Genomic DNA, 72,089 nt, shown 5'->3' with positions numbered 1-72,089 from the left:
AGTGTTATTACTTTCAAGTGCCGAAATCTCTTTCTGCATAGCATCTCTCCATTGGGGATACTTAACTGCCTGCGAAAAATGTTTAGGCTCGTTTTGGACAGATATGGCAGCCAAGAAGGTTTTATGAGCATTAGAAAATCTTTTATAAGAAACAAAATTAGATAAAGGGTGTACCGTCGAGGTTGCTGCATTGGTCTTGGGGAGAGAATGGTCAATGGAGGATGGCAAGTCAACTTCAAAATCATTATACCTTTTCGGTTGAGTTCGAGTTCTCTCAGAGTGTCGAGTTTGTTCAACATCAAAATTTTCATTTTCATTGGGTCTCGTATCACTACTGTTCTTGTAATTGGGCTGCTCATAATCTGAGTTTTGTGGCCTTGGCTGGTCTGCTGTGGGCACGACAGGCTCCTCGGAATTAGGCTGTTGCTGCTCGATGTATTGTGGCTCATCAAGAATATAATCAAGTTGGTTATTTGATGACTGTGAAGTCTGCTTTGTAATCTGATCAGATTCGTCCTTTTGGAAAGGAAAGTGACATTCAACAAACCTAACATCTCTAGAAACAACAATCTTTTTGTCCTTGTGGGTATCCAAGGAACACACAAGGTCTCCCCCTTTCTTCGAATTTATCCTTTCCCGCTTTATTTTCTTTGATATATACCAAACACCCAAAAACACGCATGTGTTCATAGTGTGGTTTATGCCCAAGAAGAATTTCATATGGGGTTTTATTTTCAATGGCTCTTGAGGGCAACCTGTTTACAATGTAAGTAGCAATCATTATGCATTCACCCCATAATTTTATTGGGAGATTGGCTTGAAATCTTAATGCTCTAGCTATTTCAAGTAAATGCATGTGTTTCCTTTCAACCACCCCATTTTGTTGTGGGGTGTGGACACATGAAGTTTCAAGCAAAATCCCATTTTCTTCATAAAATTTCAACATGTGATTTGAAACAAACTCACCACCATTGTCACTTCTGATTTTCTTAATCTTTTTCCCAAATTGTGTATTAACCATATTGTGAAAGGCTATTAAACTAGTGCTTGCATCAGATTTGTTTTTAATCATATATACCCACGTTGATCTACTAAAATCATCAACTATGGTGAGAAAGTAATAAGCTCTTGATAGAGAAGGGACTCGATATCCACCCCATATGTCACAATGGATTAAATCAAAACAAGAACTAGTTTTTATTGAACTATCAGGAAAAGGAAGCCGAGTTTGTTTTGCACGAATACAAGAATCACAATTCTCAATGCTAACAGTACTACCTATTGAGTGAATATGTTGAAGTTTAGTGCTAGATGCATGTCCTAATCTTCTGTGCCATATTTCTGAGTCAATCTTGACTGCCATGACTGCCACCCTTTTATCGTTTCCTTCCATGTTGTAAAGACCATTCTCACATTTCCCCATGCCAATCAGCTTCCTCGAGTGTAAGTCCTGAATGAAACAAAAATCCGAGAAAAAATTCATGAAGCAATTAAAATCTTTGGTAACTTTGCTAACGGATAACAAGTTGCATTTAAAATTAGGAATGTATAAAACATCATTCAACTTCATGTTGTTGGGCAATCAGGCATCTCCTATTCCTTTAACTGGAACTTTATCTCCATTAGGAATGCTAACGGGAACACCATCTTGTGGATGTATTAAGTTAGTGAGAGTGGATTTTTGACACGCCACATGTTCAGTTGCCCCTGAATCGATCACCCAAGGTAACTGAAATTCAATCTTACCTGCCATGTTGACCTCTGGTTTTTGTACATCATTTAATTGCTTCATCAACTTCTTGTATTGCTCCAGACTAAGACCAGGTATAGGGCTGGTCTCCATATCGACGTTGGCTACCTTTGGTTTTGGGCGACTGGTCCTTTTTTGATCAGTAGTAGTCTTGCGTCGAGTGTCCCACCATTCCGGATAACCAATCTTTTCGAAACATCCTTCAATATTGTGTCCATTCTTTCCGCAATGCTTGCACTTCATGCCTTCACGGTTAGTATTCTTTTTCTCAACCGGGTTCTTGTCGGTAGTGATTTGAGCACGCATCTGATAAACTAATGCATCTACATTAGGTTTTCTGGCAGCTGAGATATTTCGCTGTTGTTCATCTTCTGAAACCAAGTGGTAAGTAGCTCCGAGTGAGGGCATAGGTTTAGTGCTAAGGATCTGAGTTTTCACGGTTCCAAAAGTGTCCTCAAGACCCATTAAGAACTCATAGACACATTCCTTGTCTCTTGATTCAACGAGCCTTTTTCCAATGTCGCAGGTGCATTTGCCACAGGTGCAAGTTGGTGTCGGTGAAACAGAGAGAATTTCATCCCAGATTGTCCTCATCTTCGTGAAGTAGGTTGAAACAGAATCAGATCCTTGCCTGAGGGTTGTTAGGGCATGTTTCAGTTCATAAGCACGTGGTGCACTTTCCTTTCCAAATCTTTCTTCTAAATCATCCCAAATCTCCTTGGCGGTGGTAGCGTAGTTTACGTTGTTCCGGATATCTTTCTCCATGGCTGTAGTAAGCCATCCCTTTATCAAGGCGTCACTTCGTTGCCAGGTTCTGTACTCATTCGTTCCTTCAGTCAGCTTTTCAATGGTTCCATCAATGAAACCGGCCCTGTTCTTTGCTAGGAGAAAATCTTTCATCTCCCAGGACCAGTCAGCATAATTGTTGTCACCAAGGTTTTCATTGACGTGTACTTGTCGTGGATAATCAGTGGGATGGATGTAAAATGGCGAGTTTGGATCTGATGACGGGTTGGTGTTGGTACCGGAGGCACCCGCTGGAGTTTCTCCTGTCATTGCTTAACAGGATGCAATATCCTACTCTGATACCATAAAGAACTAAAAGAAAGAACAGCAATTCAAAGGGGAAAAATTGATTCATCGGTATTAGACTAAGATGGGATATATATATATATATATATATATATATATATATATATATATATATATATATATATATATATATATATATATAATCCCAATAGACAACTGGATTACAACTGGAATTCAAATAAAACAAACTAGTAATTATCTAATATCTATTATGATTATCCAATAATAAAACGATAATTCCTTTAATGAATAACTTTAAATGTTTACTAAAATTTTCATTTAAAAAGCTACTACCTACCATGTTTAAATATTGAGTTATAAAGTCATGAATAAACTAAGTCTTAATTTAAAAACTAGGCATTTCATGCACTAATTCCATTAAAGTGCACATATGGGGACTTCATGTGAACTATTCGGTTATAGTGCACAAAGAGGGTCTTCTTGTGCACTAACTCATTATAGTTCACATAAAGGGTTTTCAAATGGCACTAACCCATTACAAAGTACATATGGGGTCATTAACTATATATTTGTTTATCAAAAGATTGCATACTATAACAACTTACTTTGCCCTTTTCTTACCAAGTATAATAACTTACTTTGCTATTCGTTTGAACCTAATTTGAAGTACCAAACCTTTTGCTTCATTTTACTTCTAATAGTTATTGTAACTTATTGTAACATAGGTTTTTATAGTGTAATGTATAATACATGTATACCACCATTTCACATATTTTCTCCTACTTGAAGTCATTATTAGAACATAATTTTCCATTGTCATCATTTTGTGTATAAACATAGTTTTAAACACATAAATTTTAAATTATTTCATGCAATATACATGTTTCTTATTACTCCCCATGTTGGTATCTTAAATAATTGTTTTCTTTCATTCTTCTTATTTTTCAAATATCCAAAAAATTATGATGTTACAAATATATCCCTTTAAAAGTATTTCGTTCTTAGAATCACTTATGATAAAATGAGATCCAGAAATACTCACATACGATCAAATTTGTCCTACTTTAAACAAATTTCTTGATAATATTTTGCTTTAAACCTTTCTTTTCTTTACATGTTAATATTCTTTTAACTAATAAGATTTCTTAATCATTTCATTTATTTTAGTAGATTCTTGTATTCATGTACAATTCAACATTACTCTACAATTTTCTTAGGGTTTATTCATATGTATTCATGGTTGATTACATTTATTCTTCAAACAAGAGATAAGCATAACTTGATATACTTTATTAGTTGCATAATATCCTTTCAAACTTTCTACACTTTATTAGTTACACAATATCCATCTTTGAAATTATCTTATTTGAATTATATCCATTTTTATACTATTTGCAGTAACTCGATTTATGTTTCATTATCTTGAACTTCAACTAAGAAAAGTTCACTCACCATCTTTAACGAAACACGAGAACGACATCAATGTAGGTATCACCTTCAATTTCGTAGGCCTTAGGTCAATTTTGGTAAGTTACTTAATCAGTCCAACCATAGTAGGGAAGAGAATATATCAAAAGAGAAATTAAATTGCTTCCTACTTTTTATGCCTACAAATGTTCATACCCAATAAAATTATGACAAGTGTTATCATTCCATATTTTTTTAACTAAACCATTAAGGCTATATTAGGAATATATTAAATAAATTAAAGTTAAATTGATTGGCGATTTGTCATAATTTTAGTGGGTATGAATAATTGTATGCATAAACGGTAGAAGGTAATTTAATTTTCATATCAAAATACCCAGGTGCAAACTAGAAGATTTTTTATTGAAATTGAAACATCTAAGGAAAGAAAAAAGAATGCCCTCGATGGGGGGATTTCAAGTAAGAAAGAGAAAGTGAAAGTGTATCATTTCCTTCTTTGTAAATGATTTTTTGTAAATCCAAAACCATTGGTTTTTGAGGAGGCTTACCTCAAAAATAAGTTCTTCCTTCATGATCTCCTTCAATTCTTCTTACACATACAACCTATATGTGGACATAGATTCATATCATCAATAAATTGGAGTAACTCTCGATGATTAACCTTGAAAAAATAACTTGATATGTAGTTTCATCTTCACCAACATACATATCATATTATAATGGTTAATACACAATATTTTGAGTTACCATAACACGGCTATACAAAAAACCATTATTTTGATGTCGGGTACACAACAGTTGGAGTTACCATAACTAGGAAGAAGTTACCTACTTTATTGCTTATAAAACTAGTAGACTTCCAATCAGTCGATACTAGCATTCAATCGATTTTTATAAATATTCTATACGTCATCGAGAACAAACAATGCTACCATATTTGGTAATGATGCACAAACAACATCTACCAAGTGACCGGCATCACTATCGCCAATTATTGTCGATAACATATTACACTTCAAGATGTTTGAAATATGAAAAAACTTATTCTCAACAAATCATAAGTTTCTCGTAATCAAATCAACGAACAACAAAATGTTTATACACGAAGGCAAATCCCTATCATAATTCAACACTTCTGATGGCGTATCCCTCATAATATTAGATGGCATATCCCTCATAGTATCATTGACTCTTTAAGGACCCTCTAATATACTCATTTCACTACATAAACGAATTTCATAATGTTCATTGTAAATTATAACCCCTAATTACACACAAAAAGTAATGCAATTCAGTTTTCGTGAAAAAGTATTTCACAATTGACATGTAATTCGAAATATGAATTGTGAAACCTAGTTACACCACATGGAAAAATACATGTCAAGATTATTGAAAAAATATTTTGCAATGACTATCAACTTCACAACATGCTTCATTAGGAAAAAAAAAAGATGTCTACTAAAAGGTATTATGCAATAGTTTCCACAACACACTAAGTAATCATTTTAAATGAAGAAAATAAATTGGTCATTCATTAAATGGACCATTCAACTATAGTATTTCACTTATTTCCCTTGATATGATTCCTATTTAAACACAGTACAAACGCATTTGTAAATTGATAAATATGCCGTTTAAAGAAAAATAAGATCATATAATATCGTTCGCGTTTATTATATTTAATTGCAACATAACGAATAATTAAACACTATGAAATTGCTAATTACTTGTTCAAACTCACAATTAAATTATTATAAATTACAACTAATATAAGATAAGCATAACAATTGATACCAAAGGCTGCACTTTACCTACTGATTGCGAAATCCTAACCAAGCAATTTCCAACAATTCAAGTCTTCATATTTTACTTCCCAAAACTTTACTCATTCAACACTTTCCAAACATTGCGTAATAATTAAATAATAATAGAACTTTTATATATATATATATATATATATATATATATATATATATATATATATATATATATATATATATATATATATATATATATATATATATATATACTAGGTGTAAGACCCATGTATTGCATGAGTTCATTTTAAAGAAAAAAATTATGAAATTTTAAACATTTGAAAAGTTTAAATTTATAAAAAAAATAATTTAGATAAATAAACAAAGGAAACCAATGAAGCATTAATTTAGAAATTTTGATGCATATTATTATTACATTTATTTCAACTATTATATTTAAATATTATGTGGAAATTAATAAAATGAAAAAAAAATCCACAAAATGTCATGTGGAAAAAAATTAATTGAAAATAACCACAAAATGACATGTGGTCAAATCAATGAGTATGACATGTGGCAAAAAGTTCTTTATTTATTAGAGAGAATATATATATATATATATATATATATATATATATATATATATATATATATATATATATATATAGAGAGAGAGAGAGAGAGAGAGAGAGAGAACTCATTTTAAAGTGAGTACTTGTGACGACACCTTAAAAAAATTGAAAGAAAAATCTAAAAAAATACAAATTATAAAATCAAGCATAGATCTATGTCCGGGAGAAAAAAAAATAGAAAAAAAACATTGTATCATTAAATTTGAACCATGCATAATAATAATATAAAATAAAAAATTAAAACTGAATCATGGATCAATTTTAATGATGCAATTTTTTTCCAATTTTTTTTTTCTCCAGGACATACATATATGCTCGATTTTATCATATGTATTTTTTAAAAATTTTTTAAGACGTTCTCATGAATCCTCACTTTAAAATGAGTCATTAAAGGAACCAGACCCTATATATATATATATATATATATATATATATATATATATATATATATATATATATATATATATATATATATATATATATATATAGACTCATTTAAGACCATCATAATTTTGTCAAACATGGAACGTGATCCTAACCACTTATCTTGAAGATCGAAAAAAAATCAAAAATTATAAATTGGAAAATAAAAGGATAAATCCAAAATTTCTATTTTTAAATATTATTTTCGTTATTTAATTTATCCAAAAAAAATTGAAAAGAATTAAAAATAAAAGTAAAAGTAAAAAATCACTGTTTTTATCGAAATGTGACTGAAATATTCTAATAGAATGTTACAATGTAAATAATCAAATCGAATTTTTAGAATGTTAAAATATTTTAATATTCTACTAAAATTGGTAAATATACTAAAATATTCTAATATTCTACTTGAATTGTTAGATTTGTTAAAATATTCTAATATTCTACTAGAATATTTTGAATATTCATAGTTTAATATTTTAGTAGAATATTCAAAAATTCTAAAAATTCGATTTAATTATTTACAGTATAATATTCTATTAAAATATTTCAATTATACTTTTAAATAAATGATAATTATTTTATTTTATTTTATTTTGATAAAATAAATGACAAAAATAATATTTAAAATCGAGTTATTTTGCATATTAAAAATATTTTTTTTATTTCCAAATTGAATGGCTAAGATTACGTCCCAAAAAATTCGATTTATTTGGCATTTTAAATATTATTTTCGTCATTTATTTTATCCAAAAAAATAAAAAAAATTAACGTTTATTTCAAAATATACTTGAAATATTCATATATGTATATATATATATATATATATATATATATATATATATATATATATATATATATATATTATATATATATATGAATAAGTGTATTCATATATGAGTAAGTATAATGGAAGTGATTATTCACATATGAATACGGTGGCGGTGGCCGAGGTGGCGACTGTTTGCGGTGGTTGGTTGTCGTGGTGGCGGTGGTGATTGGTGACGGTGGTAGTGGTGTATTCATATATGAATATTACTCATCCTCCGTCGGCTCGGTATGTTGGAGCGTTTTACAGAAAAAATAAATGACTGACTGAGAATGATTCTTTCATTCTTAACCTTTTTCATTTTCTCAATTATATATATATATATATATATATATATATATATATATATATATATATATATATATATATAGAGAGAGAGAGAGAGAGAGAGAGTGAGAGAGAAATAAGGGTTCAATTGAAAAAATGAAAAGGTTGATAATGAGAGAATAAATGTCAGTCACACATCTATTTTGTCACAAAACACTTATGTGTACCGGTGAAAATTGACAAAAGATACACATATGCTTTCAAGCCAAACATGTATCCTTAAACTATGCTAATACTTTTTTCTTATATACAAAAAAATGTTTTTGTTTTAACTTTTAAAATATTTTTTAATCGAAAAATTATTTTAAATATATCAAAATTCATAAATTTTATTCGCTATAAATACACATCATTATTGATATAGTTTTAAAATGAAATAAAAAATTATAGTTTCAGGTTTTGTTATTCATAAGTGAATAAAAATGCATCAACTTTTTTATTACAATACATTCGTTATTCACTTATAAATAAAATGTATGTTTAATTTTTTTTTTTGACTTTCAGTAACATTTTTATATGAATGTACCAGGTAGTAATGTTTTTGTAGGGACCCAATTTTCTAACGAACGGTGAGTGCGGAAGAAGGATATCTTGAGATTAATCATGTTTTTGGAAGTATGAACACCAAGAACATATTATGAGTTCATAAGAAAAGAGACCAAGAATAAGAGAGAATATTCATAATATTGCATGAAGAACTTGGTGGGAGAGAAACTCTCCCTGGGTGGGAGAACCCACCACTTTCTCTCTCTAGGATTACATTGTAGAAAAGTAATCACTAACTTAGAAAAGAAATGAACTAGCTTAAGTAATAAGTGATCAGCTCTCTCTTTTTATAGGAGGGAGAGTATTTACACCATAAATACAATAAAGGGAAAATATAACCTAACTATCACTCATTATTTGTGGAGCATTTACATGCACCAACATTCTCTCCCTAAATGCTTACAAATGATGAGAGATCCAATAAGTGATATAAGGCTATAATACAGTAATCCGACTAGCAAGTATGGTAATAAAATGAAATCAAGTGCTGAAATGTCTCTAAAACTCTGAAGTGTTTGTGAAGTCTGAAACTGGCCATGAATCTCTAACAATGAAGGTCTTTGCCTTCAAAGCACAATCAATAATATAAGATCCAAATCTTCAAACCAATTATAATCACCCGAAGAAGGAGGTCACCATGAGCAAATAGAAGTTCCAAAAACATCTCGAGTTCTCGAATCATAATACACCGAAATTCTTCAAAGAATAACCTGCTAAAAATGTGAAGCATCCATAAAATGAAGTCCGGATAAAAATAATTTGAGTCCAAAAACATGGTCCAGCAATGCCGAAAATTTGATCCAAGGACCAAAAATAAGTGCCACGTCACATTGCCAAAATAATATTCGTCTTCAACATATCACAAATCCAAACTCGTGGAACCATAAGATCTGAACCGGATGCGAACACAAAATCATCATGTGGTAGAGTCCGAATAATAACTAATATGAATCGGAAAATATCGAGTAATGCCAAAAATTTGATCCATAAAGACCAAAATGAAGTGTCACATCGCATCACTAAATAAATAATCGTCTTCAGAAGTCTTCAAAATCCAAACTCAAACAATCATAATAACCAAATCCGGATGATATTCTCTCCCTATTTTTGATAACCAATGACCGGATATCAAAAATCAACAAATCATCGGATGCAGAGACTCGGATACCAAGAGCTAATAGAGAAGCTCTCTCTAGATGTATGAAGGGTCTCGATAAGAAACGAGAAAGAGTAAAAGAGATACTCTTGCGGTCATGAGGAGGCGGGTGACATGGTTGCTGAAGCTGTGCTGAGAATAATCTGTTGTGCCAAAAATATATCCAAATATCCAAATTGCGGTGTCGGAATACTTGAAGTTTCTTCAATAGAGAATAAAGTCCACATGCTCAAGATACATGATTCGTCAACCAAAAATCAAGAGCGACAAGTCATAAAATCTCATAATGTGAAGAATGCGAAACAACTTTGTTGATCAATCGCCGTTGCGGTGCAAGCATCACCAAAAATAATATGAAGTCCGACTGCGGTAGGAGTATTCTTCCAATAATAACTGGCATGAAATGAACCAATGTGACAATCCAAGGGTGCGTTTGTGGCAAAAATTGGTGTTAAATAAAATAATTGGTGTAATAAAAAAATTGGTTATAATAAAAATAAAAAAAAATTGGCTAAATAAAAAAAATTGGTGTAAAAAAATAAATGGCTTTAAAAAAATTTGACTGAAAAAAAAAATTTAATTAAAAAAAAATAATGCAGAAAAAAAATCTGAATAATAAAAAAAAATCTAAAAAAAAGGGGTAAAAAAAGGAGGAAAAAAATGGGGAAGGAGGAAGAAGGAAGGAGAAGGAAGAATGAGGGGGGAGGAGGAGGAAGAGCTGAAAGGGAGGGGGCTGAAGAAATGGAAATCCGAAGTCTAAGGAGGGTGGTTGCTTATGAGGTGTTTGCGGATCAGAGGGGAAGGTGGGGGTCTTGGGTGCAGACGAGGAAGGGTTGGGCGTGGATGTTGAGCTGGGTGCGGATGGTGTATAGTTGGTCGCGGGTCCAGGTTGGTTGCGGATCAAGCAGTCTGGCGCGACTGTGGTGCGAGGAGCAGAGCCATTGCAGTGCAAGCAGGGAAACCACTACGGTCCGAGACTTCGGTAGGGAATGCCTGCGGTCCGAGATGTTGATGGCTTCGGTCCGGAATAAGCAAATGACTGCAGTCTCTCGGCTGCGGATAGGGACCGAGAGGACCTCGGATCAAGGCAAAAATATGGTTGCGGGTAGGCTTCTAAGGTGACTCCGGTAGGCAGTTTTTGGCTACGGTTCTGGGGTCCGGAAAGGGCTGAACAGGTGACGAAAAATGCCTTTTTTCATGAAAAATGGTACTACAAAGACCATTTATTGGGAAGGAAAAAAGAGGAGTGTTCAGGAGGTTTTTAGGGGACAAAAGGTGATGAGATTTGTCATAGCCACATGGTTTTTGCTTGGGAAGGCAAATAATAGTGAATTACTCTTTACCCATAAGAGCAAAAAAGGACAAAGTGCTTTTCACAAACACAATTTACGTCCAAATGGTCTTCAACATTAGATTCACAATAGGAAAAGTTTGAAGAATAGAAACTTGATACCTCTTGTGAAGAAAAAGTTGCTTGGAAGAATAAAATCCACTTCTCTTGAAAAAATAAGCCCATTAACTATGTGTCTTCTCATCCAAGAATTAAAGAAGCTCCTGGAATAATTTCTTCAACAATATGGAGACCACAAAAATAATTCTTCACCAAATTTCTTTATTTCTTCAACAACAAAAATAATAAGAACATGAAGAACACCATTCTCCAGCAATAATAGAATGAGCAGCAGCAGCAACATTTATATTTTTTTGAGATAGAATCACCCAAAAGATAGAACTAAGAAAGAACATCATAAAAAAATTCCGGTTTGCAACCCGGAAATTTTTTTCTTGCAGAAACTCGGAAAAATCACAAGATAATCACCGAACGAGAGTCGTTCCCTTGAACTAATCGTGAGATCTTCAAGGTACGGCTCTGATACCAGTTGTAGAGACCCAATTTTCTAACAACGATGAGTGCGGAAGAAAGATATCTTGAGATTAATCGTGTTTTTGGAAGTATGAACACCAAGAACATATTATGAGTTCATAAGAAAAGAGACCAAGAACAAGAGAGGATATTCATAATATTGCATGAAGAACTTGGTGGGAGAGAAACTCTCCCAGGGTGGGAGAACCTACCACTTTCTCTCTCTAGGATTACATTGTAGAAAAGTAATCACTAACTAAAAAAAGAAATGAGCTAACTAAAAAGGAATAAATGACCAACTCTCCCTTTATATAGGAGGGAGAGTATTTACACCACAAAATACAATAAAGGGAAAATACAACCTAATAAACACTCATTATTTGTGGAGCATTTCCATGCACCAACAGTTTTCTTAGGTAAAATATTTTTGTTTACATCATCTTTTGTCACATTTATATTTATGTATGAATAAAACGTATATTTGTTTTCGTTATATGTTATATTCATATATGAATAAAACGTTTATCAAATTTTGTTACAGTTTCTTTGTTATTCATATATGAATAAACAATATGTTAATAAACGACGAAGTGTTTTTAAAATTCGAACTCCTTTTTCATATATAAAAAAACAAATTAATTGTAGCAAAATCCTGATAAATATGTTATTCATATATGAATATAACTTGTGAGAAGAGTTAATACACGTTTTATTAATATCTGAATCTAACATGTCACGAGAACGATGTAAACTGTAAAAAATTTATTTACATGTTATATTCATATATCAATGATTCTTAAACTGTAAAAAAAAATTAAGCATATTTTTTATTCACAAGTGATTAACGAATATATTATAATAAAGATCTGATATATTTTAATTCACTTATGTATACCAGAGCTAAAACTATATATATATATATATATATATATATATATATATATATATATATATATATATTAAAAGTATATCAATATGGATGTTTTTTTATAGATAATAAAAAATTATGAATTTTGATATATTAAAAATAGTTTTTCGATCAAAATAGATCCATAAAAACTATGGAAAGAAACTATGTTTTTGAATATATTAAGGTAAGGATTAACAAAGTTTAAGGAAATATGTCTGGGGAAAACACACATTTATTCATTTGTGTTGAGGGAAAAACTCTGAGACACACTTGAACAACACGGTTAGAACAAGTATATAGCGGAATAGTTAATCTCAAAGGATCTGTTAGCTAAACAATAATATTAATAGTTAGAAGTTAGAATGTTAGATACGGAAAGTAAAATAATGTATATGACAACAATTGTTATATCAAGTATACACATAACTTGATTCATAACTTGGAATGCATTCAAGCCAATGTTAGTAAGTGAGATGAAACTTAGTGATTAAGTCACAAAGACTTGCTCCGAAGAGTGATTGCAATCTGCTACGTAACAGTAGAAAGTATGGTTGAGTAAGAAAGACATAGAAAGGATAAATCCAGAGAAGATATATTAGAAAGTGAAGATGCGTACTAATACAAAGAGCATGCTCACTATTTATAGAGACGCAAGCGTTACAATATAGAAAGTTTTCTATGAGTAGCCATGCAAGGTCTACTAGACAATAGAAGTAAAATAGATAAGACAATATAGACTGAGTACAAGCTTAAGATTGCTAATCCTTGGACTTCGGTTTCGGATGACTGAAGTAGAAAATCTTGGCTGCAGCTGCGGTTGCGGTTGCGGTGCTGACTGCGGTATGGAGAAATTCAAGGTGTCACTTTATTGATTCAAAAATTTCCCCCTAAATGACCTCTTTAACTGATCATTTATCAAGAAAAAGATATTTGATCAAGATCCACCAGAACTTCCTTACATTCTCCAACCAGGTGATTCTCCTCAGGATCTCAACTTGACCTCTGTGGTAGTGAATTTGGATTTCTCTACTGCATTGCGGCAAATGTCAAGCTGCTTCTTGCTGAGCCGATGCATGGCACTTAAAGGAATAAAGTATTTGACATTGTCAATTTTCCTTTTGAAAATGATGCCAAGCTCTGGGAAGTTAGTTGCACCTAAGGATCTGTCAGCAAAGCCTTCGGTGGACATTAGTGCGGGGTCGAGAGGTAGTAGATCAACCTTCTTGGAAATGATGGGATAGATGTCCGCATCAATTTTGGCAAAGTCGCACACAGTTTCCATCAAGAAGTTGTTGACCCAATCAAGTGCAATCTTCATTTTTGGATGCTTCTCAGCCTTGTTCTGAAACACTTTGGCTATGAGAAACACTTCTTCTGGGTTCATGTTGGGAAAGTCTGCTTGGGTGCGAATGTATTCATGTCCCCTCCGGGTGAGAGTGTACTGAAAGAATTTTGCCTTCATAAATTTCCTAGGCTTGTAATTCACAACTGCAGATGGCCGGTCATTGGACCAAATGTGCTCTATGGTAGAGACATGCTTAGCAAAGAATTGTGCAAGTCTTTCAAACTCCATAGGCAATTTCTTAGCATCAGGAAGGCTTTGGTCAAACTTCTCAAATACCGTGAAGTATTTGGCATTGGGAGAGATAGGAACATCCCAGTAGCCATCCGAAAGAGGTTCTGCATATGTGAGGTGGGGAACATAATCTTCATCTTGCAACCTTCGGTGAGGATTGACCCAAGAGTTGATAAGGGTTTCATCAATGACCGTATCAAAGCCACTTAGCCTCCAGATTTCTTCAGCAAGTTTAGCTGACCTCTAGTCTGTCTTCTTTTGATCTGTGGTAGGAGAATCGGTTGGGCTTGGAGAGGACATGTGGTCAGCAAGGAGTTTGAAGTGTGGGGGAGTTTTAGGTTTTTCTGGAATAAAAGTTGGAGAGTGATGGGATGCTTACGGTGAAGGATGTTTCTCAGTGATGATGGGAGGACTCTGATGTGGAGTTGGGATTGAATGATGGGAGTGTTGAGAGTGATGTGAATGATGGGATTCTTCTTCATCACTTCCTCCTCTTGAGGAATGCATCCCCGGAGCTTCCTTAAGCCAAGAACGAAGGCCATCGACCTTAGAGAAAACCTATTGAAATTGAGATTTCATGGCATCATCCAGCTGCTGATTATTGGGAATAGAAGGATTGAAGAGAATTTTGTGGATGTCTTTGACCAGAAGAAGGATTTCAGGACCATGAAAGTTGGTAGTTATTGAGCATTGCAGCCGGTTGATTGTGGATTGAAGAATAGTGATTGCGGACTCATAATCTGAGTGAGTCTCAACAATCAAGCTTTTAGAGTCTGAGGCTTGATCCGAAATGGCTGCCTGGAGATCCTTTTTAACTACAGTGACATCAGAAATGAGTCTATCAGCAGTGGCCAGAAATTCCATGTAGTCAGCTTTGCAACTATTGTCTAGGGAGCGGATCCCTATTTCAACTTTCAGGGAGAGACGCTCCGCTGCCAATCTTTCACGTGTTTCAAGTCGCTCAATCCTTTCAACAAGCGACTGCGGTCCTGGAATATCATCTGGTTGTGGTTGACTTGGCTTGACCGCAACCAGGATTTGATCAACTTTTGCTTGAAGGGAGAAAAACTCTTTCCTGGTAACTGCATTCTTCTTCTTTTTCTTCTTGGGTTTAGAGGTGGAGTGGTGGGAGCCACTTTATTCTTCACCTTCATCAAACATCATTAAATCATCGTCTGAGGGAGAGGGTTTTTTTACTCCTGAATGTCGTCATCATCCAGACCGAAAGTGGGAGCAAAGCTAATTTGGATCTTGGGTTCTTCATCTTGAGAAGCTTCAAAAGTTGGGGTAGGAGGAACTTTGGATGCTTGTTGGGCAGCTGCATCTGCCTGTTGTTGTTGAAGAGATGCAGCCATTTGATCCATCCAACTTTGAGCTTTGAGGATGGTGGCTACGGTATTGGCATTGTTGATAGCATTTGCCCAATACTTAGCCACGGTTTGAAGTTCTTGTTCTTTTTGTTGTTGCTGCTTGACTTGCTGATCTTTACGGGCTTGGTAGGCCCTTTTGAAAGCTTCATACTTCTTCATTTCAGCTTCGGTAGTTGGTTGATAGCGGATCCATGAATCATTAGAGTTACTTTCGTTAATTCCTTGAGATCGCACCAAGGTGTCCCTTGGGTTCACGGATCCTTGCACATTAGTGCTCACCGTGCCTAAACCACCTGAAACAGATGTAAGTAGAGTAGGATTTCCTGAGTGTCCTTGGTCTCCTTGACCCGTGGTCAAGTTTGGCCTCAACTCAGTTCTGGCATGGGCAGAAAAAGCGCCCTGCGGTAGGGAGTGTGTTTGCAGTGTTTGGGTGACTGATAAAAGGATGGAGTTCAACTCCTCAGCAGAAAAGAAGTATAGTCGGGAAGCCCTGGAGACCTTAGGGCGAGAACCAGTATCATCCCTTTGGGGTGATATTGGTGGGGTGTCTCCACGATGTGATGAAACATGCTCACTTGATGAGCTTGAGTGGTATTCGACGGTGGTATTGAATGGATTTGCAGCAATCCCAAGGACTACCCAAGCCTGTGGAGAGGCTGAGGTATCAGTCCGGTCATGCATTTGGATAAAGGTAGTGGTTTTTCTCTTTTTGAGAATGGCAATAGGTAGCGCATCCTCACCGGAATCATTGTCAGATCCAACAAAAGTTTTTGACTTACACTTCTTTTTGGGTGCGGTGGCCTTGGGAGCATTCTTCTTGGGAGTTGGAAGGGTTTTCTTGGATGCTAACTGTTTTCTTCTCCTATAGATATTGGAAAGTGTGGTAGAGGAAGGTACTACGGTATCTTCAGGAGCAACAACTACGTTGGAAGAGGCGGGGTAGGTGGGTATGGGTCAATACCCTCCGTAGCCTCTATGTGGTCAGAGACATCAGCAGTCTCATGACCAAGGGTTGTAAGTACGTGGTTTGGGAGTTTGCGAATAGGTCCAAAGTGAGTTTGATCAGATGAGGGAGAGTACCTTTTGATATCCTTGGTGATGAAGAAGTTGATGTCGTTTCCCATACTGATGCCAGCTTCAGAGTGAAGATCCAGAATGCATAAGGACCAAAACATAGCAAAGGTGAGCTCGGTTGGTTTCTCCTTAGGGCTTTCCTTGGGAATGTACTAAAGGAAATCCTCCCAAAGGATTTGGCAGTAGTTGACATCGTGGCCAGTGAAAATACTCCATACCAGTTCTAGCAGTTTAAGGCCCATATTATCGAAACCTTCGGTTCTGCCGGAGAGACTGCGGATGACATAGTGGCATACGTATTGCCACACTGCGGGTAGTTGGTTCTTCTTGAATTCTCCTATGCCCTTAATCTTCTTTTGGTATCCCGTCTGATAGAGAGCAGATGTGATGTCAGCCATTGACGGGGTGAAAAACTTGATTGAAGGGTGAATCAAAAGATTGATGGCGTTGAGAAACTTTTCTTTTGACAGAATAACCAGGGAATCGTCAACTAGGTTGAGATGAACTTCTTGGAGATTGTTGAGTGATCGATATGTAGAAAACGCACATTTGAAGAGTGTAGAGACAGGAACAACGTCTATAAAAGCATCGAATGGACCATACAAAGGATGATTCTTTAAGAACTTGATCATTAACTTGAGTGGGGCATTGTATGAAGGATGATCATCGAAGATTGCTCTGAAATTGATAGAAGCAATCGTGGGTGAGTCTGTGGGGTTGGAGCTTCGTGATCCTGAGGGCTTAGAAGGTTTCTTTGACATATTTGATTTCACCATTCTTGATTTTGAAAAAGCTTAAAGAATTCAGAAAACGATTGAGGGTTTTGAGAGTGTAAAGGTTTCTTTGTGAAGAGGAAGAGGGGTTTTTATGGTGATTTGAAGTAGCGGGAAACGAAAGGGTTTTGACCTAGGTGAAATTGGGTAAAAGCAAAATGGTTTATCTGTGAAAAAAACATCTTTAATCTTAACCACATGTTAAGGATGATTAAAATTAGGATAAAAAAACGCTGCATTTAATGAAATGTCAGATCACGTCTTGAGAATGTGTGGAGGGGGTGAGAAAAATCTGTTGGATAAAGTGGGAGTTGTAACGGATGGGATGGTTTGGGTAATAGGAAGATACATTTTAGACGATTTGATTTGGAAAATCTTTTATTTTGTCATCATACCTAAAATAGGTCTGACATGAGGTTATGGGAGAGAGGAATGTGACAGTTACTCAAAGGAATGTTTTTTTGTTTTAATGTTTTATTTAATGAACAATCATTAAATAGCACACTATTTTTTTGTTTTAAAAAGAAATCGTCTGGAAGGTAATTAATGTGACTGCGGATGATCACATCAATTGCGGATGGTTTCTTTGATATTGCGGATGACTGCATTGAAGGAAACCGAGGAGAGCACTTGTACAAAAGTCAGTAATCACAAGTAAGAAGGACCCATGAAATATAGAAATAATATATGGTTGCGGTACATCGTCTGTAGAATAGTGAATGTTCTAAAACCATCTATTATCAATAACTTTCAGTAAGGACCGCAATGAAGACCAGGAAGGCCTGCAGTACTTGTTAATTTAAGAAGAATTTAGGATCCAGATTCATCATTCCCAACATTTGTAGGAACACATTGAGTTTTGAAGAGTCAAGTGCTTTTGTAAAAACATAAGCAATCTCTTCATGAGTAGGAACAAAGATAAGTTCCATATTACCTTTCAGAATGTGGTCTTTGATGAAATGATACCGTAGTTCAGCATGTTTCGTCTTGGAGTGCTGAATAGGATTATGATAGATCGCTATGGCACTTTCAGAATCACAATAAATTGGTATATGCAGCATCCTGTATCCATAGTCTAACAGTTGAGTCTTCATCCAAAGGACTTGGGAACAACAGATGGCCACGGCCACGTATTCTGCTTCTGCAGTAGATAAAGAAACACAGCTTTGTTTTCTTGAGGACCAGCTGACAAGTCTTCCTCCTAAAAATTGACATCCACCCGATGTACTTTTTCGATCAAGTTTGCATCCGGAATGATCCACATCAGTAAATGCGTGAAGACTGAAATCATTGCCTGCGGGGTACCATAGACCAAGAGATTTTCTTCCTTTTAGGTGCCGAAGAATTTGTTTGGCTGCGGTCATGTGAGACACTTTTAGGTCAGCCTGGTACCGTGCACATACACCAGTTGCAAAGATAATGTCAGGTCGGCTTGCGGTGAGATACATTAACGAGCCAATGATACCTCTATAAGTCTTGTGATCCACAGATTCGCCAGAGGGATCAGCAGAGATCTTATATCCGAAGGCCATAGGGACCTTAGCCGAAGAGTAATTGTCCATAGAGTATTTATTTAGAAGTTCAGTGCTGTATTTCTCTTGATGAATGAATATCCCATGCTGAATTTGTTTGACTTGAAGACCTAGAAAGAAGTTAATCTCTCTATTCATGCTCATTTGAAATTTGTTTTTCATGAGCTTAGCAAATTCATCCACCATTCCTTGATCTGATGATCCGAAGATGATATCATCCACATATATTTGTACAAGCATAAGGTGAGACTCGTTTGCATTTCTAAATAGTGTGGGATCAATCACTCCTATTTTGTAGTCTGGAGATAATAGGAATTCAAAGAGAGTTTCATACCAAGCTCTAGGGGCTTGCTTCAGACCGTAGACTGCTTTATGAAGCTTGTAGCAGTGATCAGGAAACTCGATACTTTCAAATCCAGGAGGTTGTTGAAGATAAACCTCTTCTTTTAATTCCCCATTGAGAAAAACACTCTTAACGTCCATTTGATGTACTTTGATGTTTTTGTGAGAAGCATATGCTAAGAAGATTCTGATTGCTTCCATTCTAGCTACCGGAGCGTATGTTTCATCGTAGTCAACACCTTCCAGTTGACTATAGCCTTTAGCAACTAGCCTTGCCTTATTTATGATAACCGCACCGGATTCATCTAGCCTGTTCTTGAAAACCCATCTTGTACCAACAATAGTATTGCCTTGTGGAATGGGAACAAGTCGCCACACTTTGTTTCTTTCAAATTCTTCCTGTTCTTCTTGCATTGCAGAAATCCAATCTGGTTCTAATAATGCTTCATTGATAGATCGAGGCTCGACTGCGGACATAAATGCTGCATAGTGACGATGATTAGATAAATCTTTGGCAGATCGAGTTTGAATACCTGTGGATGGGTTGCCAATAATTTGGCTTGGTGGGTGATCCTTCGTCCATACATGTAGACGAGGCATCAGATGATCAGCAGCTGCGGTTGAAGGAATGTTTTCAATATCAGAGGTTGCTTCGGATTGGGAAGGAAGTTCCCCCTGGATTTGTGAACAACCTACTGAATCATCTTGACTTGTTGGAGCGAGAGAGGCATTTTCTTTAGTTTGGAAAGGTTCCCCCTGGATTGCTGAAGGGAGTTCATCTGGATGCTGAGAAGGTTCCCCTTGTACTGCTGATGGATGTTCATCTGAATGCGAAGTTTCAGTTGATTTTATGAGAGTGAGAGCTTGAGCATCATCAAATACTGGAACCTCGATGGTTGTAGTACGAACCGGAGTAGCGCTTTCCCGCTTAACAGGAGAGGTGGAGGTATTGAGAGATGCTACCTCAGAGAGAGATGGTCCAGAAACATCAGCATGTTGTTGTTGAGCTGCGGGAGACGCAAGAACTTTGGATAGTTTTGCCGTTTCAACAGGGTTGAAGAGATCATCATAGTTTACTTCAACCAGATGGAGGGGTGTTGCGGATGTAAGAGTCATCAAACTTTACGTCAAAACTTTCAACGATTAACCTTGTACGTCTAATGAGAACCCGATACGCAACCTTATTTGTGGAATAACCAAGAAAGATACCTTCATCAGATTTTGGTGCAAACTTGTTAAGTTGATCTCGGTTGTTGATCACAAAACATCTACACCCAAAGATGTGAAAGAAACGAACATTTGGCTTTCGGTTGTTGAGGCCCTCATATGGTGTCTTGTTGAGGCGTTTGCATATAATGCTTCGGTTCTGAACAAAGCATGCAGTAGCTATAGCTTCAGCCTTGAAGTAAAGAGGAATATGGGAGAAGTTGAGCATGGATCTGGCTGCTTCAACAAGGGTGCGATTTCTTCATTCAACAACACCATTTTGTTGAGGTGTATAAGGAGCTGAAATGTTATGTGAAATCCCTTTTGACACCAAGAAGTTGTTGAGTGGATGATTGGTGAATTCAGTACCATTGTCACTGCGGATGCGTCTTACCGAAAGCTTGATCTGAAGTTCTATTTCTTTGATGAAGTTTATGAGAATCTGCGGTGTTTCGGATTTAAGTCTGAGAAAGAATACCCAAGTGAAGCGAGTGAAGTCATCAACTATAACCAGTATATATTTTTTAGGATGAAGACTGGCTACGGTTGATGGACCGCAGAGATCAATGTGGAGAAGTTCGAGTGGTTCGGATATGGATGAATCAATTACTATAGGATGACTTGCTTTTGACTGCTTACCACATTCACAAGCAGGACACAGAGTGTAATTGCTGAATTTGAGAGTGGGTAGACCTCTAACCAATTCTTTAGTGACTAAGGTGTTGATGTATTTGAAGTTGAGATGAGCGAGCTTGTGGTGCCATAACCAGCTAACTTCGGATACGGCTTTAGAGAGAAAACACACCTGCGGTTTACCAATGATGAGAGAGACGTCCAGAGGATACATTGTGCCTTCGGATCGTGACTTGATTAAGCAAGAGCTTCTATCACTTGTCATTATGTAACAGAATTGATCATCAAACTCCACTCGATGGCCTGCTTTACATAGTTGGCCAACACTGATGAGATTGTGTTTAAGACTTTCTATGTAAGCAACCTTCTGAATGGAAAAGTTCCCCGTAGTGAGAACACCATAGCCTCGTATGATGCCATTCGCATTGTTTCCAAAAGTAACATTTCCACCATTGCATATAGGTCTGAAATCCCGAAGGTACTCTAACCTTCCGGTCATGTGCAAGGAGCAGGCACTGTCGATCAACCATTCTTCTTCTTGATCCTCCTTGCACAAAGCCTACAGAAATTAAGTGGTTAATTTAGGCACGCACCCAAGCAAGTTTGGATCCCGGAGTTACATACGATGAGTTAATCGATGCATGATGCGAGGTGGCAGGGACAGGTTTTAAGTCAACTTTCAAGCCTAGTCCTGGGTGTTTGAAGTTCTTTGGAGTTTTGTGAGATTGTGGATAATTACGAGGTTTTTTGGAGAGATTAGATGAGTCATGAGAGAGAAATTCTTTACATTGACATTGACACGAGAACTTTTTGTCATTTTCCCTGACATTTGACTTGGTCTGAGGTTTTGAAGAAAAAGTATGTTTTTGTCTATTCCGAGGATTGTGAGATTTGACCCTTTTGTTTGTGTGTTTTGAAAAAGCGTTTTGTGCAGGTCTTGCAGGTGTAAGAACACGTGCAGACCTTTTGTGATGTGATTTTTTAAACACTTGAGGTGACCTTTTGAGTGCCGGAGTTGGCAAAATTCCTTTCTATATTTGATATTTTCAAACCGACACTAGAAGGATTGGAGTAGGTGGAATACCTTTCCATTTTGGATCATTGAGAGAATATATTTGAAAACCATTTGATCGAAAAGACTTATCCTTAGGTTTGGATGCTTTTTGAGTATTGTCAAAAACAGTGAACTCCTTCCTTTTTGTTTTTCTTGGGAACAGTTTTCTTGAAATGATAATTTGAGAAAACAAATTTTTTAGGACTTTTTGACTTTGTACATTTCACAGGTTTTTTAAGTTTTGAACAAATTTCTTGTTGCTTTCCACGAGAATGAAATTCTTCTTTAAAAGCTCTTTTTGCTTCGGTCTTAGGAGAACCGTAGTCTGTGACATTTAATTGCGGTTTCCTTAAATCTTTTGAGGATTTTGAAAAATAGTGACTCGATTCATCCGAACTTGAGAAGTAAGGACTTTGAGAACATTGACCATATTCAAAATTTTCAATTGGTAACTCATGATTAATTGGTTCAATAGTCACAGAACTTTTGACTTCGATCAGTGGTGTAGTACTTTGGACTACTGCAGAGTAAGTCTTGGTGGACACTTCTATGGGACATTTAATATTGGACAATGGGACATATTTGCAGTACATGATTGCGGTCAGAAACACTGCGGTCAGACTGTAAGGATGGGTAGTCTAAAGAGACTTCAGGACTTTCAATAACAATTTCCTCATCGGCTACAAATGATGTCTGAGAATCTGTGTTATCAATATGAGAAGGGAATTTAGGGAGAATTTCTTCTATAACACAATTATTACTCAGATCATGAATTTTTCCAAAGTGGACTTGGATATCCTCAGGAAATGTTTTGTTATCGAACGGAAACAAGAAGTTGCGGTCTGGTGGGACATAGGAACGTTCCGGTGTGAACCGAGGTGAGGAGTCCGTTGCGGTTGGGTAACCATTGGACCAACCCCAGTTAAAGGTGTTATCAACATTCCCATTATTAACAAGATTCTCAATGGCCTCAGTTTCATTAAACAACTTTTCAATTAAAAGATTTAAACGTACAATTTCATTCTGTGCTAGATCTCTCTGATTTAATGCTATTTCTAATTGTGTTTCACTTAACATTCTAGCATCTTTTTCTAGCATTAAGTCCTTCTCTAACATTACCATTTTGAGTCTCTTATTGTCCAAACGTCCTCTAACATGGAACATCTCATGCGAAGCGATGTTCTTCTCATCTAGGGCTTTATTGTAGTCTGTAAGGACGGCAACACAAGTGTCATTGACTGTGTCTATGAAAGGTTGACAATCATGCATGTTGTAGTTTAAAGTTTGAATCATAAGTTTTACCTATTCCACAATGCCGAGAGTTCCATCTTTAGCCATATAACAATGGTTCTTCTTTATATTGGTTGAGCCATCTTCATCAATAGTTGCTACCATACAGATCTTGCCTTTTCCTTTACTGATATTATCTTCATCTTCATCTCCTGATGACCACACTTGATGATTCCTTTTCACTTGAGCAACATAGGCCTTTCCCTTTTCTTTGTCTTCTAGTTCTTGAGCCATTCTGAGATAGAAGGCTCTATCTTTCACTACGTTTCCCTTGCAGTCCTTGGCAAAATAGTTTTCCTTGTTGCACTTGTGACATATAATAATGTCACTCTTGTCATCTAAAGAGGTGTCAGAGTCAGTTGATTGGGACTGTGGTGGTACTTCTTTGGGCTGTGTTTGCTGAGACTGCGATGGAGGGAGAGGGTTCTTTGTGGAACGGAAGTGATTATTTTGAAAGTTGCGGTCAAAAGGTGGTCGATTGTATTGTTGGTTTTTGCGAAATGAAGGTGGTAAGCGATTAAATTTTTGACTGATAAGAGCAATGGCATTCTGAAACTCTTCTTCGTCGTTATATTCTAAGTCAGCTTCATATGATTGCGGTGGTGAGTCATACGAAGTGGGATAGGTTTGAGTGTGAGGTGATTGAGCTACTAATGCAAGTGGACCTCCGAAGTCTGAGCAGTCCTTGAGTACGGTAGACTCTTGAGCTTGCAATTCTCCATAAAGCTTATAGAGAGATAATTAGTGAATCTTCCTGTCACCTTGAACAATCATTTTGGCTATTGTCCAATGTCTTCCTAAGCCATTAAGGAACTATAGATTTGTTTCATGATTGCTGCGGATGGTACCCGCATTGGACAGTTTTGTGACGATCAAGTTGAACCTTTTAAATGAGTCTTCCAAACTTTCACCGGAGTGGGCTTTGAAGTTATTGAATTCATTGAGTGTTGTAGTGAGCTTTTTGTCTTAAGCCTGCTCTGAACCTTCGTACAAGTTTTTTAGAACATCCCAAATCTCCTTTGCTGATTTGCAATTTATGATGATGTCGAAGTTGTCATGAGCAACTCCACAGGAGATTTCATAAAAGGCAATAGCATCATTTTCCATCTTTTCTAGATCATCTTTTGTGGGACGGTTCAAAGCTGGTTGACCTACTCCTAGCCTTGTTGTGGCTCCATCAATTTGGACTGGGGTACGGACTGGAACGTGGGGTCCTTCTTCTATGGATCTCCAGACATCTCTACCAAGTCTTCTGAGATATCTTTCCATCCTTTGAGACCAGTGATGATACTTATTTGCAACCAGTATTGGGGCTCGATTAGAACCACCAACACTGTTGGAAACATTCAGTGATAATGATTGTGCCATTTTGAAGAATTTTTTTTTGTTTAGGAATGAGCTTTAGTGGTATAGAAGGCTCTTCGAAAAATTAGAGTTTCGATTTTCAAAAAGCAACCACTTTGGCTCTGATACCAATTGTTGAGAGAAAAAATTTAGGACACACTTGAACAAAACTGTTAGAACAAGTATATAGCGGAATAGTTAATCTCGAAGGATCTGTTAGCTTAACAATAATACTAATAGTTAGAAGTTAGAATGTTAGATGCGGAAAGTAAAATAATGTAAATGACAACAATTGTTATATCAAGTATACACATAAGTTGATTCATAACTTGGAATGCATTCAAACCAATGTTAGTAAGTGAGATCAAACTTAGTGATTAAGTCACAAAGACTTGCTCTGAAGAGTGATTGCAATCTGCTATGTAACAGTAGAAAGTATGGTTGAGTAAGAAAGAGATAGAAAGGATAAATCCAGAGAAGATATATTAGAAATTGAAGATGCGTACTAATACAAAGAGCATGGTCTCTATTTATAGAGACACAAGCGTTACAATACATAAAGTTTTCTATGAGTAGCCATGCAAGGTCTACTGGACAATAGAAGTAAAATAGATAAGACAATATAGACTGAGTACAAACTTAAGATTGCTGATCCTTGGACTTCGGTTGCGGATGACTGAAGTAGAAAATCTTGGCTGCGGCTGCGGTTGCGGTTGCGGTGCTGACTGCGGTATGGAGAAATTCAAGAGGGTCACTTTAATGACTCAACAATTTGCCCTTTCTGCCGATACAATGGAAGGTTTCACGCCAAAAGAGAAGGAAAAGACAATCGATTGAACGAAAAATAGGCAATACTCAAAAGCGAAGGAGCGGACAAGCAATTGAATGGAGATCTAAGAGAAATAGCAAGGACCCTACGGTCAAAGTTCCAAGCTAACCAAAAAGATGGAAGAACCCTCAAGGAAGCAAGCAAACAACCAATCAACAAAAAGGAGATTTCCACAATAGCAAGACCCAAGGATTGAGACACGTACCAACAGCCGGCCAAAGGGATGCGATACCACACAGAGGCACTATAAACATCAGTATCTCCCCATCAGACCTGCGAGTGCCCGACTGGGACCCAACGGATCCAATCATAATCCTTGCCACAGTCATACAATAGAAGACCTGGTGAGCCTTAGTCGACAGAGGTAGCAACACCGATATCCTCTATGAACATTGTTTTAAGCAGCTCCCATCATGTTGGAGAAGGAACCTGAAAGCCCAGCCCAGGCACCACTCGTTGGCTTCACGGGACACAAGTTGTGGCCACTCGGTACCACAAACCTACCATTGACTATAATCAACGCCAATGTGATGGAACAAGTAACCAGGATAATCAAGTTCTCGGTAGTCAAGCAAAGGTCCAATAATGATATAATCCTTGGGCGCCAGGCTCTTTTTCAATTAAAGGCTATCCCATCGACAATACATGACACCCTCAAGTTCAGAACAACCAAAGGTTCAACAATGGTCGCAACCATTAACACACGAACAAATTTAATTTGAGCAATCGCCGCATGGGCCACCATGTGCATCCCAAAATGAAGACTAACATTGATACTCACATCCAAAATAATGAAAAACGAGCAGAAAGACACCCACACCCCCGATAAGAAGAACAAGCGCCAGCCCCGGACATGTAGCCCAGAGGGGGAAAGGCGCGGTAGCAACAATATTACTACACCAGATACATCGTGTATTGTTAGTATGAACACCAAGAAGGGATGGGTACCACTTAGCATACACACACACCTTTGCAAAGTGAAGACACACTACTAGAAAAACACCCTTTTACGATGAGCAATGCGTGTCGTAAAATGCTCAAACGACAAGCAAATGCGTGTCAAGGAAGGCCCTGTCATAACGAGAGAGAACACGCTTTTGCGCGTCGTCTATTTACAACGCGCATTTATGACATGCATTTACGACGTGTAGTTATGACACGCAATGTGTATCAAGGAAGGCACTGTCATAAAGAAAGATGACACGCATTTGCGTGTCGTAACCTTACGACGCGCGTGTGTATGACACACAATGCGTATTAAGGAAGCCCGTATCATAAAGGAAGACGACACACATTTTTGCGTGTCATAATTTTAAATATTTTTTAAAATTATATATTTTTGATAGATTTACTAATTTTCAAATTAAATAACACATTAAAAGTTTCATAATACAAAATAAAATACCATAAACAATAAAGATAATTCATTGCACTAAGGATAATGTTAACAAAAGAATATAACATTATGTAGCATAAGTACCCTCAAGTAATCAATCTCTTACAATGTTACTAAAATACCCTCAAGTAATCAATGTCTTACAAAATTACTAAGAGACTTAGATACTCAGTTAGTGTGTAATATGGCACTAAGAAGCCCAAGAATTGTTTGTGTTTTTCCGGTTCCTGGTGGATCCTACATGGACAGAAGGTAAGAATTAACATTTTCAAAGTACAATGGCTCAATAAGGAAATCAATGGTAAAAGGCAAAACTGAATAAGAACAAACTTTATACATATATACAAGGAAGTATTGTAATACACAATAATAGAAACAAATACCAAATTACCCTTTGCTTACCTTTTCTTATGGTCACCTCCAACATTTTGTTTTGTTACAATTACAGTGCTAGATGTGTATGACCTTGGCCTGTATACATATATACAAGGAAGTATTGTAATACACTGATATTGATATGCATGTATTTGAGAGAGAGAGAGAGAGAGGATCATACTTTTTCAATTATAGGCTAGGCTTTTACATTTTGTTAGGTAGTATTGAGGGTTTTTTTTTAGTAAAATTTCATTCTTTGGTGATTTGTCAAGTATCTAATATGTTTGGCCTTTAGATTGATTCACATATCCCCAACTCTTATCTCAATTACCAAGCCCCAAAAAAGGAAACAATTTGCCACTATTAGAAAAACAGCCTTTTACGACGCGCAATGTGTGTCGTAAAACGCTCAGACGACGCGCAAATGCGTGTCAAGGAAGGCCCTGTCATAACGAGAGACGACACACTTTTGCGCGTCATCTATTTACGACGCACATTTACGACACACATTTATGAAGCTCATTTACGACTCGCATTGCTTATCATTAAAGCCCCTGTCAAGAAAGGTCATGTCATAAATGAAGATGACACGCATTTTTGCGTATCGTAATTTTAAATGTTAAAAAAATATTATTTATGGATTTACTAATTTTCAAATTAAATTTACATTTAATGTATCATAATAGAAAATAAAATACCATATACAAAAAATAAAATCCATTCCATAAAATTTAATATCATACAAATAATAGATGAAAGTACATTGTTATTTCTTTTATTTATCGCTATACTATTCGATGAAATTTCAATGTGACATTAAAGTAATCTCCCCAATGTGACACAAGAGACAATTTGATTACATACAACTTGAAAAATGTGGGCATCCGACCTCAAAATTTTCTATCTTTGCAAAAATCTTGTTACGCACTCCCCATCTCCTAATAACCTACAATTTTCCATAAATCTTACAACTTAAATGAGTATGTGATAAGAAACGTCTAATGGAGTCACAAAAGAGAAACTTCACCTCCGTATCTTTATCAGTGAGAGTTGGCAGCTCAACACATATTTAGGATACATGCAACAATTTTTTAACATTAAATACGTGTTGTTCAACACTAAAAAAAGGACACATAAATTGTGTGATATGTGAAAAAAGTTTTCGTGACCTTGGGGATTCACCTCCCAGGAAATTTAGCAGCAAATTCTTCATGCTTTCTGCAGTGACTTATGAAGAGTTAGTTACATAAAAAATATAAAAATTAAAAGATAACTGTAATGTACTATTATGAGTATGAGCACGCACAGACAAACTGTGTTGTTGCAATGCAACTTGTGTAAACTAAACTAAAGCAAGCATCTATGTGCAGGAAACAAAACAAATATACAACAATCAAAATTCGTGCATGAAACAAAACAAATATACAACAATAAAAATTCAAAACAAAACAAAGAGGAATACAATGAAACTACCTTGGCTTGTACAGACCAGACCAGAGCATCACATTACATTAGTTCTACTAGAAAGTGTAACATACAGAAAGATAAAACATTTTCCATATAACTTCTTAGACCTCATAAAATTTAATTAGAAAAAAAATCAGAAACGACAGCCACATTGAAACATCTACTAATTTAATTTTTTTCTTTCTTTTGATATAATAATTTTAAGACCATGATAAACTTTTCACATTTTCAGGACATACATACCTGTGTAAGGTTAGAACCCGAACCCACCCACTTAAGCATTGCATTTGAGATTTGTGATAAGTCCTGGTTTGTGGAACTTGAAGCCGAATACTCTTGGGGTGTAGCACTGTATGGCCTTTTGTGGCTTCAGGTGACCATAACTCATCAGGAACAAGTGAGGCAAAGTCGTCCCAAAATAAGCACCATCAATATCATTCTCGTTCACAGGCTCATCTTCATCTTCATCTAAAATATCATTCTAATTCACCATGGTAGGAGTCGCTGCTTGCAGCTCTGAACACAAAAAAAAAAAATACCAATTTCAGACTTCAAAAAGACTCCTAAAAACCAGTACATGTAGATGTAGTTTACCTTGTGGGGAAGGTGTGTTGGATACATTATAGTCTTCACTCACAACTCCTTGATAGTTGTAGATCGTCACTCAAAAGTCAAAACAAATCATTTAGTTAACTTAACAAACAAGTGACTACAATGCAACCATTTTTTTTAACAAAAGGATTACTACATTTGGTGTAGAGAGTGCATCATCATAGGGATCAGGAATAGGTCCATCCAGTTGATGAATCCTATTATTACCACCAACAACAATATTATTGCTCCCTTCACTAATCTTAGTTCATAAACAAACACATCTTATCTTATATTAATGATCTTTTCGACAAGATTCAGGGTGCATCTTAGTTCTCCAAGATTGGTTTGCACCTCGGTTATCATCAAATGTGAGTCAGGTATGATGATCTGTAGTATACAACTTTCCAGACTCGATATGGCCACTATGGTGGCCACTATGAGTTCATGGTGATGCCTTTTGGGCTCGCCGATACTCCAGCCATGTTCATAAATCTCATGAATCGTGTGTGCAGCTCGATGCTGGGTCGGTCTATGATAGTATTTATTGATGATATCTTGGTTTATTCCAAGACTCAGGAGCAGCATGAGGAGCGGTTTAGGGATGTGCTGGAGACTTTGAGGGGGGAGAGTCTTTTTGCAAAGTTCTCCAAGTGCGAGTTGTGGTTGCACGAGGTGTAGTTTCTGGGGCACTTTGTCAATGAGAAGGATATTCGTGTCAATCTAGCCAAGGTCAAGGTTGTAATATAGTAGGAGGTTCTGAGGTCTCCATTTGAGATTCATAGCTTTCTTAGGTTTGTTGGGGTCCTGAGCAACAGACAGCTTTTGATACTCTTAGATAGCGGTGGTGTGAGGCGCCAATTCTGACTCTCCTAGAGGGTGTTGATGATTTTGTGGTTTATTGTGATTTTTTGATCTCTGGTCTATGTTAGTGTTGATGCAGAGGGATCGCGTGATCGCTTACGCTTCGAAGCAGATTAAGCCTCATAAGGTGAATTATCCGACGCATGATTTAGAGATGGGGGTCGTGGTTTTCGCCCTCAAGATTTGGCGACATTACCTCTATGAGGTCCATTGTACTATTTACACAAATCACAAGAGACTGAGGTACTTGATGGATCAACCAAATCAGAATATGAGGCATCGTTGATGTTTGGATGTGGTAAATGGTTTTGATTGTGAGATCCTTAATCACCCGAGGAAGGCCAATGTGGTGGTCAATGCTCTCAGCTGCGAGGTAGTCGTGGCCCCGATCAGAGGCATAGGTTTGAGGATATCTATGATTACTCGATGTTGGAGCGGATTTGTGAGGCTCAGGCCAAGGCCATGAAGGAAGAGGACAAGAAGAGCGAGTGCATTGTGGGTCAGGTGGCTTCTTTGGATTATGATATTCATGGATTATTGACTCTACATCGACGAGTTTAGGGTCCTTATTGGGGCGGTGTACTTCTGATTCCGATGGAGGAGGCTCACAAGTCGAGGTTCTCCATTCATCCCAGGCGACGAAGATGTATATGGATGTTCGTCCTGATTATTGATTGCCCTGCACGAAGTGGGATGTGGCCTAGTACATGGAGTGGAGCTTAACTTGTAGGAAAGTCAAGGCCGAGCATCAACGACCTCATAGCAAGACGCAGCTGTTATAGATTCTCGTGTGGAAATGGGACGACATCAGTATGGATTTTATCACGAAGCTTCCCAGGACTGTGCACAGAGTGAATTCGATTTGGGTCATCGTTGATCGAATGACCAAGAGCACACATTTCATCCCAATTTGTTTGTGATTTCCCTTTAAACATGGTTTGTTGAAGCGTCAACATGGCGTGGTGATATGACTTTGGCCCGCGAATTTTAATGGACCAACATGACGTGTTGTGGTATCTTAACAGACTGTGTTGGCGGCTGGGAAGGAAACCCTAATTTTTAGGTTGTTTCATCTTATATAAAAGGCTTAAGTCGTCATGACAGTCCTCCTTACCAGCTTCCATTGCCTCTAAAACCCTAAATCGAACCTTGAGCCTCCTTGTGGTGTTATTAAGCTATTAAGAAGTCATTGGTGCAAATTTTGTGCCTTTGTGAAGGAAGTAGAGAGCTTGAAGTTGCTTTGCTTGGTGAGAAGGCTTTAGATCAAAAACCATCTTCCTTTGTGAAAGCTTTCTATGGTATCAAGTTTGAACCTTGACTTATAACTGTTTATATCTCCTCATTTTGTGCTTTGTTATGCTTTGGGCTCCTTTTTTGGGTTATTTGAGGAGTTAAGTCATCTTGTGGGATTGCTCTATTAGATATGAGCTTGATATGGTCTCTGTTATCAAAAAGGTGCAAGATTTATGAGATTCTCAGTCTCATGCATGCATTATGTCGCTTATTAAGCTCGGCATAAGCTTTTAATTCAATAATATGGGCCTGCTCCATGAATCAGTGTGTACATTCAACTAAAAGTCAACGTGCAACAATCAACGGTCCATCGCGCCGTGGCAAACCTTCATCATGGCGTGGTCAAGCCCAACTCATGATCACCATTCAAAATTCATTTGAAGAAATATATTTTTTCATTAACTACTCGGTATATATTCAGTGGTAAAATTATTTTTAAGTTTTATCCGACTATAATCTTTTAATTCAATAATATTTCATTTTATCTCTTAATTATATTTAGATTATAATTATTTGCTATCCGATATCCAACATTGAAGATCTCTAATACATAACCTTGGTAGACATTAGTAGCAGATGTTGGACGCTCATCAGGTATCGATACTCTCAAGGACCTACTCAAGGTCTCTCACGTAATACTAAAATCGTGACAAAATAATGATAATACAAACGATCGACTCGCACCCGAGTCAAACAGCACAAGCGCAGGCACATAATTCACAAGAAAAGTACCTACACAATCAATAATATAAGCAACATAAATAAATCAACAGAAATATAAAGGACACATACCAACCACAATTTATGGAGCTACGTAGGCCTCCTCTGTTGTCAACTGAAATGCTCTACCTTAAGCCCTCGGTGCCATGGCCCTTTCCGGCCATCAGTGATACGCAGGGTCACGGGGGCGAGAGTCTGGACCGCCGTAGAAGCAAGCTGAGGAAAATCTACCTTCACATGGCCCATCTGGTTGTAGCTGAAACAAACCTGAAATATATTGGGGTAATCCCTAGCCATATGCCCCTCCTTGCCACACAAGTAGCAAGCTGACCATGACAGACAAGGTCCATCATGTCCCTTTCCATACTTCCAACAAATGCAGCCCTTCTGGTCTCCAGCACTCTGATCAGCGGGCTTGGGCCTCTTAGTTGTTGGATGCGACTACACTGGCCTCCTATCTCTCCTTTGGGTCTCCGTCTCGTCTCTAGTATGGGTCTCGAGCTCGATCTCTCTCCTCCTAGCATTAGTCTCTAGCTCGAACTCTCGGATATCCCTCCTCATAATACTTAAATACCAAGTCATATGGGCCTGCTCCATGAATACCTGCTCAGGGCAAAACAAATCCCTCTCATGAAACATCCTGGTGATCTTAGTCACCGTCTCTGTCTTCTGCTTGAAACACAGAAACTCATGCGCCAACCTTTTACGCTCGACCGCGGGAACAAACTCATCCTTGAACATCTCAGTAAACCTCTCCTAGGTCATCGTAGTATGCTTTGCAATAGAGCAGTCATCTTTCACAAACTTTCACCAGTCCTTCACTCCCAAGAGAATTAGGTTCAATGTGAATCGAACCCTCAAATTCTCCTGGACAGGAGCTAGGTATAGAAACATCCCTCAATGTCATAGATCCATCTCATAGTGGCAATTGGATCTTGGGTCCCATCAAACTCTGGTGGCTTCATGTTGGTGAACTCCCCATACTACAACAAATCACCCCCCCCCCCTGCGGTATCGCAGCAGTAAGAGTTGCGGTGGTTGCGGCAGCAACAGCCTCAGTGACAGCAACATAGTGCTCATCAAAAGTCTCAATCAATGTGGTCTTAACAAACCTAAACATCTTCAAGATAACCTCTCTAATTGATGCAGCCACCTCTGGAGCAACAATCCAGCGGTTCTCATCATCACTAGCACTCAACTTCTTAGGATCTTTGCTTCCTAAACCTTGGGTAACCACCATACGAAAACAAATAAGAAAATTATCAGCAAATAGACTAAAGTGCATATATCGACACTCACATCCCTACAAGCTTTTTAGTCCCTTGAAGTTATTCCTCAAGCCGCATATGGATCCAGTGCTTCCATTAGTACGGGCCCAATACTACCTTCCACACCAACCCGTATTTGTCTCGAGTCGTACCCTCAAGACCCCAAGTCGCAATGACTCTACCTCCTCAAATCAGCTAGGGACTCATCCTTCTGGTTCGCTAGAACCAGCACTAAGCATCTAGACCGTAACTCCAGACTACTCCCAGCAGGCCAGTACTGCTCTGCCTCACAAAATCTTCGTTGCCCTCGCCATTTGCTTCACATATGCCAATTGTACATAATACGAGACTCAGTAGACATTCGAATAAATGATTCTACCTCAAATCCACAACCAAACAAGGAACATGAAGAAATGCCAAATCAGGCATTCTAAGGCTATTAAATCCTAACTATGTAAAACTATGTAGCATACATTAAGCAAATAGTAAGGACATATTCAATCTCACAAGAACGAACTCCTAGGCTAAGGCATCACGAATCAAGCAACTTTACCACACTATTCCTTGAAGATTCCTTGGCATGTCACTATAGATTTATCTGCTCTTCACTACTTATAATACTTCCTCAGTCCCAAAATTATTGTCCACAAACAAAAAAACACACAGATTAAGGAAGCATTAATTACCACTAACTTTATACAATAAAATGATAGTTTTGTTCTTACTTTGGATTTAATGTTACATTAAATGCTTAGTTGGTTAAGTAATAATGAGGGGGTATTTTGGTGAAAATGTTATTTATTTTTAGAAGTAGACTATTATTTTGGCACAAACCAAAAAGGAAAGATGGAGTATAATTTTGGGACGGAGGGAGTATAAATTATGGTATTTTAGGAAACTACCGCTCGAGCGCTGTTTGATTGTACACACTGCTTCTCTGGGTTTTTCTCCTGTAAAAGTCTTCATTCCTTTTTACGTTCTTTAAAAGTTTCTAGATCCTTAGTTTGAGTTTGGATTCACCCAGAGGTTCATCCAAATCCCTCAAATCAGGGCTCTAATACCAACTTGTAACACCTCAAAATTTAGACAAAAATTTTCATTTTTAAATTACCAAAATCAGATTTCACAACCAAGTTATCAAATACATAATTATCCCAAAACAACCAGTACAATAATTATCAGAGTTCATAAACATGTCCCAGTAGTAAATCCCCCAGTGCGTGTGTACAATCAAACCTTCAGCTTTTTGCGGTCCTGTGAAGCACCTGCCACATATAAATCAACAATTGTAAGCACAAAGCTTAGTGAGTTCCCTAAGATACCACATAAGACATATCATACATAAACAACTATAGGTTATCAGCAACCCTGAGGACTCTCAGTAGTCCCTACGAGCTAACAGCACACCTGGTGGGTCATCATCAAGATTGGTTGGCTATCAGCAGCCCTGGTCATATCTAAATAGCATAACATAATCATAACAGCTAGACCCAGTTAGTCCTCATAAATAAATCTATCCTACCATACAGGTAAGAGTAAGTGAGGAGACTCACCTGATACTGATGACACGAAAAACCTAGCACCCGAACTGTCGGATCTAAAATCCGCCTAGTAAGTGAGAAGAATTACTTGATACAGACGACACAAAAAACCTAGCACCCGAACTACCGGATCTAGACTCCTCCAAGTCAATAAAATAATTAACCCTAATTAATAATTAAGGTCCAAAAACTCACTCGCGAGTCCAAATCCCACGACTAAACCTTCTAAGGGTAAAAGGACCATTTTTCCCTTCTCATGGTCCAAAAACTCTAAATATTGACCAAGGGTCAAAGTCAAGAAAAGTCAACACTCGGTGAGTACGTTGAGCGTACCACACTCTATGCGGGGCGTACAACTCGAATTAGCAAAATAACAAGGCTTGGACCGGCTACGTAGGGCGTAGGCAGGAGTACGCCCAGCATACTCTATCTTTTCCCATTTCTACCAACTTTTGTCTTAAACCCTTAAGACAATTACTCCCAAACACGGATCTGGCCATTCAAACACGTCTAAAACCATAAATTTATCAACTTTAAGCCTTTTCATGGCTAAAAAATGTCCCAAAACAACATTCATAAACTCCCAACACATTCTAAGTTATTTTGCTCATGGATGAACCAAAAGAAGTGATCAAGCTGCCATTTTTATGAATCCACAAGTCTCATAATACATGAAAGGACAGCTACAAACCCATGGAGTGCCCAAAACTCATAAAGGTCCAATATTTGGGGACAAAACTCTTAAAACTTCAAACATGGAGATCTAATGAAAGACTTGTCAAGGTACAAACTTTATGATGGGTTATGAGCAGAACTACAACCTATGTGTTCAAATTGCTTTGGATCTAAGTTTTTCATTAGTTGAACATGAAAATTGAGTACCAAAGCAAAACCCTAGATATATATATATATATATATATATATATATATATATATATATTCAAAATCTACATATAATTAGGGTTTAGAAGTTTACCTCACTTGTTATGTAGCAATAACAAGAACACCTTGAAGATCCTTGACTCTAGAAAGTTTAGTGCCTTAAATGTTGCACCTTTAATGGCTCACAAACACCAATGGGAAGATGATGAGAGGAAAGAGGCACGAATTGGCACCAAATTTCTGCTATTGTATTCAAAATGCAAGCATTGGCCGAAAATCCAAAGGTGATGGGGTCTTTATATAATTGTGGGCTTGATATGTGCATAATTAATTCATATTAAGTATACATTTTTACTCATTTATTAGCTAAATTATTGCATATTATGGACAAAAGGTACTTAAAAGTGTTAAATTATGTTTTTCAGTCCAAAGATGAAGCTCGGAAGCGAAAGGAAGCGGGAGAAACTGTTAGAAGATCGAGAATGGAATCAAGAAGAAAAACACTAAAAATGGCATCTACTCGGCGAGTCATATCGGCTACTCGGCGAGTCCAATCGAAGAATCGAGAAGATAATGACTCGGGATCCCAGAGAGTTATCACAATACGGGGAATGTGAGAGGGACTCGACGAGTCACCACATGACTCGACGAGTCGATTCGTATATTTAAAGATAATTCCACAGATCGATAGAAAGAGTTTTGGGACGATTCAGAAGTACTTTGCTACGATTGAGAAGCCAGAGAAACCCTAGAAGACGACGAAGGAAGCTAGAATTCAATTCCGGAGAGTAATTAAGGCAAAATTTCATCATTCCACTTATTCTTTTGTTTATTCATCATGATTAAGCAACTTGACTTTGTTTGTTTGCTGTTATTTACTTTAATTATGAGCTAAAACCTTTAGACTTCTGTTTGGGGATACAAAGTTGACAATATGGTTTGATTAATTGGTAGGATTAATTCCAAGTTGGTGAATTTTTGTTATTTTAGCTTGCTAAAGAACCTTGTGTGTGAATGATAATTGATTTTTTGTTAATAGGAAGGTAATTAATTAGCGTGAACATCTATTGATTATTGACCTCATATGCTATGTGATCACTATGCTATATGTCTAGGATTAATGAATATGAAACTAGAATTAATAAGAAAATTGAGTAAATTCATGTGCAAGCTTGTAAGATGACCATCAAACAAGGAGTTAATTAAAAGAATAAATTAGTTAACTATTGCAAGTCTAACTTAACCCGAATAATTAATCTAGTGAATATAATTAAATTAGACAATTGGCCATTGTTTAAGTTAGTTTATTTGCTAAGGATTAGGGTAGTGAATACGAATCTAATCACTTGAATCGGTAACCAACGAAAGAATTAATCCATTGCACCATTACCTTGAAATCAACCATAGAGTTAACCAAGTTGAACTAAACAGAAGTTCCTTTCCAATTATTGAATCTAGTTAAGTCGTTATTTTCTAGTCTTAAATTAGTAATAGTTAGTAAGTTTCTAGTCTTGTAAAACTAGAAGAAAACCTCTACTTCTTAGTTAACTTAGATTAAATTAGTTTTTAGTTTAATTTGCCGTTCCCTGTGTTCGATACCCTACTTATTTAGCTATACCACAATTGATAGGTTCACTGCCTTTTGTGTGTTATTTGATAATTAAAAGTAGGTTTAAAACTAAGTGAGTCTACACACATCAAGTTTTTGGCGCCGTTGCCGGGGAACGGTTCGAAAATTAATATTAAATTCTAGTTTAATCAATCCTTTGTGTGGGATTTATCTTACACAAAGTTATTTACAAAGTAATTCAGTAAGTAGATTTAGTTTTATTAAAATTCCATTTTTAGAATAACTAGAATTTTTTTCAGTTTTTGCCTTGAACTCGCCGAGTGCATTCGAGCAGACTCGGCGAGTCCATCGCTGTTTCAGTCTTTATTTTTTTATTTCGTTTTTGTTCTTTTTACGTGTTCTGTTTCTTTTGTTTTGTTGTTTACAGTTGTTTCATGACCCGAGGATCTGATACACCTCTGGTCCCTCCTTTGGAAGACCCGGAATCCGCACTAAGAAGGAGCAAAGGAAAAGCCGTTGGAGAAACCGCAACTTCAAAGAACTCACCACTCAAGAATTTAAAGTCCGTTTTCAGCAAGAAAAGGAGCAGCAAATCAGGAGCATCCAGTGCCTCGTTAACAATTGAAGAACCAATTCAAGAAGATATCGAGTACGAGACCGAGGAAGAAGAAGAGCATACTTACGAGCACGAAACCGATTCCGAAGAAGAGTTAGCTATCACAGTGGCTAACATTGATGAAGTCCCCATGGGGGAATGGAAGAAAAGGATGCGTGATGACACCGGGTCGGGGCTTGTGCAACCCGCAATTCCCGCGACCGCTACATTCGAACTAAAAGGCCATATTCTCGCCCAACTCAAGGAGATTCCTTTTTACGGGAAGGATCACGAAGACGCTTACAAGCACTTGGATGAAGTGAATGATGTGGCCGACTACTTCAACGTGCCTAATGTTCCATGCGAGACCCAGCTTCTTCGCATGCTTCCTGTCACATTTAAGGGGGCTGCAAAAGATTGGTTAAAGTCACTTCCTCCCGGATCGGTCACCACATGGGCCAAGATGAAAGAAGAGTTCATAGACCATTTCTGCCCGCCCTCCAAGATAGCCAAGCTAAAGAAAGCCATTGCCAACTTCGAGCAACAACCCGGAGAATCTTTTTATGAAGCTTGGGAAAGATACAAGATCCTACTTAGAAATTGCCCACACCATGACCTTAATAGCCAACAAGAGGTCTCCATCTTCTATGATGGAGTCAATGTCACCACAAGGCAATTGCTTGATTCTCAAGGCCCGCTCACAAAGAAGGCGCCCCCATTAATTAAAGAATTAATTGAAGAATTCTCTAAGCACTCTAGAGAATACCATAATCCGAGAAACGAAGTAAGTCGTGGGGTAGTGAACGCGGCAAATGATAGCATGGCGGCGGTGATAGCTAAGCTTGATAGTTTAGATCGAAGAATGACAAAAATGGATCAAGCAATCCACGCTATTAGGGTAGGATGTGAAAATTGTAGAGGGCCCCATCTCACAAAGGATTGTGATTTGGATGAGAATGGAAATAAGAAAGCTCACGTCTTTTATTCAAGTGGTGATCGATATGATGAAAATTGGCGGAAACCTAAGAAGGATTGGCTACCATACAAGGAGTATAAGAAGGCAAAGGAGGAGAAATGCAAGCAGAAGGAGAGAGGACTATACCAAAAGGAAGAACCGGTAGAAAAGAAAGCCCATTTAGAAGAGTTATTCACTAGATTCATAGCCGCGTCCGAAAAAAGACACAGTGATCACGATGCTGCCATACACGAGACCAGAAACATGCTTAGGAATCAGCAAGCATCAATTCTCAACATTGAGAAACAGCTGGGGTAGCTTGCGCATCAAGTGAATGATAGAAGACTGGGTCAACTTCCAAGTAACACCGAACCCAATCCAAGAATGGAGAATGTAAGTGTAATAACCTCCAGAAGTGAAGAAACATTCACAGAAGCACTAAAAATCTCCAAGAAGAAGGCAAAAAAGGAAGAAGAATCAGATCCAGCAAAACCCGATCCGACTCGCCGAGTCACTCCAATGGACTCGACGAGTCCATACGTAAATAATAAAACTGCCAGTACTTTGAAGCCTTATAATCCTCCTCTGCCATACCCAATCAAAGCCATGCCTGCAGAAAAAGTAAAAGCATACAGAACCTTCATGGAGCATGTTAAAGCTTTACAAGTCAATGTGCCATTTGTGGAAACAATGCTCCAAACACCCAAGTACTTCAACTTGCTTAAGGGACTTTTCGCTGCTAGGAAAGATTTGGCTGAAGTCGCGGAAATATTGATGAGTGAGCTACCTGAAAAGAAGGGTGATCCGGGAAATATGGTGATTCCGTGCCAATTTGGTAATGAAGTTTTTACCCGAGCATTAGCTGATTCAGGTGCAAGCATTAATTTGATGCCCTATTCATTCTTTAAGAAGCTGAATTTACCAGCACCAAGGCCGGTAAATATGAGGATCCATTTGGCGGACAAAAAGATAATTCATCCACAAGGCGTTTGTGAGGATCTCCTTATCAAAGTGGACAAGTTTATTTTTCCAGTAGACTTCGTGGTGGTGGATATGGAAGAAGACCCCAAAATACCAATTATTTTGGGAAGATCATTCTTAAACACCGCGTGTGCTCTAATTGATATATGTGAGTCTACATTGACATTGAGAGTGGGTGATGAGTCGGTAATGTTTAAAGCTATTCCAGAAGCCAAGCAAGAAGAAGAAAAGAGAGAAGAAATCTCATTTATCCAATTGGATGATGAGATATTACAAAAAGAGCTTGAAATTTTGCTAAAAGAAGATCCAAGCAAGTTTTTCCTACACTCTGAAGAAGGTGGAGATGCTAGCAAAGACTTGGAGGAGTTAGAAAAGCTACTGGAAGGAGCCAACTCAGAAAACACTCCAGAATTGATGGAACCCGATCAGACTCGCCGAGTCACCTTGATGGACTCGACGAGTCCAGTCGAATTTAATAAAAACTTGGCCAATGTTGGTCCGTTTGTGATAGTTCTTCACATACCCTGGATTTAGTTACTATTTATGATTCTTTGGAAGAACAAACAGCAGAAGAAGGAAAAGGAATGGAAGTCCAAGACGCCGAGGTGGCATGCCTTGATACAATTCCATTTGGAGAAGGGTTGGACACAGAAAAGGATGAAGACATAAAGGGAAGAAGGGTGGAAGCTGATCGACCATTCACTACTAAACCTAAAGCACGAACCATTACAAAATATGAAGTGATTAAATTTAAAGAGAAGGAGGTACAAGAGAAGGTAAAGAAGAATGGGTTAAAAAAGAAAAAGAGAAAAAGAGAAGCCCAAGCAGCTGAGGAGGATGCTGTGAAAAAGAAAAGAGATGCATTGAAAAGCGCTTACAAGAAAAAGATTCACGCTTACAAGACCAAGTACAAACCACAAAGGACTAGGCGTGCATTCCCGATGCTCGAAGATGACGAAACGTAGACGGGAAGGAGTCTAGCTAATGACTCCTTAAAAAGAAGCGTTTGGCGGGAGGCAACCCGTCATTAGAGTTTGCTTTTCTTTTTCTTTTTAAACTTCTAGTTTATTAGGGTAATTTAGAAATTTAATTTTGATGTTTGTTTTCCTTTTTCTATTACTAGTGTGTTGTTTTGATCTTTTCAGTTTGAAGCTTAGGATTGCATGTGAGGGTCTAGAGTCAAGGTTGATGAAGCGAGAAATCGAGTCTAGGCGAGAGAGGAAACGAAGTTTTGAGTCAAGCTATGAGTCCAATTGATAGAAGGGTTATAGAGTGTTTATTCCCTGAAGATAAATGAGGGAAATTATTAGTTTATATAAGCTCCATACATCAGAAACGGACTTGGGCAGAATAAAATTTTTGTCACACAGTGGTCTACTTGCCGAGTGCATCTTATGGACTCGTCGAGTCCATGTGAAAATTCACGATTCTTCTGCCATTTACGCTTCAACTCGGCGATTCTACATACTTACTCGACGAGTCGCTCATTCTTCTTACGTTTGAGCTGAAGATTTGATGACATTCGATATGGGCATTGGTTCTATTCTTTGAAGATCATTTTCCGAGCATTTCCAAGAGTTTTTCCCTTATATTTGGAGCTTTTATAAAGACCGTACCACACGAGATTTTGACACCCAAGACATGGATGAGTTGTTCCCATGTCTAAAGTCAATTAAAGATGGAGCTGACGAGAAGAGATATCAACCTCGCCACTACTATCCCAGGGGAGTTTGTTCCAAATCTCTCTTTATTTTATTGTTCTTTATCATGCATAATATGCAATGAGGGCATTGCATCAAATAAGTGTGGGGTAGGGGGTTGGTTACATATTAGAAAATTTAGAGTCTTAATTTAGGCTAATTTTAAAATTTTGCATACCGAAAGTATTACTTAGGATCTAAATTAGAAAATTTTGGTAAAAGTAAAATTAGGACTCCATGTTAGAGTTGTGTTGATGATTGCATGAAAACCCAAATGTTTAGTTGAGCCTATATACGTTCTAGTGCATTTGTGGCTTCCTTATTCTAGTGAAATCATGGGACAAAAACACGACCCTGCTCGGCCCGAGGGATGCAATATGTTTAGCAGCCTAAACTTGAAATGTATCCAGGAAGATTGTTATCATTAACCAATAAAGGTTGAGGTTGAGCGCCCCTGCTTAAGCATGTAGGGATTTGAGTGAAAAAAAGTGAGTTACATGTTAAAAAAAAAAGAGAGAGAATTACAAGAGAAATTGTATGAATTTTGGAGCAATTAAAGTGAAAATCAAAAGATCAAAATTCCAAGAAATCCAAAAATTTGAAGATACCCAAAAGTCAAACAATAAAGGTGGTGAATTCAAAGAAATCAAAGATCAAATTATCAAGGAAGTGAAGAATCCAAAAGAGCTACATAGTGGTATCAAAAAGTTGTAATTCTAGATTATGTATGCTCGGGTTGCTCAATTAAAAACACCTTGAGGTTAAGAGGTTTTCTGCGGATGGATTCGGAGGGTTGCATAAAATGAGCATAGTTCGGGATGAGTGGGCAAGTGTTTATGAGGATTGTGAGTATTTAGAGTATGGGAGGTCTTTAGGAAAAATTTTAGACACAAATGCATGCATTGCGGTCTTGGCATAATGGTTGGGTTAGATTGGAGTTGTTATATATGATTCTAATATGTTTAAAATTCAGTTTTGCTTGGGGGCAAGCAAAAGACAAGTGTGGGGTATTTTGATATGTGCATAATTAATTCATATTAAGTATACATTTTTACTCATTTATTAGCTAAATTATTGCATATTATGGACAGAAGGTACTTAAAAGTGTTAAATTATGTTTTTCAGTCCAAAGATGAAGCTCGGAAGCGAAAGGAAGCGGGAGAAACTGTTAGAAGATCGAGAATGGAATCAAGAAGAAAAACACTAAAAATGGCATCTACTCGGCGAGTCATATCGGCTACTCGGCGAGTCCAATCGAAGAATCGAGAAGATAATGACTCGGGATCCCAGAGAGTTATCACAATACGGGGAATGTGAGAGGGACTCGACGAGTCACCACATAACTCGACGAGTCGATTCGTATATTTAAAGATAATTCCATAGATCGATAGAAAGAGTTTTGGGACGATTCAGAAGTACTTTGCTACGATTGAGAAGCCAGAGAAACCCTAGAAGACGACGAAGGAAGCTAGAATTCAATTCCAGAGAGTAATTAAGGCAAAATTTCATCATTCCACTTATTCTTTTGTTTATTCATCATGATTAAGCAACTTGACTTTGTTTGTTTGCTGTTATTTACTTTAATTATGAGCTAAAACCTTTAGACTTCTGTTTGGGGATACAAAGTTGACAATATGGTTTGATTAATTGGTAGGATTAATTCCAAGTTGGTGAATTTTTGTTATTTTAGCTTGCTAAAGAACCTTGTGTGTGAATGATAATTGATTTTCTGTTAATAGGAAGGTAATTAATTAGCATGAACATCTATTGATTATTGACCTCATATGCTATGTGATCACTATGCTATATGTCTAGGATTAATGAATATGAAACTAGAATTAATAAGAAAATTGAGTAAATTCATGTGCAAGCTTGTAAGATGACCATCAAACAAGGAGTTAATTAAAAGAATAAATTAGTTAACTATTGCAAGTCTAACTTAACCCGAATAATTAATCTAGTGAATATAATTAAATTAGACAATTGGCCACTGTTTAAGTTAGTTTATTTGCTAAGGATTAGGGTAGTGAATACGAATCTAATCACTTGAATCGGTAACCAACGAAAGAATTAATCCATTGCACCATTACCTTGAAATCAACCATAGAGTTAACCAAGTTGAACTAAACAGAAGTTCCTTTCCAATTATTGAATCTAGTTAAGTCGTTATTTTCTAGTCTTAAATTAGTAATAGTTAGTAAGTTTCTAGTCTTGTAAAACTAGAAGAAAACCTCTACTTCTTAGTTAACTTAGATTAAATTAGTTTTTAGTTTAATTTGTCGTTCCCTGTGTTCGATACCCTGCTTATTTAGCTATACCACAATTGATAGGTTCACTGCCTTTTGTGTGTTATTTGATAATTAAAAGTAGGTTTAAAACTAAGTGAGTCTACACACATCAGGGCTGCTAGGGTTTTCAGGAGGAAACCCTAATTTCCTTCTTAAGGCCTAAGCAGCCCATGGACTCCTCACCTAGAGGCCTTGGACAAAACCTATAGGGCCTCCCTATAGTTTTCGTCCACTCCCATCTAAGGAGTCCAATAGCCCAATTTCACAACAATCAATGGTTTGCAAAATAGCCCATGTTCCTTTAATCCCAATAATTCCAAATTAATTTCTGATCAAATACTAATTAAATAACATGATTTCTAATTGATATATTATTTTCATAATACATTACTAAATCAATTTGTTATTCCAAATAATAAATTCAACCTCTCTCTCCAAAAGTTATCATGTCAAGTTGCTAGAGTGAAGGCAACCCAAAAGGACCATGCTACTATCAAATCAAGTACATACCAATTATAGTTATGGGCTTAGACACCTAATCTAACAGTCTCCTACTTGGATAAGTCTAATAACTATGATTGCAAGTATGACTTCAAAATTTGACCAGCAATTGTAGCTTTCAAAAGCCGCTTTCGAACTCTGACCTAGTCAGTTACGTATCCTTAGATAAGGGATCAAATATTCCTCCATTCCACAAGATATCGTATGGACATGAGACATGGATTATAATCAATCTCTCTGTCAAAAGTTTTTTCCCAATTTCCGATTTATGACGACTAATATCATACTACTAATTGAAAACATCAATTCAGTCTAGGCTTGGCCAAGCGCTTTAGATGTCATCATCAAATCATCGAGAGGCGCACAAATATCGCTTTTCCCGTTAGGCAAAAGGAACGGATAAATTTTGACTCATTCCTTGTATTATTCACTCATCAAATCATGCACAACAATACGTTTTATAACACCAAGTTAATGATGTGTTTACGTATTATCAATGCACAACTGACTCGTAAATAACAACTCATATGTCTCCGTTTCAAGAATATAAGATATTATCATCTCAAAATTACCCGTGATAAAATCCATGAAGTAATTCTCTGAGTTAATCTAATACTCAAATCCCCATTTCAAAAGTACTTGTGAGTGTTTCAGAAAACCATTGTTATGTCTAAACCCTTAGACAATCTATAATCAAATTCACGACAGTCTTAATTCACTACTTACTTCCAAAGTATGATCGACTGTGGATGTTTTAAATACTCCAATTATTCGGGAAGTAAAACATGCGAAGTGAAACACAATAATAACCTAATTAACTATGGTCTCAAAACTATTGAATATAAATAAAACACTTGTTATTTAATCATCATATTAATTAGAGTTTATTAATTCTATAATGTTTCAATTAATCAACCAAACACTTGAATTAACAATCAGTCATGCCATGTAATAAACATGCATACTATGTCTCTCTATTGTCCTTCCTTTGTGAATAGATCAATTGGACATGATTCCAATGATACTCATATCATAATTCCAAATTCCTATTACAAGTGTAAGAATTCCAAATTCTTGTCACCATTAAATTTTTTAGAGTCCAACCTTACATGTAATATCCTTTTGTGATGAATTGGCCTAAAAGTCATAAAGACTTAGCCAACGATGCCACTAAATGCTCCAATGAAACTTTATTACTTAAAACAATTACATGGTAATGAAGTATCAGATTCAAGGTAACTCCTTGAACACCTTCTTTGCATTAAGGTTTCTAGCTCACATTCATATTCTAATTAACAACTCTCATTATGGAAACATTTCCATATTCCAATATGACTATCAATTCTGATCAAGAATTATCCCAATATGAAACATGTATGTATCATCCGTCCAAATGCTATACTTCCAATTTTACATAAGCAACCAATCTTCAGCGAACTTCAGATTGTCCTTTAACAATTTCTCAGCAACTCTAGTCATATCTAGTTCCAGTCCTTTTCCATTCTTAATACCCTAGGTATTTGGAAAAAAGAACAAGTAAATATTATAGCGTATGTAATCAATCCCATATCTGAAGCATACGGGATTTGATACATAATGTCTTACATAAAGATATCATACTTGATCAATCTCTTGTTATAATATTTCCATATATAGAATTTCCTATGTTGAATCATTTCAACACGATATTCATATATGTTCATGACTAAGTTCCATTAAAAATTCAATCTAAACTTTTAGATTTGAAATGAAGTATGAGTGCCCTCTCCCCTAAGCTTATTATAGAAAAACAATTTTTTCAAAACATTGCAACTTGCAAAGTGAAAACGTTGTTTCCTATAACAAGTATTGCCAACTTGCAGCACTTAGCATAACAATTATGCTCCCCTAGCATAATAATTATGTTTCAATCTGCATAACAATTATGCGCCCACTAGCTTTGACATGTACCAAGAAATCAACTGTACTTCTAGAAATCAATGCTCTTGACTTCTCACTAAAGTTCAGTTTTTTGATATGTGATGCTTTGATAAGTCTTCATCTAGACGTCTCAAGCTCATACACTTTCATTAGATAGCATACGTGTGTGTTTAAACCTTTTCAAAACTTATAGCAATAATTCCTGAACGTTCAAACTATATCTTGCCATTTCTCACAATTCGAACTAGGAAAAGGGATGTCATAATCATATACGAATTTCAGAACGCATCACAGCTGCTAACCATAATGATGTCAATTCAGATTTAAAATCTACTAGCGAAATTGTTTCCTCATTATCATTTTCATGAATTAGAGCAAAACCTTTTGCCACCTAGATTTCATGGTGTATGTGTTCCTATCCATGCGATTTTTTCATTTCCAACCTACTATCATAAGATAAGGTTGATGACAAAACCAAAAGCAAATTTAGTTTCCCTTTCATGGACTAAACTTTACCAGTTCGTAGTTTCTTGCCTTCTGGTAGCACAAGCGCCTACCAATGCTTCCAAGTTGTCAAGGAGATCACTTCCATTGACCAATGTACTCTCACCGAGCAATGTGCTCTACCTATTGCAATTGAATGAGAACTTATAGAACTCACATACATAGTCAACTTAACTGGAAGGTGCACAAAAACAAGAATATGTCAACTTAACACGATAAGTAATCAACCCCAGGTCATGCGCTAGTGTTAACTAACATGTTTATTCTTGATTGATTCCTAAAACTATTCAAGGTCATTACGACTCCACTGACTTCTTGACATATAAGTTTCTCTCTCAAGGAACAATCCTTGAAAAACAAAACTAAATATACTGAAGTTAGTATGGATTCTCGACAAGAAAACACTTCATGTAATTAATCTTAGTTTATCCTTTGTTTTAACCAAAACAACACTACTACCAATTCCAAATGTGTTGGAGTAAGGAAACATGTCCACTCCACATTTCATGAGGTGTTATAAACCTACTTAGTTTGAAATGAGCTTCAAGGTACGATTTGTAGTTACTAGAGTGTGACAATTAAACTCAATTTTGAAACGAAGTATGACTCGTCTATTGATTAAACTACTTCAACAATATCTGATTCCTCTTCTTAGTTAAAACAAATTCACTAATATTTCCTTGGAGGATCAATTTTACATGGTTTCATAATCATGAAGATGATCATAAAACATGATACTAAAGTACTCTGCTTTCCTTTCAGACTGGAGAAACTTTTATCTTTCTGCCTAATAGATTTTTCTTATTCCTTATGCCACTCTTTGAAACCTTTCAAAGAATAAAAATTACACTTGATCTTATAAGTATAACCATATTTACTGAACCACCAACAAATCATGATGAATAGATTTATCATCTTTTGTGGTGGATCCAAATAGTCCACATTAATGTGTACTAGATCCACTAGTCCTTCACTTTGACTCACACAAACATGTGATCGACGAATTAGTATTAATCTTCTAAACATCAAGATTCTCATACATCACACAATTCGAATTGTATGACTCCAAGTTTCTATCTAACTGAAACTTGGGTGATGAGAATTCCTTTTCACTTGGTCAATTATGACATTACCACAAATGATATAACAAAGAATCATATCCATATTTAATATTGCTAATAATAGAAATATAACCACCATTTTTCATAAATGCCATTGCAAGGATATAAAAAGTAAATGAGATAAAACCAAAAATTCACTTTATTGATAAAATGCGGAAAAAATTATCCTTACAATGCAAACATATGAAAACTATGTATTTCCAAAGCAATCTATTACACTATCATAACTCCTAATCAGCAGCTCAAAAATCTGATCCTCGAACCATGCGATCGAAATCCATCTCTTACGATCAGATCTTCTTCTTAAGCTTCCTTCTTTCTCTTAGATCCTGCAAAACATCAAAATGTGATTATCACATCATGTACTAAGAATCTATGAATAGGAGCTTAATAGAGTTAGATAGTGGATGTACCTGAAGTTGAGTCATACAACTTGACTTTACTATCTCTGCGATCTTTCAGGTAGACAGGGCAGCTTCACATCCAATGTCCCTTCAATTGGAAATAGAAACATATGGACTCTTCAGGAATAGCACATGGGACTATCTCAGAACTGGCTTTTCTTTTTACCATATGGTCAAACAGTTTGACTATGGCCGATCCCTTTTCATTGGGAAAAGAAACCTTTTCTAGACTACCAATGTTGGCATTATTAGGGTCCATGGAAATTTGGGAGATTGATCCTTTAAACACTTTTGTGTGACCATTGCACTTTAGTGTTTCTGCTTCAGTAGCAATTAGCAAATATGTTAGATCAATCACGTTATTGTCAGTCATATAATAGTCTTTAACAAACTGACTATATGACTCAGGAAGCGAGTGAAGAACCAAGTCAACAGCCAGCTCCTTTGGGAAAACGACACCCAACATTCCCAATCTGTCAATGTGTGACTTCATTTTAAGAAAATATACACATACAGAATTTCCATCTAAGTGTTTACATGGAAACAAGGCTTGAGTAACCTTGAACTTTTCAATTTGACGAAAACGTGGGTCAGGGAGAATCACTAGAGGTGGTGGAGGAAGAGTTGGAGAAGTATGATTTCCAGTTCCACCAATGCTCGAAGAAGGGAACGTTCTTTCAGCTTGATCGATAAGTGGAAGATCATCTTCAGATCGAGAAGGAAAACCATTTCCAAGAAGACCATAGTTGTCAGAACTTGACATCTATAAAGCAAGAAAAGAATTCAAGTTATTTGATTTATTTAATCCTTAATTATTAACCCAAAAATTTAAATTAAGGCTAGGATCCATATTTTCGATTCGAATTCTGAAAAGGGATGTCGTAATCAAATTCGAATCTATTTTAGGTAGGTAAGCAATTACTAGTTTCAATCAAATGAAACTCCTAGATCTTTTGAGATTCATTGAACTATTCAATGGCATGTTTAATCTCGATTATGCTCTTACTTTGTGACTGGAGTGCCGAAGATCACAAACGAGATGTGAATAACCATGCAAATCAGCTTGGTACTCTCGATGTCATTTATCACCTAATCAATGTTCCGGTTAACCACACACACTCCAATGATCAATGATAATTTACGAGACACATATTGCCAGCAATATTAGTCCATATTAGTGTGTCGGTTAACCACACACGCTCCATTAACGACCAATAAGGTGCAATGTGCAATTTCATGGGTTAGCATCAAATTCACATTTTTCCTAACGTAACTAAGAATGGGATTTTAGAAAAGTTTACTTAATTTATGTAATTATACTTTTAATGAGAGTTTAGTGTCGTATCCTACCCGTTCGGCTAACGACCCTCCACTAGTCAGGGGTGCAGTGGGTAAGAATAGATACCGAATGGCGGTCATTTTACAGGCTGCTTCCTTAAACACCCCTTATAGACCATCTTCGTGAATGATGCACAATAATCCAATAAATAAAGTACTTCATCAGGTTCAAAAACACTAAATGAGTTCACTAATGGCGGTCATCTTAATTAGTGTGACTGTCATTTTTAGATACCGAATGGCGGTCATTTTATAGGCTGCTTCCTTAGTGTGACTGTCATTTTTAGTGTTTTTGAGGTGCTATTGGGATTTTGAACCTGATGAAGTACTTTATTTATTGGATTATTAGTGAACTCATTATAAGGATCTATAATGCCAGCAAATGCCAAAATTTATCTTATTCAGTAAACCAATCAAGAAGTGACGAAAGAATCAGAGATTCTATGAGGATTTCGCTATGTTTAAGTATAAACGCGACTTTATTGGCTAAATTCTCACTTTCACTGGGTTTTTGTTTTTGTTCCTTGGTAATCTTGCTTGGAATCTATCTAGAATCATTTTTCTTAAACCTAGAATCATTTTTCAAGTTGGTGGACAATTTTGGTGACATATGATAGTGGATTGGTGGATGTGTTGGAAAAGAGGGTAAGAGGAATGGTAGAGACAATCACCGGTAAAAGGATATGTGGGATTAGAACTTCCCCGCAATGTAGGGATGAGAGATCGAAAGATGTTTATAATTGAAGGGAGTGTGTCATCTTAATTGATGGGGTGACATCTTATTAAGTGACATACGTATTAAATATGCTGCTTAGGAAGGGGTTCACCGGGTGACCCCTTCACTTTTTTCAAATGGGTCTTTTAAACCACAAAAACAAGAATCCGTACCCAAAGAATGCAAAAAATAAAAAAATAATAATAATAAAAAGTAAAAAAAAATCTTTTAATCTAAAATACCTAAGTTGGTTGGGTTACGATAACAATAAACCTTTTTGAAAATATAGGACATCAAAAATTTAAATAAAAACATAGACAGACAACAAGATGTTTGAACAGTTTCAAATAAGATGATAAAGATAATAATAATAATAATAATAATAATAATAATAATAATAATATTATTATTATTATTATTATTATTATTATTATTATTATTATTATTATTATGATAAATAACGTACGTTGAATTTAGTAAGGTAAAACTAATTAATGTTACCAACAAAAACTTTTTTTAATGATAATTATATAACTAAAAAGGTAGATCACAAAAGGTTGTTAAATAAGTAATCATTTCGTGAAAAAGGGACCAAAACATAGGAGTGTTTAATTTAATCTAACGTTAAATCATATGTCATCATACACTCTAGGTTCTATCTATCCATCAATTCATAAAATTTACTAGTTATAAATGTGACATCTTATATAATTATAACTAATTATTTTCCTTTTTCTTATCATACAATAAAAACTAACTGCATTTTAAACGTTTATCTTGATAAATTTCAAATACGAGACTTTTATGTCATTTTTTAAATTAGCAAGTCAAATATGTTTAACCCAATTATAACCTAATGATAACAAAGGGTTATTGAAAATAATAAAAGGGGATTTGAGGTCCAAAAATAGAACATGTCATGGTGATTTGGGTCACTTTCCATTGATTATTTCATTAAGTATGGAACAAACATTCTCATGGTATGGCTCCACTTTTCTCAGAGGCCAGAGCCATTTTCTTTTTGGTCTATATATAATGTTAGCTAGGCTATATTTAAAGTTTTTTTTTTTTTTTTAGAATTTAAAAGGTGATATATATTATAATAAGAAAGTAATAATGAAAAAGGTAATAACACAAATTGCAAGACATATATATTGATAAAGAACAAAAAGGGTAGGTAAAAATAAAGTAGCCAAAGGGAGGCATTAAAACTAAAGATATATATGGGTGGGCAAGAGCAAGAGATTGAAAATGACTTGTGAAATAATTCAAAGGCCAATGCACTTAATGCCTAATTGATCTTTTTGTGGGCCTATTCATATTCATATAAAAAAAACCATGAATATATAGTTATTTTTAATATTACCAAGGTGTATTTATATATCATTATGGTCAAAAAGATGTTTTTTTTTTTAATATAGATAAATATTTTTATTATAATAAAAAAGGATTCATCAAATATAATTAATATATACGAATGGACTAAAGTACAAACTAGATGAGACCTTCACCATGAACCATATTAACTAATAAGAACCAAAAAAGGGGTAGTGGTGTCTTGTATAAATGTTTAAAAGTGGCAAGTATATGTGTATGGGCAGTGGTCCAAAATGTAGAAATATGGACACGTCTTCCCAAAAAAGACAGGCTGTTTGTAACTTTGTATAGCATGCATGGGATTGTGATCAATGTAACCCAAAAATAATAATCTTTTTATATATATTATCAATAATAATTATGCAAAGGTTTTATTAATAAAATATTGAGTTTGGGATAAATTTCAATAAATTTTATTAGATTAAATTTCTTGTTTGGATGTGGTTTGTTTAACTATGTGTTAAGTGAATTGAAACTATAGGAAATAAGGAGAGAGGGTGTATTGTTGGCATTATGGCATAGCACGCAACGGTAAAATGAGATGTTACTGTGCTGTGGTGAGGTGAATACTATTTCACATAACTTTTGTTTCTTTTCCTCTCCAACGTTTTTTTTTTTTAAATTAGCCATATAAATTTCTCAATCTTTTACTCATTATTTCACACAACTTTTTTATTATGGTTTACAAACCAAATGCTTAAAGTCAATGGGGGTTAAATAGTTAAAAAGGAAAATCCAATTGTGGAATAATAATTCTTTGTCATTCCATGTATTTCTTTTTTTTCTAGATTTTTTTATTTTATAAGATTTTAGTCAGAAAAAAATTGAAAATAAAAATGTTATATTTGTTTTGGAACATAAAAAAAAATCATTTTGGGAATTAAATATGAATTGTAATATCATTCTTAATATATATTTTTTATTATTATTATCATTTTTTATAACTATATATAAAATAATCTTTTTAACTTTCATATATATATATATATATATATATATATATATATATATATATATATATATATATATATATATATATATATATATATATATATATATATATTCAAATTTAAGTTTTAATAATCTAAAAGGTAGATATTGTTAATAGCCCAGCCCAAGTTTCCTGGGCCAATCACTTTCACATTATAATTGTTGTTTTGCAACAATTTCTTGTTATAGATTAAGGCTTCTACTCATTAATCGTGGGCAGTCACTTAGGTCCATCTTTCAAAAGAGCTTAAAAAATTTATGGATTTTATTATTATATGTTAGACAATATGATTTTGTAGATGTCATTAATAATTTTACATCTTAAAAAACTAAAAAATTTATTTTTCTTTAAATATATGAATTTTTATTATCAAAAATGTTATATTTACAAACTAGTATAATTAATCTTCTTGTTTTAACAAGTTAATGAAATTTGTGTATTTTAAAGGTATTTTGTTCTTTTTGTCTTGGGCCCAAAAAGATGTTTGGAAGGGACTTTATGTAATATTAAAAGGTTAATATTTTAAAGTTATTTTTGATAAATATATTTATATAAATGTAGCTTTCCGTTTTCAACTATTTTTCCAATCATACATATAGACTTAGTCTCTACAAACTATATATCATACAAAGTGCAACTTCCGTATACAGAATCTTCCCAAAAATAAATACAATATGGGCGTCTGTCCTGAACCGAAAATTTTAAGGACCTACAGTTATATTGATCGTAACTCGTATGTGTGAAGAACCATAAAATACAAAATATAAGTTTATAATAATATTGTGAAAAATAGCCAAACCGAGTTCTTATTTTCTTTTGCAAAATTGGAAAAAAGAGTTTAGAGGAAAAAAAAACAAGTGAAGCAACTCATTGAATAGTTTATTGGTGAGGCTAAGCATATGCAATTTTGTTGACTATTTTTTATATTTAATTAGCATTTTGATAAAACTTAAAAAGTCATTAAAAATGGCTAAATTTATAAATTTCTTCATATATAAGTGTCTGTATATATGGAATGAAACAAAGAAAAAGAGCATTATTTTTGCAATATTTAAAGGAAGATGCATGAAAAGGGAATTTCTAGTTACTTTTTTTATAATGATTTCCAAAAAAAAAAAAAAAACATCATAAAAATATTTGGGTCATTTATACATAGTTTGTTAATGATATATAGACAAATAGCTAGCGTGGGCTGTCTTTTTCTTTTTTTTTCATTTCTTTATTTTTGCCCTTGGCCCAAAAATATGTATACACAGTTTGTAATTTGTAATGTCTAATGTGCACTACTACAAAATAGAAGGGCAAACAATCAATTCATTAAATATCTTCGAGGAATTTCATTGAGCTTGGTGAGTGTTGTTTTGAAAACAAAAGTAATAATATGTAATCGTACTCCATTCTAAACTTCTAATTACAACAAAGGAACCCATATTTTCATCCCGAAAAATCGATCAATCAAATTAACCCACAAAGCCAATGAAATTAAAGAAATCATTGTGCTCTCTAATTAAAGGTGATGTTTCAATGAAAAATCCTCAAGAAAAAGAGTTGTCTAAATCATCATGACTATGAAAGGATAACAGATTTTCAATAAAATCCGTAAGTACCAATTATAGCACGTAATCGAAGTGGAAAATTATTCTTCTCAAGCTCAGTTTGATTTAATAGATCATTACCCACATAAGCAAATAATAAATTTTTACACTAAGTGTTAAATCCTTTGGTCATAAATACGCCTCTCGCCCTTGTTGTCCTACAATGTATCCAAACAAGTAACATCACAAACAATAAGCGTTGTTTTTTTTATCTTGTACTCTACGAATTGAATTCATCAAACCATCCCATACCACAAATTCTTAGCTTAATGCCTTTTTGTTGATGTAAAATTATGACTTTTTTGGTTGACAAGCTCATTTAGTCCAATACACCTTCCTTATCGCATCAATTTTGTTCGGATGATAAGATGTAAGTTTTGGCATATGCGAGACTCAAAGGAAGATCAATTAAATCAAAATTTGTTAGAGTAGATGCTGTAAAGGTAGGTTCTGTTCTTTGTGAAACTTCATTAAAATTATTTTGTTTGAAAGATCGTCGACCATTTTCATCACCGCCAACATCTAATTTTCTATTAAAAAAAATTACAAACAGAACCCTACAATTAAAGATTCCAACAAACTAGTAGATGAATATATCTTAAGTTCAGTTTTGTACAACAAAAGAAGTGTGAATGTGGGATAAATGTTTCCCCTTTAATATTATTGATCAATGAACTAGAATATATACAAGAGTACAACACAATTAAAGGAGCTATACAAGGTAAATTTCATAACTAATATGAGAAACAAATAAAGCTAACTATGGATGAGATTTATCTCTAATACCCCCCCCCCCCCCAAAGCATATTGGTGGTGGACGAACTCTCAACTTATCACAAAATAGTTCAAAAAGTGGTCTTCGCAAAGGTTTTGTGAAGATATCGGCCACTTGAAGCTTGGAGGGAATAAACTTTGCACACATTTTACCAATAACACCAGCTCCTTAATGAAGTGATGATCAATATCAATATGTTTAGCTCTTTTATGTGTTGTCGAGTTTTGACTCAAGAAAATGGCACTCAAATTGTCACAAAGTAACGTTGGTCATGCAAATGGTGTTGGATTAATGTCTAAGCCCGTAACCATATTTGGTAAATACTTGACCCGGTTGTGCATGATCCTTTTGGGTTGCCTTCACCAAAGCAATTTGACTGGAGAAATAAATAGAGAAAGAGGTTATTATGATTTATTAATATGTTATAAGAATAATATATTAAAGGAGAAATCATATTTGTTTAATTAATATTGGTCAATAATTAATTAGGAATTAATTTTGTGATCAAGTGTAATTAATTAAACTAGTGGGGTTGAATTGTAATTATGTGATAGTTGCAAAATAGGGCAATGGTTATCCTTGTTAAAGGATGGACGAATTCAAGGATAAGGATATCCTTGAAATCGTCCAAGGTCCAAGACATAAGGATTTTTCAAGGCTTATCTTGTGGTTGCTTGGTGGGCAAGTAACTGGATAAGGATAAGGACTGAAACCCTAATCCCAACCCTATATAAAGACCCCTAGGCCTTAAGAATTCGTCCACTTGCTTCTAAGAGCTCCCAAGGACGATTTCTACCTCCTCCCTTCTCTCTCTATAGCCTCTCCATTTGCTTGTGGTGTTTGTGAGCCATTAGAGGAACTACACTTGTGGTGCTTGCTTTCAAGACTTAGGGTTTGAAGATTTAAGTTGTTATTGCAATATAACAACAAGAGGTATGTGATCTAGCCTTCTATGTGATTTTCGAAAATAGCATGCTACATTAGGGTTTTATCCATGTGTTCATAATGTTGTGTATCTAATAGTGAAAACAAAGATCCAAATTAGGGTTGCATGCACACATAGGATTGTTTGTATAAAACCCATCAAATGGTAAAGCATTTAATTCACGCAAGAGGTGAGAAATCCATATAAGTTCTGCAGCAATGTTTTCCATCACCAGATATTCAGATTTACAACTGGATCTAGAAACGGTGGGTTGTTTTCTCGCACTCCAAGAGACGAGGTTGCTACTAAAAAAGATCGAGTAACCGTAGTTGGAATGTCGAGTTTCAATACAACGAGCCCAATATCCATCAGAATAATATGGTATTAAAGAGCTCCAATAAAGGATCGGTATAGGGTAGAGTCATGAAAAGGGGTGCTCCTAGTGGAAAAAACATCATTAGTGGCAAGATGCATGACAACCAGTTTGGAATCAAGAAGACCAGCCCAACTTAAAATATCATTAGCATACTGACCTTGATTAAGAAACAAGCCATCATACTTATAAGAGACCTCAAGGCCAAGGAAGTAGCTTAATTTTCCCATGTCTTTGATAGCAAATTCATTTTTCAGGCGAGTGATGAAGCGGGCAATAGAGGGCTCGTGATTTCCTATTAAGATAATGTCATCAACATATACTAAAAGGTATAGAAGGCATGATCCACGATGAAAAATGAAGACAGATGTATCAGCTTGACTGTACTTGAATCCTTGGGTGACTAAGAAAGAGCTTATTCGTTGAAACCAAGCCAGTGGGGCTTGACGAAGGCCATAAAGAGCCTTGTTGAGATGACACACATGGTGGGGATGGCGTGGATCAGTATAGCCTGGAGGTTGCTTCATGTACCGTTTCATGAAGATGGTCATTTAAAAAAGCGTTCTTAACATCAAGTTGGTGAAGGTTCCATTGATTTGTAACAGTCAGGGTTAAAACAATCCTAATTATTGTGGTTTTAACTACCAAACTAAAAGTATGAGAGAAATCAAAACCCGAAATTTGGGTGAAACCTTGTGCCACAAGGCATGCTTTATGCCGATCAATCGTACCAGCGACATGATATTTTGTGCAAAACACCCATTTAAAACCACCTATGTTTGCATTTGATGGTCGTGGGTCGAGTGACCATGTATTTTTTTTAATGAAGTGATTGGATTTCTTTAGTAATGGCATGATGCTGATGGTCAAATTCAGCAGCTGATTTAAAACCCTTGGGATCCTTGACAGCGAACAAAGCATTATGCAAGTTTGTTGGAGAAGTAGCAAGAAGATCAAGGATATGATGAGGTTTAACAATACGTATTGATATTGTCATATTCATTCATATATTTATGCTTTATTTTAATACATTTATGCTACATTTTAGTTAATAATGAAGATATTTGGTACTTATAATGTTTAAATTCTGTTTTGTAGCTAAATTGGACATTCTAAAAGAAAATGGCCAAATCTGAACATAAGATGGAAGTTAGAGGACTGGAGCTAAAAAAGACACAAAAAGGATTATGCATGACATCTTGACCCCTCGTCGGTATTTTGGCCATATCTCATGACTCGTAACTCTGATTGACGGGAATCAAAAAGTTCCGGAAACTAGACAAAATTTTGGACTTTTGTTTTTGTGCGGAATGATAATTAACAGTTCTCTCACGACATGAGAACTATAATATCACGAAGTAAGATTGATTGTTCCAGAAGATAACAACACGTAATGCAAGTTTCCTTGTCAGACACAGATTTATACTGATCTCACGACATGAGACCCTAATTCTCATGACGTGAGATGCCTTATAAGAAAACTATAAATACTCATTTACATATTCGACTTGATTATGTTGGATTGATATTTTGGAAGTTATAGTCAATTTCAGAAGCCAGAGAACAACGGAATTTGACCATTGGAAGAAGAATTCGATTGGAGATTGAACATTTGAAGAATCAAAGCAAGAATTCACATTACACATTTGGTTTGTATTAGAATTATCGTAGTTAAATAATTAGGATTTCATTTAGTGTAGATTAACCCTAATGTTATGTGATAGTTTTCTCCCTTTTCCTGGATTTAATGAAGTTGGTTAAAGCTAGTGTTTGATTATCAATACCTAGCATGTTAAAGTTTTAGTCTTTGTTGCTTTAGTTAAAGTTAAGTGTAGTTCAATGACCATTTGATTTGCATGAACATGATTACCTAGTAGTTTATGATCATTAAGTTGCTAGAGCTAGGATTAACCAAATCTTAGATTAACTAATAAAGCTAACAACTTTAGTTGTGTTAGAGAACATAATTGATCATAATTGTGTTTAATTAATTGTCTTGATCATAGATAATTACCTTAGGTATCTCTTACATAGGCCAATTATCTTGAATAATAAATTATGTGTTTCTTTGTATATGATCATTACATAGTAGCTCATGAATTGGTGAATATATTAGGAGATCAGATCAAGACTGCTGAGATCGGATCAAGACTGCTAATTACATTAATATTGGTAACCAACCGAATAGATCCATGTTTAGAAACTATCTATAGGGAAAAGGGGGATTCAAAGCTAAACGGAAGTGTTCTCATAATCTTTATTACAATCATTCTTAGTTGAGTGTTTGATTATTTTTTAGTAAAGTGATTATATTAAGTTGATATGAACTTGCAAACTCAGATAAACCCCCCATTTTAGCTATTGTCTTTAGATTAGTTTTTAGTAATTATTTTATTAGCTAAAACTTGTTTCTTGTGTTCGATACCCAACTTACTTTCCTATACTAAAAATTAGATAGGTACACTGCTTATAGGTGCATTAGTAGATAAGCAGTTAGGTTTATAAATTTAAAAGTTGATAGGTAATCTTTTGCACACATCATCCATTTTACCTCTAGTGTTCATGGGGTGCACTGAAGATCGAAAAGGAGTAGGAGGTGGCTATGGGTTTGGTGGACTAGACGATAATAAAGGTGGGGATGGTTATGGTGACGTCGATGAGGATGGTTGTGGTAACATTTGAGGGGTGTCGTTGTCAGTAAATCTAGCAGGTAAAGGATCGTCATGAAAGTAAGGAGTGCATGGCTTAGGTGGTATAGGATTTATGTCGTAACAGTTTGGTGGGTAAATGATTAATCACATAAGTCGCAAATGAGAAGGCATGGACCCAAAGGTTTACGAGAGCATTAGCACCAAACAACATAACAAGACCTATTTTCTGTCAAATGGCGATGATTGCATTCTACACATCCGTTTTGTTGTGGGGTGTAAGGACACGACATTTGATGGTGAGTTCCATTATCAAGAAGCAATTTATGCACCCGAGTATTTAAAAATTCGATACTCCCGTCACTTTGAAAGACCTTTAGCTTGCAAGAAAAATGGGTTTGAGTAAACTTTAAAAATTTTATCAACACCTCATAGAAATCAGATTTTTTTTAAGAGGATAAAACCAGGAAAATCTGGAGTAGTCATCGACAAATAAAGCATAGTAACGATATCCATCAACATAGGTAACATGAGCTGCTTCCCACAAATCACAATGAACCATATTAAGAACATGCAAAGATCCTTTATCATATAACTGAAAAGATAAATGATGTTGCTTTGAAAGTTCACAAGACGGACAAATAGTTGGACGTGGTAAAATATAAGTAACATGCAAATATATGTGCTTATTAAGAAGACAAATAAAATCATGAGCAACATGTCCAAGTCTTTTATGCTATAATTCAAAAGTGGCTTTAGTAGGAGAAATCACTGTTGTCGCCGAAGCTTAAGAAACTGCATTAAAAATGTAGAGACCATCTTTATGTGTGCCTGTTGCTAGAATCATTTTGTTGATTGAGTGCTGAATTGCAAAGGAAGACCTAGAAAATAAGAAATCAATTGGGTAATCATTAGTTAACTTGCTGACAGAAAGTAGTTTCTTTTTTATACGAGCGACTATAAGAATATCTCGTAATTCTAGGTGTGGTGTAACTGATAAGGTACCAATGCGAGAGATAGGAAGCACATTACCACTTCTGAAAGCAACCTTGTATTTTCCTCGATAAGGAGTGGATGAGTCAAGCCAATCGAAGATGGATCTATGTGAGATATTGCACTGGATTACGCACACCAATCCGGAGCGGTCTCATTTATGTTACAATCTTCATTAAATGCCTGAACGAGATTAATTTGCAATGGAGTAGGACCACCTTAACTAACCAGGTCTGGACAGGAGCTAGCATAAATGGTCATCATGTCGACACGATTGGCAGTGAGGTGGTCAACGGCCACGACCCTTAGTATATGAATTACCTTAATTGTTTGATCGTCCAGACCTTCCTCTCCCATGACAATAGTTAATAGTGAAAGCAACAGGGGAAGGAGGTGATTCATGTAAAGAAGAGACAAATAATTTGTGAATGCCTACCTGAGCAACAAGATCGCGAAAAGAAGGGCGAGTAGGAAGGGCTTGATGGGTACTGGAGAAGGTCACAAATTCGGCCCTAAGCCACACAAGAACCAGTGGCTCTTGTCAAGATCAAAACCAAGTTGTCTAATTGTTGTGAGTTTATCATAGTTAGACTTGAGTTGTTTGGAAAATTTAGAGACGGAGAGAGTACCCTTTTTGAGTTGGCATAAGGAATCCTTAAGATTCTTAGATCTCTCCATAGAGTCATGGTTGTAGGCAGACTCCACGGCTTGCCAGACTTCACAAGGTGAGGAGAGACCCAAGACTTCAACCATGGATTCTTCAGACAAAGAGGAATGAAGAACAAAAGGAACTTTCTGGTCGAGTTCAACCTAAGCAGCATGGGATGGATTGGGAGTTTCTTTCCCGTCGAAGAGAATGTGTGACAGAGGGATGGTGGACGAGCCATCAATATGATTCATCTATTTTTGATGAAGTAGCAGCGGGGTAACTTAATTTTTCCAGAGAATGTAATTGGAGGATGTTAATTTTATGGTGAGCATGTGAATGAGAGTGTTTAAGGAGAAAGAATTTTCAGAGGAAGAAATTGAGAGAAGGAGAAGAGGCTAATAGGGTTAGGTTTAGGACTGGTATTAGGTTGATACCATGTGAATGTGGAATAAATGTTTCCTCTTTAATATTATTGATAAATGAGCTATAATATATTAATATATACAAGGTAAATCTAATAACAAATGCGAGAAACAAATAAAGCTAATTATAGATGAGATTTATCTCCAATAAGAAGCATTATATCTCTTTCAAGTGTAACAACTAATTTCAACAACTAAACCTAATCGACTAGTTTCAAGTTTTCAACAAGACAATAAATAGAATTAAAAATCTGAAACAAATATTGTTAAAACATTTCTTGTTTCCTTCTTGAGGCCATGAAATTCAGATGTCAAGGTGTCATGTACTGAAATCGAGGGGACAGGGGCAATGTTGAAGTGTCAAATTTGCATTTTGTCTTGTGTGAAGCCATGAAATCGAGCCAAGGTGGTTAGATAGACGAATCACCAATAGGTTATTATTAGAGATGGACTAATATGTTGACATTCTCTAATTTAATTTGCTAAGCCTATTAGATTTGGAATAACTAATAAGCTTGTTGGACTTTAGAGTTTGGATGCATAATTTTTTTTCATCTATATATTAAAAAAAAATCAAAATCTTTTAAACTTTGACATGAATATCTAAAGGGTAGCCCGACTACTTATGAAGCAACAAACAAGAAAACCCAACTCGACAACTCCTATATATGTTGAAGTTGAACTAAGACAAATACACAATCTCACGTAAATTTCATTAAACTTTATAATCATCGTTTTCAAAAGGTTAAATGATGAACTTTTTTTTAATATATAACACCTAAATATCCAAACCCATATGACTAAAAGACATAAGATTTCAACTAAACATTAAGATTAATTAATTTGCAAACGAAAAACCCTAGGCACGAACACAACTTTCAAAAGCCAAATTAACCAGACTTTATTGTCCTTATTGTGCATGACAGCAAAGAAACAAACGTTGAAATCTTTTTACACGAGTAATTCTTCTTCTTGATGATCATGGTTATTTCATCATCGTTGGGTTTAGTGAGAGGGTAGTCACGTAGGAAATTCTGCTTGATTCGGATCAGATGATCAATGTAGGGCAAAAACATGAGCGTATGTACTTCAACGTCGTCGTTTTTGGAGGCTTCAATTAGCTTCTTTGAGAACAGTTTATAGACTTCTTCCCCATTGTAAAAACTGCCTTCATTATCCATGGAGCTTCTACGTACAGCTTTTGATCTTGCCGACGATTTGATTTTGCTGTGTTGTTATGTGTATTATGAAGATTGAAGAGGAGATGTGGATTTAATTTATAGCGGACGTATTTCCTTTTTTGAGTTTGGGTGGTTATGTGTAATGACCAAATTGCCCATGATCAAACGACAAAGAATATGGAGGTAGAAGGAAGATTAGAGGGTGTATTGGTATTCTGGAATGAAAATTTTATATATTAGAAATTTAGGATTTTGGATGTAAAGTTTCCTTGTGGGCTTCTAATTATACATCCGGATAACTCGAGTCTCCACGTAAAATCATAACTAGATAATTAATTTTCAAATTTTAAGTTTCTTTTGTTTTTTTAATTCATCAATGTAATAAATGCAATATATTAAATTATTATAATACTTAATAAATAAACTGATAAAACTAAACTTATCTTAATCATATCTTTCACGTTTTTTAAATAATGGTGTACATTAAATCCTATATTCGGTTGATAAATAATTGGTTTTTTCTTGCTAATATTTTTATCTTAAATTTTAAATTAATTTTTTATGAGAAAATTACAGATATAGTTTAATCTCATAATGACTTTTCACAACATAGCTAAAAGTTAGTATTTTTGAGAAAGTAGTCATATAAACCGTGGACAAGATTAATTCATACTAGATGAGGAGCCCCGCATTGCGAGGATGGATCTAAATGAATATTATCATTTTTGGCATTTGGTTCTTCTTATGAATGGTTTTGGAGGATATTAAGATAGGCTGATGACTTTCGACCTTAGCTATCACATTCTTTTCAAACAACAATCCCCAAAATCTATCTCTAAGAAGTACAAATTCATAATTTAATCCAACAACTATCTCTTGTGTTGTGTATTGATGTCTTCAATAGGTAAAATGTTGCCAAATAAAGTGAGTACCTCACATGAACCCAATTTAACCGAATAAAGATCTACCTGACTACCTTTCTTTTCACCATAGGTTCCTCTAAGAATAATCATCTGTCATTCAAACTAGGTGGGGATCCCCCGCGTTGTGGGGGTCGGATGTAACAATTTTTTCCGTTGTTTGTTCTTTGTAAATGTTATTTAATCAACTATTTGTTTATAGTTTGAGTATTGTTATGGGACATTCTTTCGTCATGGATAATTTTTTTGTTGTCGGATAAGCTATTTATCGAAATATATGCTTCATGGGTTTATCCTTTGGTTGATGAGATCGAACTTGAGTGCCGGATTCCACGGATCAATACCTCATAGGTTTTTCATCATTAAGTGTTATCTAAGTATAACATTGGCTAGCTCAAAAAACATTTGATAAAATGACAACACATGTATCTGATAAAAGCAAAGTCGCCATAACAAACAAAAAAAAACAAAAAAGAATCAATTTTCTGATCAGTGTGTGTTACAGTATGCTAATAAGTTCAATCGTCGGCTTTGTTAGATTCCATAAGCCCTGAGAAAAAAAAAAGAAAAAAAACATATCAGGACTTTCAAAAACTAATAAATACAGTCAAAACTTCTTAGTTATCCACAATCCTAAAAAAACTTGATGGCTCCAAAAAGCAAAAAAAAATTTAGCTACAGACTTACCGGCCTTTTTATGTAAAGTTTGACAAAAGTTTGCAGGCAAAAGAGAGGTTAAAAGGCCTGAATAATCTGGTGTGATGAATGAGGTTTTGCATTTCAATGTAGCTATATAGACAAAAGGAGCATGCACTCTCAAAAAATCAAATTTGAGAAATCTCAACACATATAATCTATAATGAATACTTACTAACATTATCTTTCAACAGCAAAATCAACATACCCTTCCATGATTCCTTGATTAGCCTTTGAAACCTTTGCACCTCCTAAGTAGCAATGCTCTGAAATCAATGAAAAAAGAAGCACAACATAAAGACACTAATTCTTTTTATTTTTTTTCCATTAACCCACGAAGATAAATGAAACCCGAAAAAAAAACATGAATATATAAAGAACGTAAATACACACTATTCTTATCCAAATTCACAACTTTAAGATTCAAATGACATATAATCAATAAACTCAGATGGGAAGTTGGAGTCTCTTTTGGTGTGTCTTTCGCCTCCTTTGCAGGTTTATCTAATCGCCCTATTTCTCATTACACAGGTTTTAACCTGCAATCTTGCTATCACTATATTTCAAGATATCATCATATTAATAGGAAGCTAAAAACTGTACATAGAAACACATCGAGGGTTTAAATATCGAATAAGGAAATACTTGTTAGCATGAACTTTGGGGTTCACAGATGGACTTGAAGCCCTATCAGTTCAAATTATAAAAAATGAGTTTTTTATACTATTTGAAATAATGTCGATGCAAATGTGTAATGTATTTGTTTTAAAGTAGCAAATATGAAAATCTTGAAACAAAAAGCAAAGGCTTGAGAACAAAGATTATTGAAATCTTGAAATGAAAAAGGCAAGTGTTTGCATTTCCTTACCACATACCAACATCATCTAACTCATGGTATACTTACAAAATATATGTAGCAATAACAAAGATGTAAAACTCCACCAAAGCACAACAGGGGCAAAATAGTCAAAAGTTGAATTGAAATGAAGGAAGCCATGTCACAGTACGACACTCCAATCATAAATTGCCAAATCTAAAACAATAAAGCTTACAATAACTAATATTAATACAATAAAAGTTGTATAATTCTTTAAATTCGACCAATTTTCATTAAAAAGAAGATATAATTAAATAAAATTTTAATTCTTACCAACAAAAGCAATCTCGATAACCCAAAACAACAATAACAGTCATACAAATCTACGTTTAAGCATTTGGAAGATGACAAATATCAACAAAAGTTTTCATTTGTGTTTTTTTCAACTTTTTTTTTTATATATATTAATACCTTATCATGTAACTCAATTATTCTTTGTATAACTCTAGCCATTTCTTGAGCTGAATCTTCATCTTCTTCTTTTGCCTTCAATTTTTCGTCTCTTAATTGTTCCTGCCAACAATTTATAACATAAAATTTAAAAAGTTGTGACATCCATTTTGTATTTCGCACCACGTAACCCTACATATCTTCAACTGGCTCACAAAAAGTTCATATCCGTAGTTAGCGAAGATTTCTTGGAGGTCTTGACCATGTCTCCTTAACTGGGAAAGCGAAAAAGCAATAAGTTTAACAATATAATTAGTTGACTTTGACCGCAATTTTATCTACAAAAAAAATGTGAAATAAGGCATACATTTAGCTGATGAAAAAAAACATGAATTAAGGGTTAATTTTATTGTCAGTTGTATTTAAGTTTAATTTCAGACAAAAGGGTAAAATGGTCATTAACTGTTTGCTCACGCAGTTCATTTAGTTCAACAAAACTTTCTCAAGAACATGATCTATCCATAAATGTTCAATTACGGGCTATTTTTAGCTATTGTCATTTGGTTTTCACTGTAATTTCAAACAAAGGGTAAAATGGTCATTTTTTGTTATTCAACTCTTGCAAAAAAAAATTCCCTGATTTCGCAAATGCCAAAGAATTTACTTATCCAATTCTTTCTATTATAGCATTGTAATTAAAAGTTTAATTTTTTTTGGGTTGTTTTATATAAATCCCCTGATTTCATTTTTATCACAAGCAAGTGTCACACCCCAAAACCATGAACGGCGGAAACGTTCTGGGGTGGAGGACGTCATGTACAGTATCACAACAATGAAAAGTAGTAAACAAGCAACAACATCATCCATTGCATTAATAATATAATTTTAATACAAGTGTTCTAAAATGTTTAATAGACACTAAAGTATAAATCAAAATGAAAGATGAATCTTGAACGAGCTCCATCTTCTCTAAACCTTGCATCGGTACCTGTCTATCGTTGACCTGAGGATACAAGTTACTTTGAAAGCGAGTATCAGCTTTAAAGCTGGTGAGATCATAAGTATTTTAGTGTCTTAATTTGTATGTAAGTATTTGTGTGTATATGAACTGTAAGTATTTGTATGTATATGAACTGTAAGTATTTGTATGTATATGAACTGTAAGTATGAAAACATTTTGAACATCCTAGAAAGCCCTATGCTTCCTACTAAGAGTAGCCTTCTACCAAGGCATCTAGTATCTATGTATGTCTCCTGTAAGAGTGTGTATTTTCCCAAATCCGACTATCATTAACCAAAAATATAGCTTCTACATTACCGTGCATCGTGTGAATGTCCACGAAGTGAATGTAATGGGAAAATGAAATAGTACTATGGTGTAGTATCAAATAACTACAACCGTACTAATTACCTTTAACCTATTGTAATCTCGTAAGTATTGTAGTATTTGTAATAAGTGACTACTTTTGTACTAATATTGCCTTATTTGAGGGATAAGGCATAATGTGATGGCTAGATCCCAGGCTAGACGCTCCTCTGTCAAAGAGATTTTGGGACCCATACACGACCCCTGCATGTTTGCAAGTCGTGAACATCCACATTACTATGATCATGTATACCCAATATATCTATCACAATGCGTTGTGATTCATTGGTATAGTTAGCTCCTGAAATCGTTCCATGCTATAACACCTAGTGATGTCTGTCCTATTATCGTATATGTAAACGCACTCATGTAAATGTATCTATGTAAACGTACTCATGTAAGCGTAATCATCTAAACGTAATCATGTAAACGTAATCATCTAAACATAATCATGTAATAGTATAGTAGTGTACTCTAATGTTCTGCGTGTGCTAGCTGTAACGTGTGTTCTCTCTCTATCTAGCATGTATAGTAATGTATTGTGTGTACTAGCTGTAATGTGTATTCTCTCTCTATCTAACATGTATCGTGTGACAACCCAAGTTTATTCCGTTACATTACCCCGTTACCGTTAACGGGATATTCCATTTTATAACAGTTCCGTTAATTAGAGGTCGCCAAATAAATAAATGTTTTATTTATTTATATTTTTACGTCGTTTTAGTCGTAATAAAGTAAATAAAAACACTTAAATTACATTTCCATATTATTTTGGGAAAAAGTTAAATTTTATTACGACCACTAAATCGGGCGCGACCAAAAGCCCCGTTTAACGACAGTATCAGGTAGATTCCCACTGAGCTCCAACTCTAACCCATATATAAGGGGGAATGGACTTCATTCCACCCCTTTTACACTCTCTCTCTATACTCTCTCTCATAAAGCCCGATTTCGTCTCAAATCCGCAACCAAACGCTTCCAAATCGTGAGTCTCCTTACCCTAACTTATCCTAAACATCTTGACTTGTTGTTACAACTTAAAAATCGACCATTTAAGCTGTTAAAGAGGAGTTTACGGCCTAAGAGCCTCCTTAGGCTGTGAACACCTTATATGAGACCAAAATGTCCCGAATTTGTCCGTTTGAGCTTAGAAACTAATTGGGGATTTAGTCTAGGAGTGTTTGAACCACAAAACAATCATTTTTGGGACATAAAGGAGGGTTTACGGCCCAAACACATGCTTAGGCCGTAAACACCCTCTAAACTTGTAAAATCATGTCCAAAACACTCCCAAATCACCCTTAGGCTTAATACATAAATGAGGGGCTTGCTATTTCGGGTTTAGAACATTTAAACACAAAGAATTGAGGGGTAAATTGGAGTTTACGGCCCAAGCACATGCTTAGGCTGTAAACACCCCCAAACCATGCCAAATGATAGTAAATGTCCCCTAAATGGCCTTATACCTTCACTAGAAAATGCTAGGGTTGAATCAAGGGCTTAAAATCAAAGTTTAAAGGGGTGCATGAGAGTTCATGGCCAAGCCAAGAGCTTATGGTCGTAAACTCCTAAGGAGTGGTCATTTAGACCATAAACTCCAAGGGAGTGCACTCTTGGAACCCCAAACACCCCTATAGCCTTGAATAATTACTAGGATTGAAATAAGGGCCTTAAACTTCCATAAAATCAAGAGGGTAGGAGTTCACGGTCGTGAACTCCCATAGGGGTGGTTCATGGGCCGTAAACTCCCATATGGTCCCTTTAAACCCCTTAAATCCATTCATACCTTTTAGATTTGGACATAGCAAAATTCTACGATCGAAGTAAAGCCCTTAAACATCCTAGAACCCCTCACCATGAGTTTACGGCCGTAAACTCATGGGGAGTTGTCCCAGGGCCGTAAACACTAAGTATAGAGTTTACTCTTGGAGAGTAAACTCCATTCCTAAGTCATTCAAGCCCTTAAATGTTACCCGGGACACCCCAAACACTTAACCAAAGTGTTTTCCACTCCTTAGAGTGCGTATACTTTTTTAATTAGTATTAAATGTACTATTTGTATGTGAACATATGTTATCATATGTTAAATAGGTCACTAAGTGTGTCCAAGTCCTTACTTGACACCGAGCACCCAACCGGCACCTTTGTCGGATCCACTTACATCAGGTGAGTTCATACTCCTGAATGAACCTTTTATATGTGTTTACATGTTTTATAGGGAGGGGGGGAATACAAGTTAAACATGCCAGTTATCATATCAATCACATGTGATTGATAACCAGCATGCACAAGGATTTACCACACTGTAAACTGTTTTCCCGAGTATGATACTATAAATGATTTTCTAAAATGTTTTCACTTATTCAAATCTTTTACTTATACTGTTTTACCAAAGTTCATTTTTAAACTGGTTTATGAAAGGTTTCCAAAGAGTATCTAAAGGGTTACAACTTATTTTACCAACAAATACCAAGTTGTGATTTTCTTAAGTATAAAGGTTTTTCCAAGGTTTTGATCAAAGTTCTCTTTCATGTCGTATACTTTTACTTTTACTTGCTAGATACCGCTGCTTCGCTTTTACTTAGTTTAAACTCCTACTTGATAACGCTTCCACTTCGTGATACACTTATATTTGGTAACGCTTATACTTCACGAATCGGTTATTCCACATTGTTCGCTTATACTTCACGATTCGATTATTCCACACTGTACGCTTATACATCACGATTCGATTATTCCACAATGTATGCTTATACTTCACGACTCGGTTATTCTACACTGTACGCTTATACTTCACGATTCGGTTATTCCACATTGTTTGTTTACACCCCACGATTTGATTATTCCACACGATTCGGTTATACATCACGATTTGTTTATACTTCACGATACGTTTTCCACTTGTTACACACTCAAACATAGTTGGATGTATGCCTATGCTTGTATAGATGCATATAAATAATGGTTGAAGGACTTAGGAAGGCTTGTTCGCCCTATTTACTTTTCTTCGTTGAGATGTGGTTTGGTGGGATCGGATGTCCGTCCGAAGGTCGTTTGATTTATTAGTTATATATTATGTATACAAGCATAGACATATAGGTTTGCACCGGTCAGTTCAATTATGAGTCTCTACCTCTAGTTCAACACTTATATTGGAAACCCACTACCCACTATTTGGGATGCATCTTCGGGAGTCTCCTGTAGGGAGAGCAGACATTATGTGTATAGATCTATACGGGATTGACACCCCCGCACCCTGACTGCTAGCTACAGTCCACGGCCTACCAAGCCAAGGGGTGACAAATGTCATATTTTATAGACGCTTGCAGGGCGTCAAGTACTCTAGTGTCGGTTAGTATGGTTACGAGTATCCCAGGTTACCTTATAATTCATGGCCTTAAGGTAACGGTATTTTACCAGCAATTTACACTATATGCTGGTAACCCACTCTCAGAGTCACACTGTTTTTAAACCTTGCTAGCTGTATCTTTCATTTGATACTGTCTGGGGTCTGTATCCACTGTTTTGAGACCTTGCTAGCTGTATCTTTCATTTGATACTGTCTGGGGTCTGTATCCTCTGTTTTAGATCTTACTAGCTGTATCTTTCATTTGATACTGTCTGGGGTCTGTATTCTTTGTTTTAGACCTTACCAGCTGTATCTTTCATTTGATACTGTCTGGGGTCTGTATCCTCTGTTTTTAGACCTTGCTAGCCGTACCTTTCATTTCGTACCATCTGGGGTCTGTGTCTCTCTTTGTTAGATTAAGCCAGGCGTGTTGTTTGTTCGATACTCTCTTGGAGTCTATGATTCCTTTGCCTTAGTCAGCAGTCTTCACTGCTGAGGCATATGTTATTTCCCTGATTTCTCTTGCTTTCTTTAATAATCAAATTCTGTATTTTGATAATGATAGCGATTAAGGGAAAACTACTTTTTACCACATAACTCCGTCCAGTCTTGGTAGAAGACTGCTTTTATTAAAGAAAATATAGGATTTTCTGGAAAAGACACTAATTTATTGGATACTCTAAAACTACCACTTTTATTAAAGTTATTTGAAGGAAATAACACTAAATACTTATGAACTCACCAGCATTTGTAAAAATGCTGATACTCGCTTTTCAAATAACTTGTATTCTCAGGTCAACATTAGACAGGTACATCCCCGGAGCTGTTGATGATGATAGCTTAGTACCAAGCTGCACCTATATTATTTACATGTATTACTTTGATATATTGTAATGTAAACCATGTAAAACTATTACTAATAATGCAATGTTTTGTTGTACTTTGATTACTATAATGCATGTGTTGTGATACTTGACATGACGTCATCAACCCCAGAACGTTTCCGCCGTTCCGGTTTTGGGGTGTGACATATCGACTCACGAATGAACTGACTCGTGGTATGATTCCGCATTCTAGTAAACGTATTAGTATCTTCCTAAATTAGCCATATGGTAGCTTACTAGTAATATAACTGGTACGTATGAACATGGAAGTATACCCTTGCTACCCAAGGGTATTGAACTGACTGGAAGAACCTTTATGACTATATATGTACACATGATACATAACTAATATTTAAACGACCTTCGAACGGATGCCCGGTACCTCACCAGACCACATCCCAACGGGGAAAAGGAAATAGAGCGGGCTAACCTTCCTCAGTCCTTTAAACATTACTTATATAACTATACCTATATAACAATGCAATTAAAAATGTAATAGCGTAAATGAAGTTTTGGAAAACCATCTGAAGTAAACTATTTGGTAAAACAGCTAAAGGAGTAATAAATCCTTTTGTATGCTACTTGTTAATCACCTTTGATTAATATAATAACTAGCGTGTTTCAACTTGTATCCCCCCCACATAAAAACATTTAAATCATTGATTAAAGGGGTATGAACTCACCTGTAGTGAGTGGTACAGATGAACTGAAGATGTAGGGTTGCTAGGTGTCAAGTGAAGTCTTGAATACACTCTATGATCCTAGTTAACATATAATATCACATATATGTATCAAATTAGTCTTTAAACAACTAATAAACAAAGTCTAGACACCCTAGGACATGCTAAACACCTTATACAAGTGTTATAAGTCCCAAGGATTGCATCTAAGTGTTGTAGGGAAAGGCTAGTGTGTTTGGGGTTCAAGGAAAACTCCATTAGGGATTTTACAGTTTTGTGGTCTTAACCAAAAGGGTTTACAGTCGTAAGCT

The 72,089-nt window shown here is 35.7% G+C and overlaps 1 non-coding gene across 1 annotated transcript; it reads right to left on the bottom strand.

The window, feature by feature from the left end:
• Positions 1-38,771: 38,771 nt before the first annotated feature.
• LOC145049094 (small nucleolar RNA R71) lies at positions 38,772-38,878 on the bottom strand. Its single transcript, XR_013683209.1, has one exon. It is a non-coding gene; the product is annotated as a small nucleolar RNA R71 (small nucleolar RNA).
• Positions 38,879-72,089: the final 33,211 nt, after the last annotated feature.

The sequence above is a fragment of the Lactuca serriola genome, chromosome 4 (assembly GCF_051521515.1).
Source record: "Lactuca serriola cultivar US96UC23 chromosome 4, Lser_US96UC23_V15, whole genome shotgun sequence".
NCBI classification, from domain to species: Eukaryota; Viridiplantae; Streptophyta; class Magnoliopsida; order Asterales; family Asteraceae; genus Lactuca; species Lactuca serriola.
This window is presented reverse-complemented; position numbering and strand designations above follow the sequence as displayed.